Source organism: Oncorhynchus mykiss, chromosome 1, assembly GCF_057628025.1.
Source record: "Oncorhynchus mykiss isolate SJ-2025 chromosome 1, ASM5762802v1, whole genome shotgun sequence".
NCBI lineage: Eukaryota > Metazoa > Chordata > Actinopteri > Salmoniformes > Salmonidae > Oncorhynchus > Oncorhynchus mykiss.
The window spans coordinates 83,631,299-83,703,387 of NC_143022.1; the positions used below are offsets into that span (position 1 = coordinate 83,631,299).

General features: G+C 42.5%; 4 protein-coding genes across 7 annotated transcripts in view; 2 read left to right on the plus strand and 2 right to left on the minus strand.

The window, feature by feature from the left end:
- Positions 1-1,812: 1,812 nt before the first annotated feature.
- Positions 1,813-6,075, plus strand: LOC110530346 (transmembrane protein 178A-like). Its single transcript, XM_021613323.3, has 4 exons — positions 1,813-2,619; positions 4,702-4,815; positions 4,947-5,084; positions 5,214-6,075. The coding sequence occupies exons 1-4, from the start codon at positions 2,115-2,117 to the stop codon at positions 5,459-5,461; spliced, it is 1,005 nt and encodes a 334-aa protein (XP_021468998.1). The 5' UTR covers positions 1,813-2,114; the 3' UTR covers positions 5,462-6,075.
- A 6-nt stretch (positions 6,076-6,081) lies between these two features.
- Positions 6,082-12,492, minus strand: thumpd2 (THUMP domain containing 2). Of its 2 annotated transcripts, none has more exons than XM_021613311.3 (10): positions 12,190-12,492; positions 11,759-11,876; positions 11,221-11,636; positions 10,959-11,036; positions 7,900-7,952; positions 7,685-7,772; positions 7,418-7,489; positions 7,084-7,198; positions 6,707-6,827; positions 6,082-6,576 (listed from the first exon to the last, which is right to left on the minus strand). In XM_021613311.3, the coding sequence occupies exons 1-10, from the start codon at positions 12,298-12,300 to the stop codon at positions 6,258-6,260; spliced, it is 1,491 nt and encodes a 496-aa protein (XP_021468986.3). In that variant the 5' UTR covers positions 12,301-12,492; the 3' UTR covers positions 6,082-6,257. The 2 variants fall into 2 exon arrangements, with proteins under 2 accessions (XP_021468986.3, XP_090040012.1); XM_090183886.1 differs by having other exon boundaries at positions 9,567-11,036; positions 12,190-12,391.
- A 13,907-nt stretch (positions 12,493-26,399) lies between these two features.
- On the plus strand, positions 26,400-28,580 carry LOC110530352 (uncharacterized). Of its 2 annotated transcripts, none has more exons than XM_021613346.3 (2): positions 26,400-26,479; positions 27,008-28,580. In XM_021613346.3, the coding sequence occupies exon 2, from the start codon at positions 27,080-27,082 to the stop codon at positions 28,115-28,117; it is 1,038 nt and encodes a 345-aa protein (XP_021469021.2). In that variant the 5' UTR covers positions 26,400-26,479; positions 27,008-27,079; the 3' UTR covers positions 28,118-28,580. The 2 variants fall into 2 exon arrangements, with proteins under 2 accessions (XP_021469021.2, XP_021469012.2); XM_021613337.3 differs by having other exon boundaries at positions 26,418-26,654.
- A 15,989-nt stretch (positions 28,581-44,569) lies between these two features.
- Positions 44,570-72,089, minus strand: part of slc8a1b (solute carrier family 8 member 1b) — a 239,491-nt gene continuing 211,971 nt past the window's right edge. For both annotated transcript variants that reach the window (XM_036986620.2, XM_036986617.2), the window contains exon 7: positions 44,570-51,308. In XM_036986620.2, coding sequence (XP_036842515.2) covers positions 50,932-51,308 — 377 coding nt within the window. In that variant the 3' untranslated portion in view covers positions 44,570-50,931. The remainder of the gene's footprint in view (positions 51,309-72,089) is intronic.

Consider the following 72,089-nt stretch of genomic DNA (forward strand, 5'->3'; position numbering starts at 1 on the left):
ATCTTCTGGTCGTAACTTTAGAAAGAGGCCTGAGTTCCCGATTTACAATTCAGAGTTGGATGAAAGTTCAAAACGTATTTTCGAAGTCGTAGCTCGTAGCTCGAGTTCCCAGCTGTCTTGAACTCACAGTTAGCCACTGATTCCTTCCAAACCACTCATTGTTGAATTTGCGATTTCCAACTTGTTGTGGAATGTTTATGTCCAATGGCCGATGAGCACCGATACGTTTTATCTATAATTTATCTTCATTATTTCTCTTCATATGACAAGGATTAAAAAGGATTTGCCAGTAGATTGTCAACTTGATTCATGATGATGATGCTAGCTAAGATTTAGGAAGTATGATGTTGACATGATCAGTCCAATCAAAGCTATATAATGTGATTTGAGGTCATTTTATCTGTGGTCAATGAACATGAGGCTTCTTGGATGGGCACTTCTAATGTAACTATATTGCAGCACCCAAGGGGCTTGAATTGTCGAAATCTCCATATTTTCTGCTGTCTTGCCACACTGCCACAGAAAGCACTGAGATAGGCTGAAACACCTACATTTTGGAGCTCCCTTACTCAATAAAACCATGTTTGTATGCGGCTTTATTAACTCAATGATATATATATATTTTCCCATTGTTTGCAAACTGATATGTGACAAGTATTAAAGACAAAATAACATGCAAAACAGGCAAGCCCCCCCCAAAAAAAGTATGGGTCGCCACTGGCCACTTTATACAATGTTGGTAACCCATTGTAAAAAAGTGATAATGCCCTTGAAGCCGGCGATTGGAGGATATATTGGCACAACGTGGTCTCGGGCCTAACAACACCCGTGCCAATATATCCTCAAAACACCGGCTTCTCGGACATTATCACTTAATTAAAGAGCACCCTTGTTCTCAATTCCACCCTGTGGTGACATGGCAGAGTAGCCTACTATGCAGTCTGAGTTGGGAAGAGGAATAGCCTTGCGTAGGACTGTCTGTCACTGAGGCTGCTTGCCAGCACAGCCCATAAATGCTTTTACGTTTCTTAATTAGTTTATTATCATTTATTTATGCAAGTCTACAAATGCAAGGAAAGCTTTGATTTTACGTTAACGTCTGCCTGCCTCACTGAACCAAACAGAATAATAAATATCCTCTCATTTTATACCTAATAGCTGGCTGGAGTGGTTTATTTCCGCTGAATACTCTGGACGGGAATCCAGCCTTTAATTTCATGGATGGTTGTTCAACAGTAGGGAAGAGATTAACCGTGCACCTATGTCAACACACCCGTGAGAAAAAAAGTTGGAGGGGTAAAAAGGTGAAAGTCAAACTCAGTCAATATTGATTAAAGACAGACAGCTAAGAAAGCTTTATTGAATTTTCACTCCTGTTGATGTACTTGCTCTTACTTTACAGAAGGCCTTTGATACATCGGGCTCTGCTGAGTGCATAGGAACAAATCAACAACACCCACTGAATGAGAAGCCAAATATACCTGTGGTAATGAATCTTCATAAGTGCACCATGTTCTGAGATGTCCATGTCCCCGTATCTGCTAATGAAGCGGACTGGGAGGGGAAGGGAGCCTTCTCTGCACAATGTCGCTGACCATGTTGCATCATCATGTTAATCATTAGCCTAAATAGACTATTTTAATGCTCTGTGTTGAAGTGTTTGTTCTGTGTTTCAACTATGATATCACTAAAGAAATGATGAAAAACACATCTAGGTTATGATAATGACAAGAAACATTGTTGCTATTAAAAATAATTATAATATATTTATATTATAATAAGTAGTAGTGGTGTTATCATGACTCTCGTGCCACAGGGACTTTTATTAGTAGCGATGCGCTGCTGCGCTGACAGAATGATTGACATTTCATCGCGCGCTCTGTGCGCCGCACCTGTTTTAATCCCGCAAGACTGGAAATCCGAAGCACAGGACACAGAGAGTCGGCCGCGCACAGGTTACAGATATACACACCTCATCCCACATTTATAGGATATACTGAAGTCAGGGAGTCGACGAAGTGGGAGAGCAGGAACACGAGTCAGGTTATTATTGTGCCTGCACCCAGCCGGAGATGCCAGGACTTTACAGCCTTTTCGGCATCATGTAGGACAGGATGAAGCCCTGCACACCCGTGTTGATTAGGAGGAGTGAAGTGGACGGAGTGACAGATGCTTCCTTGACCAACTCTTCAAATGTTGATGACCAAAGGATGGAGAAACAGACCTTGGTGACAGCTATCAGTTTGTCCATGAGCCTGGCGTCACTGGTGCTTCTCATCACCGCTATCATGACTGACCACTGGTACGAGACGGACACCACACGGCACAGGCAGAACTGCGACCAGTTCGGTCCGGACGCCAACGAACACAAGAACCGGTTGATGCCCATCTATCACCTGCCCCTGATGGACAGCAGCAATCCTCGGAGGAACCAGGCGCTGCTCCGGGCGATCCACGTCGGGAGTAGAGAGGAGCTCCTGGAAAATTGGAGGTCCATTTTGGGAATGGGAATTTTAGAAACGGAATGCGGGCGCCCCATTTTCTCCACTTACTCTGGACTTTGGAGGAAATGTTATTATCTAGGAAAGGACAAGGACATCGACAACCTCATATCCAAGGGTAAGAAATGCTGTGGGGAATTTGACCCAGGGCCCAGTGCGTTGCAGTGAAACCGCATCCCTTGGAGATATTACTTAACATCCGACCCAATATATAGGCCTATAACTTTCCTGAAAGAAATAGTAGGCCTTTTTGTAAATGCATGCAATGCTGTTCAATGGTCATTTCAATTAATGATATATCCATTGATCCTTGAAAAAAACGAATGAGTTTAGTAGGTTACAACTGACTTAAACCCATTATAACCCAAAATTGAGTTGTTTTTGTTGTAATTTCAGTGTTTGTAAACAAACGATGTATAGCTTCAAAACATGTTTTAAACTATCATGTTGTCCTCTGAGATTCTGTGTGGGTCTAGCCCATCTGTAAGCCATGGTTGTGTATATTTGTGTCCATAACAAATCTATTAATTTGGATAACCACTATGGCCTATGTGTGTAGACAGGCTGCATGCGTGGTGGAGTGTGTCCACCATACAGACCTCAGAGAAGCTCTCTGATCTGATCAGCTTCAGACTGCATCTGTCAGAAATCAAGGTCATTACATTTGAGCTGACACCAAAGCCATTCTAGGAAGCGTTGGATGTGTTCAATATACATTATATTTCTATGATCCATATAATTTGCATGAGGATAGAACGTGATATCAATATGAATATATGTGAATAGATTAATGGGCGCCTTCTGTACATAACATGCTGTGAACTCAATCAATTGGAAACTTGCTCAAAAGCTCGAAATCGTGGAGTTGAGTTTGGTCAGCTAGGGTTCTCAAATAAAAATTGAGTATACCAATTAATATAGTGACAATGGAAATGTCAGTAGGCCAACTTTTTGTAATATTGGTATATAGTTTGCGGAAGGGGAGCAGTTCAGATCCCTGTCATACTTAATGCCACAATTCTACTGAATTACAGTTAATATAAGGAAATCAGTCAATTGAAATAAGGCCCTAATCTATGGATTTCACATGACTTGGCAAAGGTGCAGCCATGGGTGGGCCTGGGAGGGCACAAACTCTCACCACTTGGGAGCCAGGCCCAGCCAATCAGAAATAGCTTTCTCACAAAGGGATATATTAGACAGAAATACCCCTAATTTTCATCAGCAGTCCGGGTAGCTGTCTCAGACGATCCCACAGGTGAAGAAGGGCAGGCGTGGTTACACGTGATCTGCGGTTGTGAGTCTGGTTGGACGTACTGCCAAATTCAATAAAATGATGTTGGAGGCAGCGTATGATAAAGAAAATAGCATTCAATTCTCTGGCAATAGCTCAGGTGGACTATCTTGCAGTCAGCAAGTCAATAGCACTTTTTCTCAAAACTTGAGACATTGGCGGCATTGTGTTGTGTTACAAAAGCTGCACATTTTTTGTGACCTTTTATTGTCCCCAGCACAAGGTGAACCTGTGTAATGATCATGCTGTTTAATCAGCTTCTAGATACGCCACACCTGTCAGGTGGATGAATTATCTTGGCAAAGATGAAATGCTCACTAACAGGGATGTAAACAAATTTGTGCACAAAATTTGAGAGAAATGAGCTTTTTGTGCGTATGGAACATTTCTGGGATCAGTTATTTCAGATCATGTAAAATGGGACCAACACTTTACATGTTGCGTTTATATTGTTGTTCAGTACACATCACTCCAAAACATGTTAGTTATCAGAGATGTAGTAGACCTATTTGGGTTGGTGCGGCATTTCCACGTTTGGCTTTTACTAGTCTAGAGGAAGTCAAATCTGCCATCTTGTGGGTAAAATTCTAACTTACAGCCTCTAAAACCCTATTATGAAGTCTGTTCACATGACATGTAGGTCTGAATATCAAAGTAAACCTTATCGTGTACGTGACCATACTATAGCAACTAATTATATAGAGTTAAGATGCTAGAATAAATCATGGCATTAAAGTGAAAGTAGACCCCCTTGGGCTTTATAAAGTCTAGAAACAGGGGAGTCTACTTAATAAATGAGTACAGCTTTTCTCAAGACAACTGTCCTTGAGAAACACTTGCCCTTTTCTATATGTTGGCCTTAACCTGATACACATTATGTTCACACAAGTTATTGTCTCTGTGCAGGTATAGCCCAGCGATGCACCATCATCAAGTACCATTTCTCCCAGCCCATACGTCTCCGCAACATCCCTCTCAACCTGACCCGTACCATCCAGCAGGACGAGTGGCACCTCTTACGTAAGATCCTTTTCTCATTATGAAGGAGGTTCCCTGATGGGCCTGATTCATTCAGACATCCTATTACTCTCCCACTATCTTCCATTCAAAAGGTTGGCATATATTAATTTACATTTACTTCCCGATGTCAGACCTGCGGCGGATCACAGCAGGGTTTCTAGGCATGGCGGCAGCCGTTCTGTTGTGTGGCTGCATCGTGGCGTCTGTCAGCTTCGCCTGGGAGAAGTCTCTCACTCAGCACGTCTCTGGGCTGCTCTTTCTCATGGCAGGTACTGTTACACCCCCCCCCCCCCCCCTCCTAAAAAAACCCTCACCTGATTGTGATAGTCCGTTTTCTTAAACAACTGATTTTTCTTGCACATTCTCCTCCTCTCTTTGCGGTCCCTCTTCCTTCTTAGGTATCTTCAGCACCATCTCCCTGTGTACCTACGCGGCCAACGTGTCCTACGACCTGGCCAGGGTCCCTCCCTTCATCTACGGGCTGCCTGCTGACGTGGAGCATGGCTACAGCTGGTCCAGCTTCTGTGCCTGGCTCAGTCTGGGGCTGACGGTGACGTCTGGATGCCTGTGCACCACCTTCCCCATCCTCAGCTGTAGCAGCAGCAAAGCCCAGCAGGGCAAGGGTGCCCCCAACGCCGGTGTCTGACACACATCTTGCTGCGTTTGATATACACTTTGCTGTGTGTTACACACACACTGAGCTGCAGCAAGGGCTTGTAGGAAGAAAGAGTCTAGTATGTCTGTGTCCGACACACCCCTTTACTGCGTCGGACACACCTCTTACTGCATCTTTCACATCAACAGCCTGCTGACCAAGCCCATCCCCAGACATCTGTCTGACACTGCTGCAGCAGGCGCCTGGGACTAACATTGACTCCTATGTTTTCAGGGTGAAAACCCTTCTGAGTGCTTCTACTAGACCCTGCATCTAAATCTAGGTTACCTCCATGGAGCAAAACATCCTGGAATGATGTGGCTCAACCCCCCCCCCCCCCCCCCCACCCCCCCCACCATCAATGGTTATCAACCCCTGATCCTCCAAGTGGAACCAAAGCGGAGTGTATTTACCTTAGTCTCAGTGGATGTATTCCGTCATCTAATCGCAGACAGTGTATAATTGTTGGATGTGAGTCGTGGTCTGATTGGGTAAATAGAGCTGCAGAATTTCAGACTCCTGAGAAGTGAAACTCAAGAACTATGCATTATTTCCTTCCACCATTAACAAAGTAATTGGAAATATAGAATAAAAGTAGTAACACATTTGGGTTTGACATTCTATGACATTTAAGCTTTTCTCTTCATTTTGTGGTAGTACAGTACACGTCGGTAAAATTCTAACCATGCCAAATTGATACAGTGATGTTCTGTGTTTCACAGGTGGTATTGTCTTTGAAGTGTGTGTGAATGTCTCTTGAATCCAGTGTATCCATCTCCTAAAAGTCTCACTCGGGCTCCACTATGCAGGGGTTGAGTGTGTGTATACAGTGAGGTCCACTGAGTGTGGTAGTAGCAGTCAGTATCTTGACATACTTGTGAATAAGAGCATCTATAGCTCCCAGGCTCACTCTGTGGTAGCTTAGGGGCTGCAGTGAGGGGAAAAGGCTTGGGGTATGGGAGGGGTCCACATCCCCTCCTAATCCCACCCCAGTCCCCTCTCCCTGGGTGTGTGAGGTTACTGGTCTGGGGGTCATGCTTTTCTTCAGAAGGCAGGAGAGCTGGGGACTAAGCAGCAAAACCAGGGTCCCACCCACACGGAGAACTCTGAAAAAACATGATTCATATAAATCAATCAATAAGCAATTCCTTTCTCAACTTTTGCTGTATCCTGAATGTTTATTTGAGCAATTATGAAATTGGGATACGTGATACTACAGTTAGCTAAATACAATACCTTTCCATCTCTCTCACAATCACTGGAAGAGAGGCAGCCATGTCAGTTTTGGTGCCAAACTTCTTCCCAAAAGGGACGTCACAGACAACGACATCCACACTACAGGAAGGCAGTGGAATCTCTTCACAGAAAGGAGGAAAACAAGGAGGAATGAATTAAATCAGGAAATCATGCAGAATAATTTACTGCATTGTGGGTAAACAAATACCATAATACCTACAGTATATCAGGGACAACTGCTACATGCATTAAAACACCTAATTTGATCTACAGTACATACGTCAGAATTAACCACATTTTTATGAAGTCATACATGACAAATGGTCATAAACAGCATACTTCACAATAACTCATGTGTAGTGGATTGGCATTCCTACCCTTGGATGATGCCTGCAGCAGCTGCACCCTATCCCCAAACTTTGCAAACTCCACATTCTGATCAGCTTTCACCAACTGAGACTCGTCAATGTCCAGACCCAGGAAAAAGGCATCCTGTTTAGAGAAAAAAACACTATGAATTTCTGAACAAAACAACATATTTAAGTGGAATTATACAAATGTAATGGAATTAAAAAAGGATCAGCATGTTTACAACATTTTTCTGTCAATTACATCCCTTAACTACATCCACGTCAAAAATCTAACACAAGCATCCCACATGACATAACATTAAAATGGGATCAATATAAAAGGTTCCCTCAGAAGACTCACCTGATATTCATGTGCAGCCTCCAGTAGAATAGTTCCCACTCCACACATCGGGTCTATCACACAAGAGCCAGGCTGGTAGAGAGAGGAGGGAATACATTCAGAACACACTAGGCCAAGCGACGGTGTGAGAAGAGAACAAAATAGTTGGCCCTTTTGATGTTAGCACAGAACCTCAGAACACAACCAAACATCAAAGAGAGGAAGATGAGACCAAACACGTGAGCTGGAGAGAGGAACTCCTTCCATGCCATGAGGTAGCTACAGTACCTTGATGTCTGACAGAGAGGCCATGGCCCAGGCTATAGTGGATCTCAGCCCAGTAGTCTTCGTATAACTCCGGTTGGCTAAAGGAAGCCTGGCGAGAAAGAGGGAAGCATACACTATTAGACATAGTCAACTAGAAGAGATATCCAGAAGGAAATAGACATTGAATACAGTTGTCGACACAGAGGGCAAGAACAGGTTCTGATCATGTCACCAACCTGAGGAGAGGTATCCCGAGGACACAGTGGTCATCACTCATATACACATTCACCTACAGAGGAAACACATGATATACAGTGCATTCGGAAAGTATTCTGACCCCTTGACTTTTTCCACATTTTGTTACGTTACAGCCTTATTCTAAATGGATTCAATTAATTACCTTCACACAATACCCCACAATGACAAAGCGAAAACAGGTTTTTAGACATTTTTTGCAAATTTATCAAAACAAAACCTATTTATATAAGTATTCAGACCTTTAGCTATGACTTGAAATTGAGCTCAGGTGCATCCTGTTTCCATTGATCATCCTTGAGATGTTTCTACAACTTGATTGGAGTCCACCTGTGGTAAATTCAATTGATCGAACAACGATTTCAAAAGGGCACAAACCTGTCTATGTAAGGTCCCACAGTTGACAGTGCATGTCAGAGCAAAAACCAAGCCATGAGGTCGAAGGAATTGTCCATAGAGCTCCGAGACAGGATTCTGTCGAGGCACGGATCTGGGGAAGGGTACCAAAACATTTCTGCAGTATTGAAGGTCCCCAAGAACACAGTGCCTCCATCATTCTTAAATGGAAGTAGTTTGGAACCACCAAGACTCTTCCTAGAGCTGGCCGCCCGGCCAAACTGAGCAATCGGGGGAGAAGGTCCTTGGTCAGGGAGGTGACCAAGAACCCTGATGGTCACTTTGAAAGAGCTACAGAGTTTCTCTATGGTGATGGGAGAAACTTACAGAAGGACAACAATCTCTGCAGCAGTTCACCAATCAGGCCTTTGTGGCAGAGTGGCCAGCTGGAAGCCACTCTCCAGTAAAAGGCACACGACAGCCCACTTGGAGTTTGCCAAAAGGCACCTAAAGACTCTCAGACCATGAGAAACAAGATTGTCCAGTCTGATGAAATCAAGATTGAACTCTTTGGCCTGAATGCCAAGCGTCACACCTGGAGGAAACCTGGCACCATCCCTACGGTGAAGCATGGTGGTAGCAGCATCATGCTGTTGGGATGTATTTCAGGGGCAGGGACTGGGAGACTAGTCCGGATCGAGGGAAAGATGAACGGAGCAAACTACAGAGAGATTCTTAATAAAAACCTGATCCAGAGCGCTCAGGACCTCAGACTGGGGTGAATGTTCACCTCAAGCAGCACGACACGATCTCCTTCGCATATAGTTGATCAGGCTGTTGATTGTGGTCTGTGGAATTTTGTCCCACTCCTCTTCAATAGCTGTGCGGAGTTGCTGGATATTGGCGGGAACTGGAACACGCTGTCGTACTTGTTGAGCATCCCCCAGAGCATCCCAAAACATGCTCAATGGGTGACATGTCTGGTGAGTATGCAGGCCATGGAAGAAAATCTCATTTTATTTGTCACAGGCGCCAAATACAACACCTTACCGTGAAATGCTTACTTACAAGCCATTAACCAACAATGCAGTCAAGAAAATAGAGTTAAGAACATATTTACTGGGATATTTTCAGCTTCCAGGAATTGTGTACAGATCCTTGTGTACAGACATGGGGTCATACATTATCATGATGAAACATGAGGTGATGGTGACAGATGAATGGCACGACAATGGGAATCAGGATCTCATCTCTGTGCATTCAAATTGCCATCGACAATTGTTTATTGTCCATAGCTTATGCCTGTCCATACCATAACCCCACGGCTACCATTGGGCACTCTGTTCACACCGTTGACATCAGCAAACAGCTCCATACAGGTGGTCTGTGGTTGTAAACCCGGTTGGACGTACTGCCAAACTCTAAAATGACACTGGAGGCAGCTTATGGCAGAGAAACGAACATTCAATTCCAACTTTGCGTTTATTTTTGTTCAGTGTATAAACAGTATAGTCAACATGCCTGACTGCAGAATATTTAAATGGACTTTGACACTTGGCATGGTCAGACAAAGAAATATGAGAATCTCCTCACAGGTTGTGGTAATCATCCAATTATGGTTATGGCTAAATTAATATAACCTCCTGATTACCTTCACGTTAGGTTGATGACCATGTATGGTTAACATTACCTCCATGTTAGGTTGATGACCATGTAGGGTTAACATTACCTCCATGTTAGGGTGATGACCATGTATGGTTAACATTACCTCCATGTTAGGGTGATGACCATGTATGGTTAACATTACCTCCATGTTAGGGTGATGACCATGTATGGTTAACATTACCTCCATGTTAGGGTGATGACCATGTATGGTTAACATTACCTCCATGTTAGGGTGATGACCATGTATGGTTAACATTACCTCCATGTTAGGGTGATGACCATGTATGGTTAACATTACCTCCATGTTAGGGTGATGACCATGTATGGTTAACATTACCTCCATGTTAGGGTGTTGACCATGTATGGTTAACATTACCTCCATGTTAGGGTGATGACCATGTATGGTTAACATTACCTCCATGTTAGGGTGATGACCATGTATGGTTAACATTACCTCCATGTTAGGGTGATGACCATGTATGGTTAACATTACCTCCATGTTAGGGTGATGACCATGTATGGTTAACATTACCTCCATGTTAGGGTGATGACCATGTATGGCTAACATTACCTCTATGTTAGGGTGATGACCATGTATGGTTAACATTACCTCCATGTTAGGGTGATGACCATGTTGGGTTAACATAACCTCCATGTTAGGGTGATGACTATGTATGGTTAACATTACCTCCATGTTAGGGTGATGACCATGTATGGTTAACATTACCTCCATGTTAGGGTGATGACCATGTATGGTTAACATTACCTCCATGTTAGGGTGATGACCATGTATGGTTAACATTACCTCCATGTTAGGGTGATGACCATGTTGGGTTAACATAACCTCCATGTTAGGGTGATGACTATGTATGGTTAACATTACCTCCATGTTAGGGTGATGACCATGTATGGTTAACATTACCTCCATGTTAGGGTGATGACCATTTATGGTTAACATTACCTCCATGTTAGGGTGATGACCATGTATGGTTAACATTACCTCTATGTTAGGGCGATGACCATGTATGGTTCATATTACCTCCAGATCTGGTTTCCTCAGGTCCACTCTCCAGCCCAGCTGTCTGCTCGCTGCTGTTCCAATGATCCTACTCAGATCCTAGACAGACACCATCACAAACAGGACAAAGTCAAATCCTCCTCTATCACCTCATAAAAAAAACACAATAACCTGAAACCTACCAGACTAAACACCTGTTCTCATATGCATTTTGCTTCATAGATTGAAGTTCCATTAAGAAGCAAAGATGTGACAAATACCTTCTCTCCTCCAAAGTGCATACCTGGGGAGAGAAAAGTCTGGACAGGGCCCCACTGCACCGACAGTTCACTCTGAAAGACACTGTGGATGTCTTTCTGTCACGGCTTCCTTCTATACGGTTCTCTTCATCTTTGTCCCCTGCAACACAGTTTACACTTCCAGAGTCTTCTGTTGATGAAATGTGATCCTTGCTTAGTCCTAATTCTCGTCTCTCTCCCCCTAGCCCCAGCTTCTGTGTTCCATTTGGCCCGTTACAAGTTGATCCCTCAACACCACTCTCTTCCTCCATCTTCCTCTTCCTCCCTGGTAGGCCCAGGCTCAAGGTACAGTCGCTTCTCATCATCAGGTCTCTCTGCAGGCATCTCCATGACAACACAGCTCTGGTCCAGTCACTTCCATCACCCATGAGCCTTGACTGGATACCAGATGGTGTTTTAGCTGAGTGTGACAGAAAAATAACTACAGTAAAAATATAAAGTCCTGTGCAAACCATTTAATTGCAGCTTCATACTTTTAATCAGGGAGGATAAATATTCATACAGAATATTTGGTAGGCTTACCTGTAGGGGCCGAGAGTCGCTTTAGAAGTAGAAACAGCCTCTCTGCAGATTTCAGCTCCCTCACTTGCTTTATTTCAAACGAGGTGGTGAAGAACACTTTTCCAGGGATGTGATCCACCTAAACAATACACATTATTTAGTGCAAACTAAGAATTCCATAACATATAATCATGTCAACAACATGAACTTTACAGTTGTTAATAAGAAAATATTAATAGAGAGCCAGGATGTACGATTGGCTTTTTTCCAAGCAGCCAACCTATGCAATATGCATGCGCAGTCAGCGGCCTGGCTTCCGGCTAGTTAAGAGGAAGATCATTTTATATAAACGGTATTACTTTATTGGCTAGTGTTTCATATAAATTCATTGCACATTATTACTACCGTTATCTACACGAATACTGTAGCCTGGAACTAACTTGACTACTCACATCTTTGGCTGCAAGTTTGGTCTTCACCTCCTGAATCAGGAAAGGCTCCATGCCGTTCCCTGCGGTGCAATAGAACTTTAGAGCAGCACACTGACAATTTGAGTCGTTCATACTGTCGAGTTTAGAAATGCTAAGCTATAAAAGTAAAACTCGAAATCTCCATGCCAGTACCTACGTGGCTGCCATGTTGTTTTGTTTACACGGAAACGGAAATACCGAAGAGGCAACTGGTTATTTCCGCGATGACCAGCAGAGGTTGCTTTAGCACTACAAAAGAGCCTCAATAACACAACTGACAATTGCTAGTTACCACAATCACAAAGTCCTAAACCCCGCCTATTTCTAAAATGTATCAACGTTATTTTAAACCTAACCTTAACCACACTGTTAACCTTATGCCCAACACTAACCTTAGATCAAGATCAAAAAGCAAATTTGTGTTTCATAATTTTTTTACGATATAGCCAACCTTGACTGTGGCTGTTGGGTTATAAAAGTGAATAATGCCATGTAAGGAAAGAGCACTTTACGAATGTTTCTGTGTATCATCCTTTGAATGTGCCAGAGTTGCTCATACATTTTCATGTAGATTTGCATGATCACATAGAAGGCATCCAAATAAAATGCATCAATACTTAAATGGATGAACTGTTTGGGAGAGTGTTGTAAATTGAGCCATTTTTTACATTCAGTATGACTCCGTCAAGGGAAATATAGTATTATTTATAACAAAGATATCTACATAGATTTCAGGATGTATTGTATTTCTGGAAATAAACATGACAGTTTACAAAACATAGCTTGTGAATAAATGTTTTTAAAAGTATCTTGGTACATCTTACCTTGTATTTGGGGTCAGTTGAAAAGAAGGACTGGGTAAGTTGAGAGCCCTACACTTTTCTGTATTGTATTAAATATGACCTTTTGAAAAGCATGTCTATCTTTATTTCCAAAACACAATTCATCACAATCATTTTTTCTGTGTATTTTAATCATTTTCTTAATCATCATTTTTTAACACAGGCGTGTTACACCTAAAAACATTTGTGTACTGTTTTAAACACTTCGCATAGGCCAGGCCCTGGTGTTACCTTATATCCCAGCGATAATTTCTTGCTTTAGAAAACACTTACATTGGCTAAACTTACCCCGTGGCCATTGACTCAATTTACCCCAAGGTACATTTTTGACCTATATTAGCCCCTACAGTTACAAGAATGCACTTTCATGCTCGGGTTTAGGACTTCATGTTGAAGCTAATAGAGACCCCAACTGATGTATAGAACAATCTTAAAATGATCTACTTCGGTTTAGATACAAGAATCATGAAACCTCTAACACAAAAAATGCAAATCTGTTTTTTGGACCTAACTTGTTACCACTTTTTCCATGTGGTTTCTTCCTTTCCATGAAATGATGACCTCTTCCTAAATATTTGGTCAAATTATAAATGTTGTGTATGGTTTCCTAGAAACAAGGGTTGGCTCAACTAACCTTTTGGCTCAACTTACCCAACTATTCCCTAAACAGGCTTCCATAATGTCTCTGGCATTGAAAGCAATGATTATTTGTGGGAACTTTCTCTTAGTCTTTTCAACTCTCAATCACCATGAATCTCCCCTCTGTGACCGTCTTGACTACAGCACAGAATGTTCCACTGACATTGGAGACCAGGTGTTCTGACCTGCTGAGAAGACATGTGCATGCTTGAATATTAAAGTTTTGTCATCTCTCTGAAATGTGTTTGTTTTGTTTAAATATCTAGGCCTACTTCCATAGTTCTGATGTGCATTAGATTGAATGAACACAACATTAGATTGAATGAACACGAAAAAATTATAATTTTGTGTCTTACAATAGAATGACCCTTGTTGCAAAAAATTCCTCAACCCTGATAGAAAGCGCTTCCCTGTAATATATGGGCTAATAACACCGTAACATTGTATAACATTATTGTAAGATTAACATTTGACAGAATTAGTTACAGTGCCTTGCGAAAGTATTCGGCCCCCTTGAACTTTGTGACCTTTTGCCACATTTCAGGCTTCAAACATAAAGATATAAAACTGTATTTTTTTGTGAAGAATCAACAACAAGTGGGACACAATCATGAAGTGGAACGACATTTATTGGATATTTCAAACTTTTTTAACAAATCAAAAACTGAAAAATTGGGCGTGCAAAATTATTCAGCCCCTTTACTTTCAGTGCAGCAAACTCTCTCCAGAAGTTCAGTGAGGATCTCTGAATGATCCAATGTTGACCTAAATGACTAATGATGATAAATACAATCCACCTGTGTGTAATCAAGTCTCCGTATAAATGCACCTGCACTGTGATAGTCTCAGAGGTCCGTTAAAAGCGCAGAGAGCATCATGAAGAACAAGGAACACACCAGGCAGGTCCGAGATACTGTTGTGAAGAAGTTTAAAGCCGGATTTGGATACAAAAAGATTTCCCAAGCTTTAAACATCCCAAGGAGCACTGTGCAAGCGATAATATTGAAATGGAAGGAGTATCAGACCACTGCAAATCTACCAAGACCTGGCCGTCCCTCTAAACTTTCAGCTCATACAAGGAGAAGACTGATCAGAGATGCAGCCAAGAGGCCCATGATCACTCTGGATGAACTGCAGAGATCTACAGCTGAGGTGGGAGACTGTCCATAGGACAACAATCAGTCGTATAATGCACAAATCTGGCCTTTATGGAAGAGTGGCAAGAAGAAAGCCATTTCTTAAAGATATCCATAAAAAGTGTAGTTTAAAGTTTGCCACAAGCCACCTGGGAGACACACCAAACATGTGGAAGAAACGTTATGTTTGGCGTAAAAGCAACACACCATCCCCACTGTCAAACATGGTGGTGGCAGCATCATGGTTTGGGCCTGCTTTTCTTCAGCAGGGACAGGGAAGATGGTTAAAATTGATGGGAAGATGGATGGAGCCAAATACAGGACCATTCTGGAAGAAAACCTGATGGAGTCTGCAAAAGACCTGAGACTGGGACGGAGATTTGTCTTCCAACAAGACAATGATCCAAAACATAAAGCAAAACCTACAATGGAATGGTTCAAAAATAAACATATCCAGGTGTTAGAATGGCCAAGTCAAAGTCCAGATCTGAATCCAATCGAGAATCTGTGGAAAGAACTGAAAACTGCTGTTCACAAATGCTCTCCATCCAACCTCACTGAGCTCGAGCTGTTTTGCAAGGAGGAATGGGAAAAAAAATCAGTCTCTCGATGTGCAAAACTGATAGAGACATACCCCAAGCGACTTACAGCTGTAATCGCAGCAAAAGGTGGCTCTACAAAGTATTAACTTAAGGGGGCTGAATAATTTTGCACGCCCAATTTCTCCGTTTTTGATTTGTTAAAAAAGTTTGAAATATCCAATAAATGTCGTTCCACTTCATGATTGTGTCCCACTTGTTGTTAATTCTTAAAAAAAAAAAACATTTTATATCTTTATGTTTGAAGCCTGAAATGTGGCAAAAGGTCGCAAAGTTCAAGGGGGCCGAATACTTTCGCAAGGCACTGTACAATTCGGTCAAAGTTAATGACTGAGAGATAGACCTATTATTATCTTCAAAATGTCTGACGAAGGCCAGCCTTGGACATCCAACTTGACACAACTGTGGGAAGCATTGAAGTCAACATGGGCCAGCATCCCTTTGGAACGACACCTCGTGAGACTGTTCTGACAGGGTGAAGATGTTCTTAATGTTTTGTACACTCCATGTAAATTAATAACGCCATTTAGCACTTTTATCCAAAGCAACTTTCAGTGATGCATGCATTTTACCTACAGGTGGGTCCAGCGGGAATCAAACCCACAAACCTTGGTGTTGCAAGCGCCGTGCTTTATCTACTGAGTAACACAGGACCACCATGTAACAATGGGTTATCATATTGTTGTCATTGAATGGAAACAATCTTTTTTTTCAGAATCTCTGGAGCAGATTGTTCTAATAACAAATCTCTAATAATCGTGGCATGAAGTCATGTTCTATTTGAACATGTTCTGTTTGAATTTGACATCTAGGCCCACATCTCTGCATGTTTCTCCTGCTAGTTAATTCTTTTTCAATTCTAATTTCAGACTCTTCATCAGTGCGATATATTAGATGTATCCATGTAGAAACTAGACATTAATACTGTTTCACGAGCTGCCATTTGAAATAATTAGCTTCACTCTTCTGGTTAAATGCTACATTGTTTAAAATGGTGGACCAGCCTTAGAACTGGCATGATCTATCACTCTGCATTAACTTGTTTTTATTTTCTACGCCCCATAAAACATAGAAGGGAACGGGGAGTACAGAGGACTAACTGGGAGAGTAGCTACAAGGAAACAACAGGGCAATCATACAACTTCATCGCCACGTCTAATTACTGCATATTAGCTGTAAAATCTTTATGCACTGTTAGGGGTAAATAAACTCTGAGTGAGATGTCTTCACTATAATGACATTGTTTCACTGATTAATTAATCCGCCATTTTGATAAGCAGAGTTAATCTCTTTGGGACCTGTATTGTATGTCTGACGGGACACCAAGGGCCATACAAACCAATTAAATGTTATTTCGCTCTGAGCCTCATTCTCCAACATTACACTTCATCAAGCTATCTCAGTGTCTATCCCGTCTCTACTAACCACGTCCTAACCCGCCCTTTACAAGCTGTAATGTAGCCTCAGAGACTGGCTGAGACAAGACACGTAACTCAGTCTCTCCCCCTCTCTCTCTGTATCTGACCATGTTTGAGTTTGTTAATACTGGGTTGCACTCCCCCCCCCACCCCTTTTGCCCTCAGAACAGCCTCAATTTGTCAGGGCATAGACTCTACAAGGTGTCCCAATAGGAATGCTGGCCCATGTTGACTCCTACGCTTCCCACAGTTGTGGCAAGTTGGCTGGATGTCCTTTGGGTGGTGGACCATTCTTGATAAACACGGGAAACTGTTGAGCGTGAAAAACCCATCAGTGCTGCAGTTCTTGACATAAACTGGTGTGCCTGGCACCTACTACCATACCCCGTTCAAATGCATTTAAATATGTTGTCTTGCCCATTCACCCTCTGAATGGCACACATACACAATCCATGTCTCAATTGTCTCAAGGCATAAAAATCCTCTTTCAACCTGTCTCCCCCCCTTTATCTACACTGATTGAAGTGAATTTAACAGGTGACATCAATAAGGGATCATAGGTTGCACCTGGATTCACCTGGTCAAGTCTATGTCACGGAAAGAGCAGGTGTTCTTAGTGTTTTGTATAATAGTGTACGTTCCAACTATGACCATAGAAGATAAAACAATGTGATTTATATTGTGCTTACTGAATGAAGTTAAAAGTCAGCTAGCATTCAGACCAGCCTTAGTGTTTCAACCTTAGTTATTAACTACATGAGTGGTATGCAGCCAGCTTTGATCCACTACAGTGTAAAAGCACAACCCAATTATCTTCCTTTCATTACACTGAACAGTAATGGGATACAAAATAAAATAATACTATAAGTGACAAATTTGTGAAATGTATGGGCATTATTAATGCTGTAATTCCCTTATTCCTTAGTTTGCCGGTATATTTTCTGAAATGTTAAAAATCTCTTGAACTGTCGAGCAGTACAGTATATCCGCAAAACAACGTGCATATTGACTCAGTGGGTGATTTACATTCAAAGTGGGGGCCTTAAGAGGCATAATCAGTTGAAATGGAAGTAAATGGCTAGGTGTGAGTGTACCCAGAATCTGGGTAATGACTGAGCACATTCATTGTGAAGGTGAGTGACTCATGTTGATTACAGGGTCTGAGCCAATTTCCATGCTCGGCTTCCTGCTAAGCGGCTCTGTTCAGCGTTTGTATTGCACTGCCTCCCCACTTCATGTTCACATGGAAATGAGACCTTTCACTTTGGTGTAGGAACCGAGAGAGAGAGAGAGAGAGAGAGAGAGAGAGAGAGAGAAGACAGCGAAGACGTGACAGCGATGCACAATACCAGAAGGATTTGGGAAGGGAGTGTTTGCAGAGAGACCAGACACAATGAACCATGTGCGGCTGTTCATGTTTGTATAACAGGTTGCTGTAATATCACTATTGTCATCTAGAGTGATGGTATCATTGCTACTGCTCTGATCGTACCCTCTGATCTAGTGTCTACCATCTTGAAGTTCCTTACTCTAGTATTGCTCTGGCCTTTGCACATTCAGATTGCTGTCATTACCACCACTGCTAACGTAGTGTAATATAGACAATTCCCATAAACTTGATGAGTCACCATTTATAGTTTGTTCTGATGGAAATGATCCAACTGACCCGATTATGTAGATGTGTAAAAATGATATTGTAGAATAATAAACTACATGTATCAATCTGACTCCATTACTATGTGAATGCTATAGGCCCATACTCATGTCCTGTGGGTATAGCCAAGGTTGCGAGCCTTGCGTCACCACTCATAATAATACTATAAAATGCACGTGTCTAGGTTTACCTTTATGCAATTATTAGAGGCTAAGGAACAAAGCACTAATATATTGCAATCAATGTCCTAGCATTAAATAATTGAATTCACCTTAGCTCCAGTGGAGGCTCCTCAGAGAAGGAAGGGGAGGATTATGAGTGATTATGACAACTTCCGGAAGAAATCCTCCAACCTATCAGAGCTCTTGCAGCTTGAACTGACATACTGAAAGCATAAGCTACAGCTAGCTAGCACTGCAGTGCACAAAGTGTGGTGAGTAGTTGACTCAAAGAGAGCGAAAGACAATAGTTGAACAGTTTTGTACAAATTAATTTATTCCAAAATGAAGGAGAAGCAAGAGAGAGAGAGAGAGATAGAAGAGAGAGTTCATCCTTTTTTTCAGTTTCAGTTACACTTATTTAGCTAGCAAATGCAGCTGGCTAGTTTAGCCTACTTAAACACCCTGTTTAAACACCATTGTCGTGATCAGTGGTTTCAAGTTTGTAGCCTATCCGTCAATTTTTGACAAGCTGATCATAGCGAAAAATACAATTCTTCTGCATTTCCCGCTGTGTAGCCTAAACATATTTCAAATAGGCTCCCGATAACTCCTGATAAAGATGGGTAGCTGATACTCAGAGCTTCAATAGCCAAATTGATTAGTCACAGGAATCAGGCCTAGTAAAGCCAATGGCCTGTTTTACAAATGGTGGGCATACCACATGGTGGCAGAATGTCCAGGACCGGCTCTGAATCCAGCCACTATTTATCGTTGAACTCAACGGGTTTTGTCTGGCTAATATCCTGAGACATTGTGCATTGTATGTCTATTGCGCTGCACACAATTTAAACGTAGTCTTGAATGATGCATGCCAAGACATACCAGAGATAAGGGACTGTTGATGTTATTATACATTTTATCCACAAAGTAGTGCATTGGGCCTTTAATATTATTGTATTAGTGGACCATTATAGCCGTCTGCAGCACTGGCAAAACGTTTTTCCAGCACCCAATATTTAGTTTTGAACTGGGTACCAGCAGAAAAGTGGTTAAATTCCTGCAGTGTTAACACCACATAAACAAATGTCCTCCTCCATAAAGGTTGTAATGTATCCCTTGGTAAGGTCCGAGGCCAGGAGGAGCAGGCCCGAACCTCACCAACAAACCTGGTGTGCTTCCAAACAAGCCTTACACAACAATTAGTTACTTATCACCAGGGATCCAGGAGGTAATTAAGGCACAATTATCATGCAATTAAAAGGTAATTTGATACGGCAAGACATCAGAGATCTAGTGAATGGGATTTAATAACACTGAGGGAGCAACATTAGCCCCTGCTCAAGTCTGTTCTCTTGATTATGATGGATCTGAGCCTCTGCTGTGGTCTGATGTCTGTCGCATACAAAACCCTTATTATGTGACAGTTTGGCAGCCTTCTCCAGTAATGGGCTTAGACCCGACAACCAGGGCCTCCCTTAAGTAATGATGGAAGGAAAATGTGCTCCAACTTCAAAGCAAGGCAAAATCAACAAAATACCGAAATATTCTTTCTTCAACGAGAATGTTCTGTCTCTTTTTGCCTGTATGAAAAATAGATTTACTGTCGTGTTTTTATACTGTTTAAAGCCCACAAAGTCTTCTGCCATTCGCACAAATGTTCAATGTCTTCAGATGGCTCCAAAATAATAACCTTCTAATGTCTCTTTGTGTACTTACCCTTCAGCAAGAAAAACACTGAGCCAAAATGACCCAAACCATCAAAAGACAATAACATTTGAGAGAGAGAGAGAGAGAGCTGTTTGGTGTGTATTTAACCACCATTGTTTCTGAAATGTCATAGCAATGATAAAAACGCCATTCCTACTGTTGCTGCTCTTCTCACTATGAGAGATTGCTAGAATATATATAGTTTCCTAGAATATACCCTCGGCTAGACCTTTTACTGACCTTGTCACATCTTGATTCTCGACCACTACCTCCGGAGGTCGAGCACGACACTCACTCGACAGTTGCCCCCCTCCAAGAAGGGCAGTGTAAACAGAATTGTCTCATTGAGCACAACACTCCCACAATAAAAACAAAAGGCAACAGTAAACATGTTGTTCCCCACGGATGATGCAGAGTGCACCAACGATGACATATAGCCTATATTAAACCGTTTACAACGTAAAATTCCCTCCAGAAATGAACCCAATAACATATTGATGAAAAAAGCTATATCTTTAGGGCCTGTACATGGTCCATATTATCAGGCAGTTGTGCTATTTCAGCAGTAAACATGATCACCTGTCTGATGCAGCATGGTAGCTACATGGCTGAAGCATGATCACGTGTCTGATGCAGCATGGTAGCTACATGGCTGAAGCATGATCACCTGTCTGTTGCAGCATGGTAGCTACATGGCTGAAGCATGATCACCTGTCTGTTGCAGAATTGTTGCTGCATGGCTGAAGCACAGGGTTGCTTTTCTGCCTTGTTTACCACAATGGGCTAATCATTAGCTAGATCACATACTCTAAATATGATAATGTTGCTTGTTTAATGTCCTTAAACTCCCACTGACACTAAAAAAATCATGTGATTTTTTTGTGTGTGTTTATAATAGAGGCCTGCTGTTTATGCATTCCAATGGCCGACAAGATTCCCACAGTTACTTATTTGATATTCATGTCAGACACTCAAGATTGTAAACAAAAAAAATTGGAGTTGAGGAATACATTATACATCCCTGACAAGCTGGGATCCCACTCTTTTCAATAATTGCAATCAAAACTGTTGTATTTTCCCGAGATTATATTTAGGAACGTTGCATAGTGACTGGGTTTATTAGAACCATAGACAGATTAGAACACATTTATTTATGTGCAGCAATCAGCTGTGTGAGGAGTTGCGGCTCTCTTGCCAACAACAGTTGATATTCAGTTTATAAATAAAGGACGTAGCTCATGAACAGCTTCGGAAATTAATCTGTTTTTTTACCTCTTAAAGATCCGCCCTTTTTTTTCCAATTTTCACCTGAAATGACATACCCAAATCTAACTGCCTGTAGCTCAGGAACTGAAGCAAGGATATGCATATTCTTGACACCATTTGAAAGGAAACACTTTGAAGCTTGTGGAAATGTTAAATTGTTGTAGGAGAATATAACACATTAGATCTGCTAAAAGATAATTCAAAGAAAAAAACATGCATTTTTTTGTACCATCATCTTTGAAATGCAAGAGAAAGGACATAACGTATTATGCCAGCCCAGGCGCAACATGTGCCTACTTGATTTATTAATACATTAATACATAGATGAATACATAATATTAATACATAGATCATAACTGCGCACTCTCCTCAAACAATAGCATGGTATTCTTTCCCTGTAATAGCTACTGTAAATTGGACAGTGCAGTTAGATTACCCCCCCCCCCCCCTCATGAAAAATCGAAATTTAACAAAATAACACTAATTTTCAATAAAGGAGGGGGGGGGGGGGGGACGTCCCTTACTGAGGAGGAGCTCATTCGAGATTGAGGGCAAATCTGGTTGATAACGCGTCAGACAGCAGGAAGATTGTGAAGGATTAAATACAAATATTGGACTACATTTTTTTCTCCTTCTGTTATGGAGTTTGAAAATGCACTGCATATGATGGGTCATATGAACTTGATTAAGTGGCCCACCAGGCCCGTGAGCTCAGCAGATGTTGCCGGGCCAGCAGGCAGCCCTTAATGTCGAGTCCTGCAGTCTCTAGCTAATCCATTCCCTGTATTCCATGTCATGTGCCAAAAACAAAACGCCACCTGCTGGAGAATGTTTTTTATTTTTTATTATTTTTTATTATTTGTATTTTTTTTATTTATTAATATCAAATCAATACACAAAGCACATGAGGGAACACAAGCATACATAGATTACAAATAATAGACAATCGAGCTAGGGGGTACAATATCACATTACAATTACACAAGGACCTTAAGGGACATGCATATACTTGCAAAAAAGCGTAACAGCTTTTTTGTTAGTAGAGCATTTAACCGTCTTAAAATACAGTTCAATTTCTTTTTGTAGGGTACGAAAATGTGGTTTTCTGTTTGTAAATTTACATTTGTGTATATGAAATTTGGCCAAAAGAATAATGAAATTAATTACATAAAAATGATTCCGCTTATTTCTATTGTATGTAAAGAATCCAAACAGTACATCTCTCCACAATAGTGTAAAATCTTCATAAATGTGTTCAATTCTAAACCTACTGATGTCTTGCCACAGTTTTCTTACATGCATACAATGCCAAAAAAGATGCACAACTGTTTCTGGGTGGTCATTACAAAAGGAGCAATTTGAGTTGATGTTTTCCTTAAACTTCTTCATATAGTGGTTGACAGGATAATATTTATGAATAATTTTAAAGGAAACTTCCTTAATTTTGTTAACAAGTAGGTATGTGTGTGGCAACATCCAAACTTTTTTCCAACAGATATTATCAATAAATCCATTCCAATAAATACAACATAAGGTATAAGGTATACAATATATAAGTATATAAGTATATAAGATACAACATCCTGCTGAAACAAGGATTGTATCGCTCTGTTGTTGAATGGACCAAAAGAGAAACAAATCTTTCCTACTGATGAGTCAACAGGGTCAATAGAAGGTAGGCTCTGAGGGTCAGGTCTTGACATGTTCCTGAATAACATAGCAACACCTGCGGGAATGGCATCTAAAACAATTGCAACATCTTTAGGTGTTACAGGGACCTTGTAAAGTGATAAGAATTCCTTATAACTGAGTAAAAGACCCTCTGCATTTACCAGTTGGCTCACCAATAGGATATTATTTCGGAAACAATATTCTAAAAACAGAGAGGTATTTTTATACAATATATCCTGATTATTCCATATATAATATCTGTGTGGAGAAAAATTGTGTTTATAAATTAAGGACCATGACAAGAAAACCTGCCGATGAAAAGCAGAAAGTTTCACTGGAACTTTGTCAATATTATAATTGCAAAACAACATGAAGTTAAGGCCACCAAAAGTAGAGAAGACATGATGAGGAATAAAATTCCAGATAGAAGTGGGTCTTCTTAGGAATTGTTTTATCCAATTGATCTTAAAAGTATTATTTAAAGTAGTAAAGTCCAGAAAATTCAGTCCACCATTCTCATAAGTGTTCATTACAACAGTTTTCCTAATGTAATGGGTACGGTTTCTCCAAAGAAAGTTGAAAAGCATCTGGTCTATCTCCTTGCTTATTTTACGGTCAAGATATAATGATAGAGCATCATATGTTAGTCTAGAGATACCTTCAGCCTTGGTTATTAGGACTCTACCTTTTAAAGATGAGTCCCTCTGTAGCCATTGATTTAGTTTCTTCTGGGTTCTTTTAATAAGAGGGTTAAAATTTAGAAAGCCTCTAGACTTCTGATCCTTTGTAATGGTTATGCCTAAATATGTAAGTTCTTCTTTTACTGGAATACCATAATATGAAGGTGTCACACAATCTTTGACAGCTATGAGTTCACATTTATTAATGTTAAGATATAGACCAGACGCTTTGGAAAAGGATTGTATCACATTGATCGATATGGGAATTTGGTTAGCGTCTTTCAGAAAAAGTGTAGTATCGTCAGCCAGCTGGCTTATAATAATTTCTTTACCAGCTATGGAAATACCTTGTACAGGACTATTATTTAAAGAATTTGCAAGAAGTTGGGTGATTAATAAAAACAGGTACGGAGAGATAGGACAACCTTGCCTAATTCCTCTCTTTAACTCAAATCTAGGTGAGGTGCCATATTTCAATTTGATAGAGCTGTTACCATTTGCATAGAGAGTCTTAATAGCCATACAGAAAAAATCCCCAAAGCCAAGTCTTTCAAGGGAGTAGAAGAGAAACTGATGCTCTACTGTGTCAAATGCTTTATAAAAATCTAAAAATAATATGAAGCTATCCTCAGTTATTAGGTCTGAGTAGTCAAGTACGTCTAATACTAGTCTGACATTGTTAGAAATATGTCTGTTCCTCATGAAGCCAGACTGTGTTTCATCAATGATTGCATCCAGGACTTCTTTAATTATTTTTGCAAGTAGTAAGGCTAATATCTTATAGTCATTATTAAGAAGACAAATTGGACACCAGTTATCGATGAGCAGCACTTCTTTTTTAGGCTTAGGTATCAGTGTTATTAACCCCTGACTCGTTGTAGGAGGGAGAACAATGTTTTTAATACTCTCTAAAAAGACTTCAAATAGGAAGGGAGCTACTTGTTCAGAAAATAATTTGTAAAATTCTGATGTAATTCCATCAACACCTGGTGATTTATTGTTCTTTAGATGTTCTCCAGCCACCTGCTGGAGAAGATAGATTTTTGGCCTAGTTAGCCCTCTCGCTTCGCCACTTCCTCTCTTGTGTGACTCACAAATGTACGTTCATTACTATAGCTCCCGCCTTGGGACAATCAGAGTAATTTTGTAAGTACCGGATCTCTATGGCAAGACGCATTATTCACTCAAATTATGTCAAAATCGGGTCAGTGGACGGACAAACGGAGAACCATCCACTGTCCCCTCTCCGATTTCATTGTGGGGGACAATAATACACTGTAATAGCAGAGCAATGTTTTTGAAACCACTGAAATATATGTGCATTTTCCTAATATTATAAACTTGTTTTATTGAGTTTTTAACTGAAAGTAAGAGCCAGTTACTCTGAAATTGACGCTGTAGCTTTAAGGGAATCTCAACACACCATCATTTTATTTAAAAGAAAACAGGCAGGAATGCAAGTAGCAACTCGCCAGTGAATTTACAACTTTTTAAGTCACACTTTTCCCCATGTAATGATTTGCATGATATTGATGAAATTAAGCTTGGTTTGTTCTAAGGTAAATTGTTCAGCTAACTAACTAGCTAGCTAACTTAGCTAGTACGTTAGTATGTGAGGAGGATGCAGACATGTTGTTTACCAAGCTCTGTATAATATGAATGACACTGTATGATAACTGTACTGTATTTTTACATTCGTATGAGGGGTACATTTTTACAATGCTGATGTTACTTGAGGAATCAAATGTCATTAGCTAGCTAACGTTAGCTATAGCTTGCTAGCTGTTGTACCACATTATTGTCTTCAAACTAAATTAGTGTATGGGCAATTAAATAAACCATTTAGATGTCTGTACATGCTTGTGAATTGTTGCATTATTCAAGAGTGTAATATGGTTTTGTTGCATTAAGCAAGAGTGTAATATGGTAGATGAAAAGTTGCTCGCATAGCTAGTTGAATAGTTTACACGCTTAAAAGGCTCGTTACATTTTGACAGGAAAATGGTCCAATTCACACACTTATCAAGATAACATCCCTGGTCATCTCCACATAAAACTGCTGAACAATGGTTGAGTATTGGTTTAGCATACACTAACACTGTAATGGATAGTTTGACTGCATTCACTATGAAAACTGAAGTCATGGTAAAATAAAACACATTACACGAGTACATGACTCAACGTCCTTGTCCCAGTTTATAAAGTTAAAGAAGGGAAATGTGTTGGAAGCCCTTGGACCATTTTAGAAAGTTAAAGACGGTCAATGTGTTGGCAGCCCTTGTCCCATTTTATAAAGTTAAAGAAGGGAAATGTGTTGGCAGCCCTTGGCCCATTTTATAGAATAAAAGGCTCAATGGTTGCTCGACCTTGCAGTATTCAGTAGGGGGAGCTCTAGTTTTTCCCCTGCCCTAGTTTCTCTCCCTGTTGTCTTGGATTTAGTGCTGCAGTGTAGAAAATCAGGCCACTGTCTGCCATATTAGCTGGCTGCTGTATACAACGGTAAGGAACACACTCCCCGGTAAATGCCTTACAGTAAGGGAAGAGCCCAAAGCTAAACGAACGCAGTTGATATGTGAAGTGTTGTTCGATTATTTGTAACGTTTTTTTATGGCATGGTTATTCATACTGAGAGAATGGCGATATGATGAAATCAACAACTTCCTTTCTGTGCACTGTACGTGATCCTGTTCATAATTATTTTTATTGAATGCTTTTTAAAAACGTTTTTAAAGCTTTTACAAGGTTTTAGCACGTAACCAATTGATTTATAAAGAGACACATACAAATCATCTCACCACTTACACTAGGCTAAGGATTAGAATGAATTTAGGCTACTCTATAAGGAGGACAGTTGTTTACATGGCATGTACAGTGGCATAACTAACCAAAGGTTAACCTGAGGTTAATGTATAATTCTAGACTGAAACTGAAAGTGTGTCTCAAATGTATACTTTATGAACTGTGTAATAAACACTGTATGATAAACACTCAACTGTGTTTAAGCTTTCTTCTCTATGTCTTCAACAGGCTTTTTTCTCATCGTGCATTTACATCAACAACACACTCGCCTGCCCACCCCCAGATATCCTGACGTTCATCATGGGGCAGTTGTTGGCCTCAGAAAAGGAGCAGTCGGAGGCTCAGGTTGCTATTGGCTCTCTGCTCTACTCCGCCATGTTGGAAGCCGGTGCTCTGCCTGATGTTGCCGTCGACCACTATCTGCTAGCTAATCCAGAGAGCCTAGACTCCAGGGCCCACCTACAGGACCACCTCCGCCAGCTGCAGGGGCACGTAGGTAACCGGGCGCCCACCTACCTGAAGGAGCTGATCAGCCGCCTGGTCGCTTTCTCTGACGAGCCCAAGGTTGCAGGCCTGGTGGGCTTGGTGGTCTCCATGGTGATGGAGACGGCATACGCCTCGTCCAGGGGGTCAGTGAGGTCAAGGGGTTGCCAAGTCGAGGAACGGCGAGCGGAGCTCCAGGACGTTATGGAGGAGTACCTCAAGCGCTGCCGGATGCACTTGAAGGATGAGCAGAAGCTGAGAGAAGACACCCAGCGTCTGGAGGGCCAGCTGAGCTACTTGCTGACCCAGCTGAAGAACACCATGCTCAGGGAAGGCCCCAGCTCCAAGGCCCTGAAGCACTGGGCCAGCGGCGCCGCCTTTCACACGCAGATGCTGCTGCACCTGACCAGGCTAGAGCAGAGAGGAAACCCGCTGGTCGTCCAGGCTGCAATGGAGCAGTACCAAGAGGACTTCAGAGAGATTCTACCTGCGTACAGATGCTACAAAGCCAGTACGGTGACTGTGATAAAGTGTAGGGGAGGGCTGCAGACCGGGGAGGATCCTCTGACTGAGGGGAGTGTGACTGGGTTCACTGTGGTGGATAAAGAGTTAGGGAAGAGTGTGAGTGTACCCCTACCTGAGGACGCTCCCCCTGGCATTGTCCTGATCACTTCAGATATGTGTGCTCAAGCCTATTTAGAGCGACTGTTCTCTCCACAAGGCCCCATTGCAGACCTGGAGAGGTACTTTCTCAACAGCAGAGAGAGTCTACGCATGAAGTTGATGGTACAAGAACCAACGGACCCAAACGAGAGGCTGAGCATAGTGGAAACAGAACCCCTAGACAGAAGATAACACATGTTCATATTGACTTTCATACAGGCAAAGGCAAGATGCAAAATCCACAGAACTGAACGAACACTCTTGACTAAATGTGCATTTATTGTATTGTATGTATGATCAAATGTTGAATAATAATCTGGTTTATTCAATGCTAATGTTCTCCTATGAATTTCTGAGAAAATATATTATAAAAGCCCATGAATAATTCCTTCCCACGCAAATCAATTGTTATAATGCTAGAAACTAATTGTACAGACACAAATGGCAAAAGTAGCACAGTTCACAGTACTTAATTGTCTATGGTATTGAAAAGGATGCTTGAGTGCAGTTTGCAGGTTTGAATTGATTTCTTCGTGCTTTGTGGAAGTGGTTCTTTCTTACTTTGTCCTCACATTCAGTTCAATAACCTTTTCTACAGCTTTGTAGAGTGCTCGGAAGCAACAGCTGATTCTTTGAAAATAAACTCTTAATGGTTTTGCTGCTGCCATGGCTGAATGTAATGTAGGAATGTGTCAAACTTTATCGAGGCCTGTCAAATTGAATGCCATTTGAGTCACACTTCATTGCTACAATTACAAGTCAAAGTGAGCGACGGAGCTGCTCTCCTAATGCTACGTGATTAGTACTCTGCACTTCTACACTTTCTAAAGCTCTCTCTTTTATTCTCAATCTCCATCCCTTTCTCTCTCTTTTCTCTCCTCCCTGCCTCTCTGTCACGTAGCATTAGCTATCCATGTGAGGTGGGCCTGTGAGCCAACACTGCCAGAGGAACAGAGTTGGGCTCTGTGATGTCACTCTGCGCAGACCTGCCACCTTTAACACCCTACTCTGACATCTCAGCCACTCTTACTGTAACTCAAATCCTCCTTTTCAGAGTTAGTTACTTAGAGGGGGGAGGGAAGCTACCGGACTTTTAAACTTAGCACCCAGCAGAGATACCCTGTGGTGTCACATGTAATGTATAATGTTTCTGAAAGGCCAAAGGGTGTGTTTTTGTCATTATAGATAGTCACGCTCCACTGCAGTAGCTATGTCTTCTCTTAGTGTTAGCAGAGAGGGGTGTGTGTAGTGTTATCCATCTATCCTCGGGGTATTCACACACACACACACACACCCCTGCTGGATGCTTATCTCTTAGCTTAGCATTCTGACCCCCCCATGGTAATGATGGTGGACTAGAAGATGGCACTGGGCCTTCTGCCGCACCTTGCTGGTCTCCCTAGGCAGACTGGTTGCCTCCTACATTAACAATGTTCCGACATACACATGTACACAGATACAAGAATCGGTTGGTTTAGTTGGAAATTGATGTGCAGGAAAACCATCCAGAGCTGTTTCCGTTTGTGCCCTGGTATAAACACCGTTGTACAGACAGTGTAGTGACTCATTCCAGGCACAGCCACACAACCTTTGGCATACAACCATGACTTATTCAACATTTTGTTGTGTTACAGCCTGAATTCAAAATGTATTAAATATTCTCACCCATCTACACACAATACCCCAGTGAAAACATGTTTTTAGAAATTTTTGCAAATCTATTGATAATGAAGTACAGAAATATCTCATTTACATAAGTATTCACACCTCAGTCAATACTTTGTAGAAGCACCTTTGGCAGCGATTACACTTGTGACTATTTCAGTGTAAGTCTCTAAGAGCTTTCCACACCTGGATTGCACAATATTTGCCCATTATTCTTCCTCTCCGGCAAATGAGTTAGGAAGGACACCTGTATCTTTGTAGTTATTGGCTGTATAGATACAGCATCCAAAGTGTAATAAATAACATCACCATGCTCAAAGGGATATTTTTTTAGCCATCTACCAATAGCTGCCTTCTTTGCGAGGCATTGGAAAACCTCCCTGGTCTTGTGGTTGAATCTATGTTTGAAATTCCCTGCTTGACTGAGGGACCTTACAGATCATTCCATGTGTGGGATACAGAGATGAGGTATTCATTCAAAAATCATGTTAAACACTATTATTACACACAGAGTAAGTCCATGCAACTTATGTGACTTGTTAAGCACATGTTTACTCCTGAACTTATTTAGGCTTGGGGTTGAATACTTATTGACTCAAGACATTTAAGCTTTTCCATTTTTAAATCATTTGTAAAAAAAAAAAAGAAAGAATCTAAAGCATAATTCCACTTTGACATTATGAGATATTGTGTGTAGGCCAGAGACAAACAATTCTGGCTGTAATACAACAAAATGTGGAAAAATTCAAGGGGTGAGAATACATTCTGATGGCTCTGTAGATGTTTTAGAAAGGTTGTAAGTGGCTTTGCCAAAGGTTCACAAGATCACATCCCTCACTCTAGCACCCCAGACAGATAGCTTCTCAAACAGATGCATTTAAAAACAGTTTATTAACATGCATTGTTGAGTACACCTTCCTTCCTGACTTGGTCTGGTCCTTCACTTTATGACACAGGACACATAGATCTCTCTCCTAGATGTGCTGTCTTAATCATTTTAGTGCCGGCTATGGCTGTTATTTTCAGGGCTGACAATGTAGCCTGTCGGAGGACTGTTTGATGTTTGATCTTTTGTCTCTGGAATGAAAGTGATATTAAAGTATTCTTTTTCCCTGCTGGGGGGGATAGTTCATGTTGCAGATTAAACAATAAAAGGATGAGATATCTTCAGAGATCATGATGCATGATATTTATTCATCTAGAATGGGAATGGAGGTATGTACAGTGCATTCGGAAAGTATTCAGACCCCTTGACTTTTTCCACATTTTATTATGTTACAGCCTTATTCTAAAATTGATAAAATATATTTTTCCCACTCATCAATCTGCACACAATATCCCATAATAACAAAGCAAAAACAGCTTTTTAGAAGTGATTACAGCCTCGAGTCTTGAGTTTGACGCTACAAGTTTGGTACACCTGTATTTGGGGAGTTTCTCCCATTCTTCTCTGCAGATCCTCTCAAGCTCTGTCAGGTTGAATGGGGAGCATCACTGCACAGCTATTTTCAGGTCTCTCCAGAGATGTTTGATTGGGTCCAGGCTTTAGCTGCGCCACTCAAGGACATTCAGAGACTTGTCCTGAAGACACTCCTACGTTGTCTTGGCTGTGTGCTTAGGGTTGTTGTCCTGTTGGAAGGGGAACCTTCACCCCAGTCTGAGGTCCTGAGTGCTCTGGAGCAGGTTTTCATCAAGGATCTCTCTGTACTTTGCTCCATTCATCTTTCCCTCGATCTTGACTCTCCCAGTTCCTGCCGCTGAAAAACATCCACACAGCATGATGCTGCCAGGTGATGAGCGGTGCCTGGTTTCCTCCAGACGTGATGCTTGGCATTCAGGCCAAAGAGTTCAATCTTGGTTTCATCAGACCAGAGAATCTTGTGTCTCATGGTCTGAGAGTCCTTTAGGTGCCTTTTGGCAAACTCCAAGCGGGCTGTCATGTGCATTTTTACTGAGGAGTGGCTTCCGTCTGGCCAGTCTACCATAAAGGCCTGATTGGTTGAGTGCTGTAGAGATGGTTGTCCTTCTGGAAGGTTCTCCCATCACAACAGAGTTACTCTGGAGCTCTGTCAGAGTGACCATTGGGTCCTTTGTCACCTCCCTGAACAAGGCCCTTCTTCCTCAATTGCTCAGTTTGGCCAGGCAGCCAGCTCTAGGAAGACTCTTGGTGGTTCCAAACTTCTTCCATTTAAGAATGATGGAGGCAACTGTGTTTTTGGGGACCTTCAATGCTGCAGACATTTTTTGGTACCCTTCCCCAGATCTGTGCCTCGACACAATTCTGTCTCGGAGCTCTACGGACAACTCCTTCAACCTCATGGCTTGGTTTTTGCTCTGACATGCACTGTCAACTGTGGGACCTTATATAGACAGCTGTGTGCCTTTCCAAATCATGTCCAATAAATGGAATTTACCTCGGTGGACTCCGATCAAGTTGTAGAAACATCTCAAGGACGACCAATGGAAACAGGATGCTGAGTCTCGAGTCTCATAGCAAAGAATCCTAATACTTATGTAAGTTATTGCTGTTTTATATATCTTATAAATTAGCAAACATTTCTAAAAACCTGTCATTATGGGGTATTGTGTGTAGATTGATGAGGAAAAACATGTATTTCATCCATTTTAGAATAAGGCTGAGAGAGAGGACTGTGTGGGAATACGCACCTGTGTATTCTAGGTGTGTTTGTGTCATTCAGTAGTGTTCTTCATTCCATACATTTTCTTTAACAGGGTCATTATTCATCAAGAAGGGAGCTTCTAAGCCTGAAACCAGGCAGGTCAGAGCACCACACCACATGTATCACACTATCTTAATCAGGATAAATTGGATGAATTTATATCTAATCCCCCATAACAGATTTGCCAATCTGTGATGATGTGTCATGTGCTGCAAATCTAATGAGATCAGTGCGGATAATCAATTAACAGATCATATAATCCATGAAGATGGTATATGATGAGAGATTTGCAAGTATTACAATACTTTTGTAAAATAGTGGAGCAGAGGGTCAGGTAGTGACAGATAACGACTAGAAATAAATGGAAAGGCAAGCAGAAATAACCTCCCAAAACGATACATGTTTATGTTTTTAAAAGTTCTACAGATGTTCAGTCTTTTTATCTCTTTCGCCCTCTAAGGTCTCATGGCCAGTCAGCTCTGTAGAGGCTAAAGTAATGACTGTGATGTTTACTAATGCAGTGTCTGGGTTAGTCCTTGGTCTTGAAGCTTCTCCAGAGCAGTGCTCTTCTTTTATTAACACCATTCATCTCTTCTTCTCTTCATTAACCTCATGCCTTCCTTTTTTCTCTGTGGTGTTGTTGTGGTTAATGACCAAGGCGCCACACACACACACACACACACACACACACACACACACACACACACACACACACACACACACACACACACACACACACACACACACACACACACACACACACACACACACACACACACACACACACACACAGCGGGTGACACTAGCTTTGCAAGTCTTACCAGCGCCCTAACATGAGGGCCATGATGCTCTGTTGTTGTGGTAACATGTCTGCGATCCATAGAGGTTGAAAATAACAAAGGTTAAGACAACGTAATAATTCCATGCGAAACGCTTGAAAATTAACAAATTCATTGGACTAGCGCCGTTGCGGTTTAGTATTGAAAACGTAACCGACGGTGGGGAAATCAAGTAATAAAGTGTCTGTATTATTCCAACCTCAGTGTGGAAATATATATATGTAAAACACAGATATATACATTTTTGACTGCACTGGGCCTTTAATGAGATCGACAGCACGCTATTATTTTTCCACAATGCAAACCACAAATACTTGAATGTTGACAGCCCTCATCAAACATATACTCAAACATTGAGAGCCTTTATCATACAAGAACAACCTTCACTCTGCATTTCTAATCATGTATACCCAGAATTGGCGGTCGGTGCCGTTTAAGATGGGGGAGAACGATTATTTATTTTGGAGCGTGGCCTTGTTTTTATGACATCATATTGAATGACTCTCATTATATTCTATTCACCCAGCTCAATGTAACATTTCTAGGTTTAGGCTACTACGTGATACTCAAACTTCCCCATTACCCAACATGAGGTTGCTACATCCCAGTCTATGAATGAAAGTTTAAGATGAAGTTTGAGTAATCGAGGTGACAGACATTGACACATTCAATACCACCTTGCACATTCTTGCCTGCATCTAGCTGATCTAGGGTGTAATCATTAATCCAACAGTTGGTATGTTTATCCACGTTTCGTTCCATTAGCTTCTGTATGAAGAAACATTTTTCAACAGAATTGGCAGAATTAATACACCCCTGATCACACGCAAACACAGTACACTTTCATAGCATCCACATACAAACAGCATGATCCCTTTGATCGTTGTATAATTTCTTTTCGCATCTACACGCTCTCCTCCTTTTACCTTTTTCCTTCGTTTGTGTACTTCAGTGCACAACACATCAGCTGTCTGTGTCCAGGCGAAAAAACATTTCCAAGCCAAACCTTCATATCATAACTGCTACACACAGCCTACAACGTTGCCACCATATTATAACGTCATAGTCAACATAGCTACTAGAACTGGCGTGTAAGTAAACCCGCTACAATCATGCAGTACAGTGTACAGCCAGCAATTAGTTTAGCAGTTACACCGGCTGTCCCCAGTGGCAATAAATTAATACAACCAAAAGCTTACCTTGACTTTGAAGTGTTCCAGTGTTGGATAGCCATAGTCAGCTAGCTAACATTGCATCCCTCTCTGTTTGAGCCTGGTGTTTGAGTAGGCTGAACTAGTTAACTGCATTCACTAGCTAACTAAGTAAAAGTGGGGGAAAAAATACAAAATATAGCTCTCTCTCTCTCTCTCTCTCGCTCTCTCACTTCTCCTTCATTTTTAAAACATGTATTTGTTCAAAACTGTTCAACTATTGTCTTTCTCTTTGAGTCAATTACTCACTACATTTTATGCACTGCAGTGCCAGCTAGCTGTAGCTTATGCTTTCAGTACTAGATTCCTTCTCTGATCCTTTGATTGGGTGGACAACATGTCAGTTCATGCTGCAAGAGCTCTGATACGTTGGAGGACATCCTCCGGAAGTTGTCATAATTACTGTGTAATTCTTTGGGGGTGAGAACCATGAGCCTCCTAGGTTTTGTATTGAAGTCAATGTACCCAGAGGAGGACAGAAACTAGCTGTCCTGCGTCTACACCTTGGTGCTACAAACTTCCTGTGCTTACCGGGGGGCTAGAGAGACCGGGCAGGCACTGTGTTATGCTGTGGTGCGCACGGTGTCTCCAGTGCGGGTGCATAGCCCGGTGCGGTACATTCCAGCTCCGCGTATCGGCCGGGCTAGAGTGAGCATCGAGCCAAGTGCCATGAAGCCGGCTCTACGCATCTTGTCTCCAGTGCGTCTCCTTGGGCCGGCTTACATGGCACCAGCCTTGCGCTCGGTGTCTCCGGTTCGCCTGCATAGCCCAGTGCGGGCTATTCCACCTCGCCGCACTGGCAGGGCGACCGGGAGCATTCAACCAGGTAAGGTTGGGCAGGCTCGGTGCTCAAGAGCCCCAGTGCGCCTGCACGGTCCGGTCTATCCAGTACCACCTCCACGCATCAGCCCTCCGGTGGCAGCTCCCCGCACCAGGCTTCCTGTGCGTGCTCTCGGCCCAGTACCACCAGTGCCACCACCACGCATCAGGCCTACAGTGCGCCTCGCCTGTCCAGCGCTGCCAGAGCCTTCCTCCTCTCCAGCGCTGTCAGAGTCTCCCGCCTGTTTAGCGCTGCCAGAGCCTTCCGCCTCTACAGCGCTGCCGGAGTCTCCCGCCTGTCCAGAGCTGCCAGTCTGCAAGGAGCTGCCAGTCTGCAAGGAGCTGCCAGTCTGCAAGGAGCTGCCAGTCTGCAATGAGCTGCCAGTCTGCAAGGAGCTGCCAGTCTGCAAGGAGCTGCCAGAGCTGCCAGTCTGCAGGATGCCGCCAGAGCTGCCAGTCTGCAAGGAGCCGCCAGAGCTGCCAGTCTGCAAGAAGCCGCCAGAGCCGCCAGTCAGCATGGAGCAGCCAGAGCCGCCAGTCAGCATGGAGCAGCCAGAGCCGCCAGTCAGCATGGAGCAGCCAGAGCCGCCAGTCTGCATGGAGCAGCCAGAGCCGCCAGTCTGCATGGAGCAGCCAGAGCCGCCAGTCTGCATGGAGCAGCCAGAGCCGCCAGTCAGCATGGAGCAGCCAGAGCCAACTACCTGCCTGAGCTTCCTCTCAGTGCTGAGCTTCCTCTCAGTGCTGAGCTACCCCTCAGTCCCGAGCTACCCCTCAGTCCCGAGCTACCCCTCAGTCCCGAGCTACCCCTCAGTCCCGAGCTACCTCAGTCCCGAGCTGCCCCTCAGTCCAGTGGGGTCCTTGGTGAGGACTACTAGGCCAAGGTCGGCGGCGAGGATCGCCTATCTAAGGACGCAAGGCAAAGGGACTAAGACTTTGTTGGAGTGGGGTCCACGTCCCGTGCCGGAGCCGCCACCATGGACAGACGCCCACCCGTCACCACCTGTCACGCCCTGGTCTTAGTATTTTGTGTTTTCTTTATTAATTTGGTCAGGCCAGGGTGTGACATGGGTTTTGTATGTGGTGTGTTTTGTCTTGGGGTTTTTGTTAGGTATTGGGTTTGTATTATAGTAGGGGTTTCTAGCATAGTCTATGACTGTCTGGAGTGGTTCTCAATCAGAGGCAGGTGTTTATCGTTGTCTCTGATTGGGAACCATATTTAGGCAGCCATATTCTTTGAGTGTTTCGTGGGTGATTGTTCCTGTCTTTGTGTTTGTTGTCACCAGATAGGCTGTTTAGGTTTTCGCATGTTTATTGTTTTGTTAGTTTATTCATGTATAGTGTCTTCATAAATTAAAACATGAATAACCACCACGCTGCATTTTGGTCCGACTTCACTGAAAGAAAACCGTTACACTACTGTAGAACTTTATTGCAAAACAGTGTGTTTTAATCAATTATTTGATGATATGAATATATTTATTTAAAAAGGATAACTTTTTAAATGTTTAGCTATTTGAATTTTTCTGAAATTCACCCTTCCTCTCCTGGGGAGCCTCCACTGATACCCAGAGTAACATTTAAGGAAAATAATTAATAGCGACTACAGCATTGCCATTTTATCTGCACCAGCATTGGGTATTTTCTCTGCAGTGGACACCTGCTACTACAACTGTACCAGGTTCATACTAATGTACCTCCCTGTCTCCCCTCCTCTCAGTCTCCCCTCCGTCTCTGTGTTCACTGTCACTCATTACATTCCTTTATTCTCTCTCTCTCTCTCTCTCTCTCTCTCTCTCAGAGATAATTTACCCTCCAGTGACACTATGGGTTATGGGTAACTGTGGTGGTACATATGGTAGTATATTTTACTGTATGACTCTAATTTCTCTCCCTCTGTAACGGTTCTCTTGTTGTGAAGTAGAGGCGGACCAAAAAGCAGCGTGGTTGTTATTCATTGTACTTTAATAACGAAACTGTACATGAATAAACTAACAAAATAACAAACGTGCGAAAACCCAAAAGTCATATCTGGTGCAAACACAGAGACAGGAACAATCACCCACAAACACACAGTGAAACCCAGGCTACCTAAATATGGTTCCCAATCAGAGACAATGACTAACACCTGCCTCTGATTGAGATCCATATCAGGCCAGACATAGAAATAGACAAACAAGACATCCAACATAGAATGCCCACTCAGATCACACCCTGACCAACCAAAACATAGAAACATACAAAGCAAACTATGGTCAGGGTGTGACACCCTCTCTTTCTCTCTCTCTTTCTATCATTTCTCTCTCCCTCTCTCTCTCTCTCTCTCTCTCTCTCCCTCTATTTCTCTCTTTCTCTGTCTACATTCATTTCCATGTAAATTGGGTGTCAAATAAAAGCTAAGAGTCTTTTTTATTTTTTATTAAGACATGTATACATTTATTTGTATATACAAGTACCATATCCATTCCACTTCTTTTTTTTAAATGTATAAACACAAACAAACTGAAACAACACAACACAAAACCAACACAACCCCACACCTGATACACACTACAACATGCACAAACCTGTCCACGAACACACAAAAACACACAGTAGCATCCCCTTTCAATACACACATACAGTGGGGCAAAAAATTATTTAGTCAGCCACCAATTGTGGAAGTTCCCCCACTTAAAAAGAGGAGAGAGGCCTGTAATTTCCATCATAGGTACACTTCAACTATGACAGACACAATTAGAAAAAAAAATCCAGAAAATCACATTGTGGGATTTGTAATGAATTTATTTGCAAATTCTGGTGGAAAACAAGTATTTGGTCAATAACAAAAGTTTATCTCAATACTTTGTTATATACCCTTTGTTGGCAATGACAGAGGTCAAACGTTTTCTGTAAGTCTTCACAAGGTTTTCACACACTGTTGCTGGTATTTTGGCCCATTCCTCCATGCAGATCTCCTCTAGAGCAGTGATGTTTTGGGGCTGTTGCTGGGCAACACGGACTTTCAACTCCCTCCAAAGATTTTCTATGGGGTTGAGATCTGGAGACTGGCTAGGCCACTCCAGGACCTTGAAATTCTTCTTACGAAGCCACTCCTTCGTTGCCCGGGCGGTGTGTTGTAATACTGAACAAAAATGTAAATGCAGCATGCAACAATTTCTAAGATTTTACTGAGTTACAGTTCATATGAGGAAATCAGTCAGTTTTCAACAACAGTTTTCAGCTGTGCTAACAATTGAAAAAGGGTTTAGTAATGATCAATTAGCCTTTGAAAATGATCAACTTGGATTAGCTAACACAACATGCCATTGGAACACAGGAGTGATGGTTGCTGATAATGGGCCACTGTACGCCTATGCACATACTGTATTCCATAAAAAATCTGCCGTTTCCAGCTACAATAGTCATTTACAACATTAACAATGTCTACACTGTGTTTCGGATCAATTTGATGTTATTTTAATGGACAAAAAATATTTATATACATTATATATGGTTTTTTTCTCCACTTTATAGTGTTTGGATTAGGGGAAGGGTTAGCTAAGAGGGTTAAGGGAAGGGTTAGCTAACATGCTAAGTAGCTGCAAGATATCTCAAAAGTAGTTGAAAAGTTGCTAATGATCTAAAATGCTAAAGTTGTCCATGATGAGATTTGAACTTGCAACATTGGGTTGCGTTATACACCCACCCACCCTGACCAACCATACTACTTTGGTTTTTGCCGTAAGGAACCATCTGTCTTTTGTAACCATAACAAACATAACATATCATACTAATTTTGCGTCCCAGATTTATGTTTACTTTGTTATGTCTAATTTATCAGACTAGGCTGGGCTGAAACACAACAAAATTAAAATTAAAAAACTTTTAATGACTCCAACCTAAGTGTATGTAAGTGTATGTAAACTTCCGACTGCATCAGTCGTTTAAAGAGTAGCCAGTTTTGCCCTGCTTGCTTACAACTCTGAGAAAAAGTGCAACCAACACAGACAGCTGCTGCCTCTGTTCATCTCTCCAGTGCTGGTTCTATACACCAGCCTTTCATAAGCTTTACTTGCACACAGCCTGTCCGCGCACTCTGTGGTGCCTGTACTGTCCTAAATCCAGCCGGCTATTTCCAGAATGTGTGTGTGTGGGGGACGGGGGGGGGGGGGGGTCCCCCCTATCCCCAGTGAAGGTTGTGCCCCTGTGCCAGAGTGTTTAGGGTGTCTATAGCTAGGTTTCCATCCAATTGGCTACAGATTTTCATGCAAGTATTCTAAAATCTGCATAAAAACAATGTGCACATTTCCTCACCAAAGTTGGGTTTCCATCAAGTTGAGCTGATAAAAGCCTATGCGTAAATATGTAGTGCACATAAAAATAACTTTTGCGGTTGAATCGCAGTTTTTTTGTAACTGTATTGCAGCGGTATGTTTATAGTATCATAACTGCCCGTTACTGAACTGTAGAAGCTGTATGATGTATCTCTGTCCTGATGTTCTGCCTGATAACCTAGCTGTGTAGAGTCGCTGGTCTATATCCAGTCAACTGTAGCTTATACGCTGCTTTATGATAGAATCCCACTGATACAGCTATGGGACGAGGACGCTAAATCATCCTACATCATCATCATCTCACATCCAGAGAGCAATCTGCCATCCCAAAAAGTCAAGGCCAGTGACCTGGAAAAGATTGGAGCATCCTGGCACTGAATAGGAGATTGTGCATTGGTAGTAAGAGAGACAGTCAGTCAGTCACACACTGGCCATACAGAGGGGAATGATCATGTACTCTACAGCACTCTTTCCCCAGCAACATATTGCTCTCTCTGGCTGCACTACAATAGACTAGGTCCGTCCCCAATGTTCAACATTATTCCAGCCTTTACAGAAGATAATGGAGCCAATAACAGCATTACAAATAAGTATTAACATACCATATATAAAAACGAAGCTCTTAACAAACTTCGACTGCAACATTGTAGATCTGACATGATCTATTATCATTACTGTTTAGATGCCTATGGTGACACACCGTGTCTGATTCTACTACTACCTGACATTCACGGGCTGGGGCTTTGTGGCTTTTGTGGCTCAGAGAGTACAGCACTAGCCTCTGCACCGCAGGATGAAAGGATCCAACCTCTCCTGATAAACCATCAGTATTCTCTGTTTTAATGTGTGTCCACCTGCTGAGGCATTGAGCCGTCCTTGGTCAGCAAACTGGCAGTGGGGGAGAAAGACCCATTTAAAGAGTCTAACAGCACCAGCAGAGAGAGACGTGACCCGCTTACTCAAACCCGGCCTGGCTTTCTCAGCAATTTTTGGAATTTCCATTACACACATGCCATTTGGTCCGAGGGTCTTGAGATATGAGGGACTAGTAAACAGTCACCACTCGGCTATAGGGGCTGGCCAGTGACACGACAATCTGTCTTAGGGGGGCCTGTCATCCTTTTCTGGGATTGAACTATTTACTAACTACATTTTCCACACATAAGAACAAACTGATACAATACTAGAAGTGAAAGAAACTGTCACTCATGGAAGTTGAAACACAACTTGAAACAGAAGTTGGAGCAGAACTTAATTTGTCACATTTCCTGTATAACCCCTGGATCGATAATTTTTCCACTGACTAACTGGTTCTTTTGTATTTCTGATTTCTGACGGGGCTTGTTTTTATTTCCCCGAGATTACATTTATTTTGACATGTCAAACAGACGTCTCTGCTTCCTGTAGATAAAAGCCTGGGCGTCCTTTGAAGCGCCTGTCTGGAAATGAAAAGTGACAGCCGAGCGAGATCAGACAGCCGAGCACCCCTTACACAAATGAACAGGGGAAGGAACACCTAATGAATACAACAGTAAACACTTCAGAAACATGTTTGAAATGGGGACAATGAAAAATGACAGTATTCATCAAGTTGACAGCATCAAGTTATCTTGTGTGACAAACTGAATAGAACACTTTTCGTTTTGCTGAGATTTTTGAGCTCGTTCTGTGTAATGTGCATTCACACCGGTTTTCTGAAAGGGCTTCTTTGTCTCAGAAAGGTGAGAAAGGTGAGTTAAAGGCTGCAGTACCAATAAGGTGTAACTCTTAACACTCAAATACGATTATATGACAGAATATCTTCTTTCTCATAGCCACCTAGTTATACAAATAAAGTATTTATTAAAAAAATACAAACAATCAATGTGTCACTCACCTTCAATCGTTCTGACACTCACAAGAAGCATGCAGTTTGAAGTGTGATAGAAAAGATCCGCAGAAAGGGAAAATATAGCTTCTACACAAATGAAATATTACTGTAACCTGCAAATGGTGTATTACAGTATCCTGCAAGACTCGTGTATATAGATAATGTAGACATTGTTGAAAGGATCACATTAGTTATATTCTTTTTTCCTTTTCCAACATAACAACATTAAAATGGAACTGTCCGTTAATGAGACATGTAAATAATTCCAAATAATGAATGCTCTTCCCATCTTAGACATAAAACAAAATAGTATATTAAAGAAAACAACATTGAGAGGGAGAGAGGGAGAAAGAGGGAGATGGAGAGAGGGGGAGAGAAGATAGAATGAGGGAGGGAGGGCGATAAGGTCCCTCTCTCTACTGCAGTAATTAACAGTATTCTGGGAGAGGCAGAGTGTGACGCCCAATTTCACACTCCGGTTGCTTAACAGTTCTGTCGTTGAGTGGCTCTGTCCCAGACTTCCCTGCAGTAAACCCTCTCCACTTAAAAAAAAAATCCCTTCATTCAGCTGAGGAAAAGGTTTCCTAAACACACACACACACACAGACACACACACACACACACACAGACACACACACACACACACACACACACACACACACACACACACACACACACACACACACACACACACACACACACACACACACACACACACACACACACACACATTCAACTACATCTTCCATTGAATCAGATGGCCTATTCATTACAAAACCATTTGATGTTGCCAATTATTTTAATGCTTATTTCTTTGGCAAAGTGGGCAGACTTAGTTAGGAAATGCCAACAACGAACAGTGAGCAATTGTATTCATGCATAAAAAAACTGAAATAATTTTATAAAGTTAGTGTGGGAGAGGTGGAAAAATGATTGTTATTGATCAATAATGACAAACCTCCTGGCATTGACAACTGAGATGGAAAGTTACTGAGGATGGTAGGTGACTCTATAGCCACTCCTATCTGTCATATTTTTAATCTGAGCCTAGAGGAAAGTCTTTGTCCTCAGGCCTGGAGTAAAGCCAAAGTAATTCCGCTACCCAAGAGTGGTCAAGAGGCCTTTACTGGTTCTAACAGCATATGCTTGTTGCCAGCTCTGAGCAAACTTTTGGAAAAAAATGTGTTTGACCAAATACAATGCTATTTCTCTGTAAACAAATTAACAAGAGACATTCAGCATGCTTATAGAGAAGGGCACTCAACATGTACTGACTGACACAAATGACGATGATGATGATTGGTTGAAAGAGATAATAAGAAGATTGTGGGAGCTGTACTGTTAGATTTCAGTGCAGCCTTTGATATTATTGACCATAAACTGTTTTTGAGAAAACGTATGTGTTATGGCTTTTTAACCTCTGCCATAATGTGCATTCAGAGCTATCTCTCTAATAGAACTCAAAGGGGTTTCTTCAATGGAAGCTTCTCTAATGTCAAACATGTAAAGTGTGGTGTACCACAGGGCAGCTCTCTAGGCCCTCTACTCTTTTCTATTTTTCCCAATGACCGGCCACTGGCATTAAACAAAGCATGTGTGTCCATGTATGCTGATGATTCAACCATATACGCATCAGCAACCACAGCTGGTGAAGTCACTGAAACCCCTAACAAAGAGTTGCAGTCTGTTTTGGAATGGGTGGCCAGTAATAAACTGGTCCTGAACATCTCTAAGACTAACAGCATTGTATTTGGTACAAATCCTTCCTTAAGTTCTAGACCTCAGCTGAATCTAGCAATGAATGGTGTGGCTGTTGAGGAAGCTAAATTACTTGGTGTTACCTTAGATTTTAAACTTTCATGGTCAAAACATATAGATTCAATGGTTGTAAAGATGGAGAGAGGTCTAGTCGTAATAAAGAGATGTTCTGCTTTTATGACACCACACTCCAAAAAGCAAGTTCTGTAGGCTCTAGTTTTGTCTAATCTTGATTATTGTCCAGTCGTGTGGTCCAATGCTGCAAGGAAAGACCTAGTTAAGCTGCAGCGGACCCAGCACAGAGCGGCACTTTTTGCTCTTAAATGTAATCAGAAGGCTGATATAAATACTATGCATGCCAGACGTCTTACAGTGAGACGCCACTGTAATCAGAAGGCTGATATAAATACTATGCATGCCAGACGTCTTACAGTGAGACGCCACTGTAATCAGAAGGCTGATATAAATACTATGCATGTCAGTCTCTCTTGGCTAAGAGTTGAGGAGAGACTGACTGCATCACTTCTTATTTTTAAAAGAAAGATTAATGTGTTGAAAATCCCAAATTGTTTGCATAGTCAACTTACACACAGCTCAGACACACACACACACTTATCCCACCAGCCATGCCACCAGGGGTCTTTTCACAGCAAACCTGGTTTAAAAAAACAGATAAAGCAACACCTCACGGCACAACGCCTCTCCCCTATTTGACCTAGATAGTTTGTTTGTATGCATTGATATGTAGGCTACGTGTGCCTTTAAAAAAAATGTATGTAGTTCTGTCCTTGTCTATTGATGTTCTGTATTATGTCATTCTGTATTATGTTTCATGTTTTGTGTGGACCCCAGGAAGAGTAACTGCTGCTTTTGCAACAGCTAATGGGGATCCTAATAAAATACCAAATACACACACACACACACACACACACACACACACACACACACACACACACACACACACACACACACACACACACACACACACACACACACACACACACACACACACACACACACACTTTTGAACATTGCACAACCTGCAACGTGACACTTCATTCCAGGTGCTTTTGTGTTTTAATGCAAGAGCGAAGAATGTCATGGATGAGTCGTACATGTTGTGATTCCATTAGCTACAATTAGGCAGCATTAATGCGACTCCTTTTTCTGATGCATTTCAACCGAATGAAGTGCACAAAAAAATTGGTAAATTAGGGAATCAAGCTCGGGCGAGGGCAACAAGTCCAAATATATACAACATTCAAACCTCTAATAGGATACTGCTTATTATATACAGACATGTTATCATTCATGCACAGTTCGAGGCAGAATATTACGCCCAATTTCACACTCTGGTTGCCTAACAGTTGAGTGGCTCTCTGTCGTTGAGTGGCTCTTTCCCAGACTTCCCAGTAGTAAACCCTCTCAACCTTTTAAAAAACATTCCGCTCCACATGCAGACCCACAAAACAAGTCCAGTCGGTGGTCTTTGAAACAGGGTATCCCAAACTTTATTTTCTGTGTCAGAAGTGTACCATGTAGAGTAATCACAGTTAGTGTACTTCTTCCTATTAGTTGGTGTGCAACACAAAGAAAAAAAACACAGACATGAACAAAAATAAGACAAAATCATGATATTCTATCAATTATAATCAATAAGACAAAACAAACAGCAAACTTAACCCTGTAAGAGAGACAGCAAGAACATGACAGATCGACAGGGTGAGCTTGAGAGAAAGTTAAAGAGGGAGAGGCAGGGAATGCAAGAAGGGAAAATTAGAGAGAGAGATATTAGAACACTGAAAACTACAGGTCCATCTGGGCGGCGGGTGGGTGGTGCTAATCAGATGACACACATCAAGTACAGACAGACACTCAATAGGGACAGAGACAGATAGGCATGTACAGTACCAGCCTGCCAGCGAGACAGAGAGGCAGGCACATACCAGGTAGACAAGACAGACAGACAGACAGACAGACAGACAGACAGACATACATACAGACAGACAGACAGACAGACAGACAGACAGACAGACAGACAGACAGACAGACAGACAGACAGACAGACAGACAGACAGACAGACAGACAGACAGACAGACAGACAGACAGACAGACAGACAGACAGACAGACAGACAGACATCCATCTTGAGACAAAGAATGAAACCATCCCGAAGAAATTACACTTCTCAGGTATCAAAGACGAAACACTGCTCAGCACAGCAGGAACAGAGAGAGAGAGAGCAAAACAAGCACTTAAGCAAACTACTTCTCCAAAAAGGCAATATTTGTCATTCTTGAGTTTAGTCAGGGTCTTAAAATAAATATGTAGAATTCTCTAAGATATGTGGAGGTATCAGACCTCTCTCTGTTAACACTATACAGTATATACATATGATCTCTTCATGACAAAATAGCTTTTGGTGTACATAGTTCTCTCACACTGTCAAATAACACAACCAGCCATGTCATTATTAGCAAGCAGTGTCTTTTGTACAAATTCCCATGCAACTCCCTTAAGATACATACCTCTTTAAGTTCTCACCCTCCTTCAACAACAGCAGATATTGCCTTTTTTAACCGAATGTGCAATATTTAACTTCAAATAAAACATTCTACTACATGAGTGTGTGTGGGGGGGGGTTCAGCTCACAACCCATGTGACATGGAGATGCAGGGAACCGAGCTCGGGTGAGAGACCCGAAGCCCTATCACGTCCAAGTCCCCACTGGGATATAGTGGATGGGAGACCCGTTTAACCAACTGCCCCAATCCCCTTCCACATGGAGGTGAAGCCACACATACTGGAGACAGATTTCGGCAGCCAGTCGGGAACAGCCCAGGCAATTGGTAAAGTTGGGAACCAAGCTCGGGTAAGGGTGGGGACACAACAAGTCCAAATCTATACAACATTCAAACCTCCATCAACATCAACGAATGGGATACTGCTTATTATATACAGACATGTTATCATTCATGCACATTGTGAACAAGTAGCACATTAACATTCCAAAATATGGACATGGGGGGGGGGGTAAGAGGATACAGAGAGATGCTGCGCTGCACAGTCATGGTGTAGACACACACCATAGCGACACATGCTGGGCAGGAGAAGTCCTTGTGCTTCACTGCACCAGTACACAATGTATGGTATGGCTGTACTTCACATGTTATTTCTTCTTCTTCTTTCTCCTCTTCCTCCTCTTTTCATTTGTAGTTGGATAACTTGATATTAGGGTTTGAGGTCTTTTTAAGTATTTAATTGTCATAGTAATGTTTTCAGGTCAGCGAAATGTAATATAATCCCGCAACAGCAGGGTCACCATCAGCATATAAGCACTGTCATCCTGTTCATTACAAACTCGGGAACCAGTGCAATGTTTTTCCTTCACATCGAAACATCCCACCCCACTCCATACAAAAAACATATAGAGCTACTCTAGAGCTTGATGCCACCACCTTCATAATTAACCAACAGCTACTGTAATAGAAACCCCCACACCCCACCATAGTAGAATGAACCTTAAAAACTCTTACCACAGTTGGTCATTCGTGAACAAGTTCACTTTAGACCAGGTAAGCAAGGGGACCCGCAGGCATTAACCCATCCCCATGAAATGTTAATGCTTTTATACAAATTTGTCATTAGAAATGTTCTGTTTTGGTTAAACAACAGCAAGACTTTTAGTACCGCAGAGGGATCTTTTTGGTGTTGTTAAGAAATGTCAGTGTGTTAGAAAACCCACTACTATTCTGGCTAAGCTGTTACTGGAGTTTCCATTAGAAATAGTTCCCTTTGGCAAAAGAGGAGTAAACTGCACTTGACTTCCATATTCAGTGCCTCCGGAAAGTATTCAGACCCCTTGACCTTTTACACATGTTTTTCTTACTCTAAAATAATGTTTTTTAAAATCATCATCAATCTACACACAATAACCTATAATGACAAAGCAAAAACAGGTTTTGGGAATTTTTTGCAACTTTATTGAAAAAAAAAATGGAAATACCTTATTCAGACCCTTTGCTACGAGACTTGAAATTGAACTGGTGCATCCTGTCTCCATTGATCATCCTTGATGTTTCTACAACTTGATTGGAGTCCACCTGTAGTAAATTCAATTGATTGGACATGATTTGGAAAGGTCTATATTCTCCCAGAGTTGACAGGGTATGGCAGAGCAAAAACCAAGCCAAGAGGTCGAAGGAATTGTCCATAGACCTCCGAGACAGGATTGTGTCGAGCCACAGATCTGGGGAAGGGTACCAAAACATGTCTGCAGGCCTCCATTCTCCCCATTCTTAAATAGAAGAAGTTTGGATCCACCAAGGCTCTTCCTAGAGCTGGTCACCCGGAAAAACTGAGCAGTCGGGGGAGAGGGGCCTGGGTCAGGGAGGTGACCAAAAACCCAATGGTCACTCTGACAGAACTCCAGAGATCCTCTGTGGAGATGGGAGAACCTTCCAGAAGGACAACCATCTCTGCAGCACTCCAACAATCAGGACTTTATGGTAGATTGGCTAGACGGAAGCCACTCCTCAATAAAAGGCACGACAGCCTACTTGGAATTTGCCAAAAGGCACCTAAAGGACTCTCAAACCATGAGAAACCAGATTATCTGGTCTGATGAAGCCAAGATTGAACTCTTTGGCCTGAATGCCAAGCGAAACGTCTGGGGAAAACCTGGCACCATCCCTACAGTGAAGTATTGTGGGACTGGAACAAATGGAACAAATTACAGAGATATCCTTGATGAAAATCTACTTAAGAGTGTTCAGTTCCTCAGACTGGGTTTGCATACTTATGTAAATGTGATATTTCATATATTTTTGTAATTGCATTTGCAAAAATGTAATTAAAAACAACATTGTTTTCTTTGTCAGTATGTGGTATTGTGTGTAGATTGATGAGGAAAAAAACTATTTAATCCATTTTAGAATAAGCCTGTAACGTATCAAAATGTGGAAAAAGTCAAGGGGTCTGAATACTTTCTAAACGCACTGTATGTACTTTAATCTAGAACCTTCTCGGGGCTGCAAATTCTGGGGTGAGAAATGACAAAAAAATACAAAATCTTGCTATGTTTATAATTTTCTAAACCAAACTACAACTCTATGATTACTTCTACTTCATTATCACGCTACACATCAAGTATAAAACAAACTCAGTAGGAAACTCAGGGTATTCATCATACCTTTAACATAAACATTTTATTGAAGGTGTAAATATTGTGGACTGCCTTCATCTTCCACATATGAATTGATCTGTTTGTCTAAACTGGATGTGTCGTTTTGAATGTAAACCCTTATATCTCGAGACTGCCAGTAAGGTGGATTTAAATGATTGCATCATTAAGACAAAAGCTTTTTACCTCTGAAAAGAGAAAATACCCAGCCAATGTATTTCTCACCAGCTTCACTTTGAACTTCTGTAAAATGTCTCGATAGGGCTACTGCATTATAGAAACAGTTGAATCTACACTTCTGTCCACCATTACAATTGATGTTTTTATGTTCAAGATATTGTTTGATGGAATATAAATGAAGATGTGCAGCTCAGTGGAGAGAGAAGAGCATGTGGGTTAAGTGTTGAGGGCAGGTTTAGGATAGGGGTGGGTTAAGTGTTGAGGGCAGGTTTAGGATAGGGGTGAGTTAAGTGTTGAGGGCAGGTTTAGGATAGGGGTGGGTTAAGGATAGGTGTGGGTTTAGGATAGGGGTGGGTTTAGGATAGGGGTGGGTTTAGTGTTGAGGGCAGGTTTAGGATAGGGGTGGGTTTAGGATAGGGGTGGGTTTAGGATAGGGGTGGGTTAAGGATAGGGGTGGGGTTAGGATAGGGGTGGGTTTAGGATAGGCGTGGGGTTAGGATAGGGGTGGGTTTAGGATAGGGGTGGGTTAAGGATAGGGGTGGGTTTAGGATAGGGGTGGGGTTAGGATAGGGGTGGGTTTAGGATAGGGGTGGGGTTAGGATAGGGGTGGGTTTAGGATAGGGGTGGGTTAAGGATAGGGGTGGGTTTAGGATAGGGGTGGGTTAAGGATAGGGGTGGGTTTAGGATAGGGGTGGGGCTAGGATAGGGGTGGGTTTAGGATAGGGGTGGGTTTAGGATAGGGGTGGGTTTAGGATAGGGGTGGGTTTAGGATAGGGGCGGGTTTAGGATAGGGGCGGGTTTAGGATAGGGGCGGGTTTAGGATACGGGCGGGTTTCTGTTTAGGATAGGGTTAAAGTTTCTAGTTAGGGTTAATGGTTAAGAATTGGCTGTAGAGCCCACAGAGGATTGGGACTGATAGAAAGACCAGTCAGGGAGGAACTTAGACACACATATGGATAGGAAGAGCCAATTGGGGAAGCTGCTGAAAGGCGTGTGGCCAATGGATAGAGCTTATACAGTATGGCTTCTCTGCATTCTATTGCAATTTGAATCAAGTATGGTAGTGATGACAATCCCATTGACTAAACTGGAAAAGCCATCTTGGGCTAGTTATAAAAAGTATCATTTAAGTTGACAACGAGTTATCTGAAAGTTAAAATGGTAACGCTGGCCATTCAAAAACAATACGGCCTTAAAGGTCAAATTATACTAAACTCCATGATTTTTCACCTTTTACATAACTACATCTGCGGCAAGATAAATAACAGAGGAACCCTAATCAGATATTCTACTGGGGATCAAACCGAGGATCAGAAGGTGGTGGGCAGCTCTTGCAGCCAGGCCCTAACTGAGATTTATTAAGACTCACATACAGAGGAGAGACCTTCTTTAAAAGTAGCTGTTACTCCCAACCACTACGTTTGTTAACAGCTGAATCATTTTTGGGGGATGTTCATGCATATACATATCAATAATGATGGTCAGGGGAATTAAAGGATTTCACTCAGATGTCTAGTGTTTAGTTTGAAACGAGCATCAGACGTGGACGATGCTGTTTCTGGAAGGTTGCTGAGTAGTAAGAGATATACTAAACAGCTCCCCCTTCAGGATGCACACACCCACACGCACCCACAAACACACACACACCTACCCACACACACCCACAAACACACACGCACCCACAAACACACACGCACCCACACACCCCCACAAACACACACACACCCACAAACACACACACACCCACAAACACACACGCACCCACACACGCGCACCCACAAACATACACACACGCACCCACACACCTACAAACACACACACACCCACCCACAAACACACACGCACCCACAAACACACACCCACACCCACAAACACACACACACGCACCCACAAACACACGCACCCACCAACACACATGCACCCACAAACACACACGCACCCACAAACACACACACACGCACCCACACACCCACAAACACACACACACGCACCCACAAACACACACACACGCACCCACAAACACACACGCGCATGCACCCACAAACACACACGTGCACACGCTCCCACAAACACACACGCGCACATGCACCCACAAGCACACGCACGCACGCACGCACGCACGCACACACACACACACACACACACACACACACACACACACACACACACACACACACACACACACACACACACACACACACACACACACACACACACACACACACACTCAACTGCCATTTTACAGACTTCAGAGGGGTGTCTGTCCTAGCCTTGACAGGCCTCTCCTCGCCTTAACAACCAGTTTCATCCATTAAGCACTAGACCATGGGGACAGAGGAGGGGGGGGGCATATCTTTCACTTCTTAAAAGGGGGATAGGGGGAAAGGGGGGTTTATTAATGACAAGAGGAAAATGTTTTTCACCACTGCTGTTGCCTCCTTCTTGTCTCTGGTTAGCTCTTCTTGGGCCTTCTTAAGTCTGATGCTGTTTAGAAGGCCTTGAAGTGGCAGTAGACCTCCAGCGAGGAGAACAGAATGTACAGCAGCCACAGGCTGACAAACAGCATGGTGGTCAGTATCTTGGGAGTCCGCGGACCTCCCAGCTCGCCGCCGATCGAAGGTCGCCTCCGGTACATCAGCACCCCCACGCAGATGAAGGCGAAGATGGTGAAGAGAGTGACGGAGAAGGCCAGGCTCCCCGGGTCTACCTTGAAGTCGTTGCCCTTGGAGTTGTGGTAGATGGCAGCGATGGACCAGGCCACGCCGATGCCCAGGAACACATTGACCGCGTTGCTGCCCGTCACGTTGCCGATGGATGCGTCAGCATACTGGTCCTGGATGGCTGCCACCTTACTGGCAAAGGTGTCTGGGGGAATGGGGAGAAGGGGAGGAGGAGAGAAGGGGAGGAGGAGAGAAGGGGAGGAGGGGAGTTGGGGAGAAGGGGAGAAGGGGAGGAGAATGGAGGACAGAGGTTAGTGTTGTATGTTGCGTGTGATTCAATAGGGATTGGGAAAAGGTTATTGGATGGGAGGAATGAATGTTGATGAGGTATGGGGAAGGGGAGATGGGGAGGATGGGAGGAATGAATGTTGATGAGGTATGGGGAAGGGGAGATGGGGATGTGGGTGAAGGGTGACAGACAAAACAAAAAACCTAAATGTTAATTCACAGACTAGAGAACCCTGAACAGCATTGTTTCATAAAACATTGTTTAATGAATTGTCTGGAGACTATAATCAGGGAGCAAAGTTGGCACCATTGCTGTGACAGGACCTCCATCTCAGCAGAACTATTCTGTCTGTGTCTTTCTCCCAGACCCAGTTCAATACCTGATGCAAGCACAATCCTATTTATAAATGGCCGTCTCTGTGACTGGATTTAACTAGTCTGCTCTAGGAATAACAGCAACCCAGCAGGAAGAGACCATCCACTCTCTGGAGTGGAGATGTGTATGCTAAGTTGTTACCTTGCCAGGAGCAAATGCTTCCATAGAGAATCAGGGCAACTAGCCTAATTTTGAAGATGTCTTTCATTGGCAAGTAACAAAGCACTCTGTTTTATTCCCCTTTCTTTCCCTCAATCCTTCCTCACTTCCTTTGTGCACCCCCCCTCTCCTTTTCCTGGCACCTTCAGCAGAGAAAGGACTTGGTCTTTCAGTTCTGGCCAAATGGGCAGGGGAAACAGGGTGAAAATAAGAGAAGTGGGGGAAAGAGATGGGGAGGGAGGTAAGGGGAGGAGAGAAGAGAAGAGGCAGCACATAGATGAGAGAGAGACCGAGAGCGAGAGAGAGAGAGAGACAGAGGGAGAGAGAGACAGAGGGAGAGAGAGAGAGAGGGAGAGGGAGAGCGAAAGCGAGGGAGAGCAAGAGAGAGAGACAGAGACAGAAAGAGAGAGAGAGACAGAGGGAGAGAGAGAGAGACCGAGAGCGAGAGAGACAGAGGGAGAGAGAGACAGAGGGAGAGGGAGAGGGAGTGAGAGATAGAGAGAGAGAGAGAGAGAGAGAGAGAGAGAGACAGGGGAGAAAGAGAGAGAGAGACAGAGGGAGAGAGAGGGGGAGAGAGAGAGACACAGGGAGAGAGAGAGAGACAGAGAGAGAGAGAGACAGACAGAGAGAGAGAGAGAGAGAGACAGAGGGAGAGAGAGGGGTAGAGAGAGAGAGACAGAGGGACAGAGAGAGAGACAGAGGGAGAGAGAGAGGTAGAGAGAGAGAGACAGAGGGACAGAGAGAGAGACAGAGGGAGAGAGAGAGAGAGAGAGAGAGAGAGAGAGAGAGAGAGAGAGAGAGTAGAAGAGTGGATTACAAGGTTGAGACATACTGTTCCTCAGGGTGACTCCATTCACTAAACTGGCACCAGGCTCTGCCAGCTGGACATGATAACATGGTCATTGGCACCGGGTGGCACTATTCAATGGGAATCTAGCTCTGGTGACTTCAACATGGCACAGGACAAGCACTGACATGGGCATACGAGTGTGGACATTGGACTCAGTAGCTGTTTTTGCTTCACAAAAAGGCTTAGACTGAAGAAACACACACACACAGACAGACAGACAGACAGACAGACAGACAGACAGACAGACAGACACCAAAATAATCCATATCTGGTCCAGTGACTCTGAATAGTACTCTCAGGGATTCACCCCTTGATCCCCAGCCTGCCAACTGGCCACTCTGGCATTGTACTGAGCTGCAAAACCGCTGGACCAAGACCAGGAAGAAATATAATTGAAAAACATAAAGTGTATAAGTTAAACTACAGGTAACTGCCGAAATAAACAAAACTCCAACACAGAGTGTCTTAATAGGGCGTTGGGCCACCCAGAACAGCTTCAATGCGCCTTGTTATAGGTTCTACAAGTGTCTGGAACTCTATTGGAGGGATGCGACACCTTTCTTCCACAAGAAATTCCATCATTTTGTGTTTTGTTGCTGGTGGTAGAAACGCTGTCGCAGTCGCCACTCCAGAATCTCGTATACGTTTTTAATTGGGTTGACATGTGGTGACTGAGACGGCCATGGCATATTGTTTACATAGTTTTCATGCTCATCAAACTATTCAGTGACCACTTGTGCCCTGTGGATGGGGGCTTTACCATCCTATGGGGGCATAGCCTAGGTAGCCAAAGTAATGGCTTGCCCAGCATTTTTATACATGACCCTAAGTATTATGGGATGTTAATTGCTTAATTAACTCAAGAACCACATCTGTGCGGAAGCAGTTACTTTCAATATACTTTGTAGCCGTCATTTACATGCGTTTCCTTTATCTTTCTGTCTCTCTGACTCTCTCAATCAATGTAATGGTTAAATAAGAGCAATCATTTCTTCAGGCTTTGTACGGCAGGCTGGACAAAAGGCTCTCTCTCTGATAACACAGGGTGGTTGGATCCACTGAGCAGAATGCAGAGGGAGGACAAAAGCAGGACGGACAGAGACACAGGGGAGTGGCTAAATGCTGATGTAGAACAGACAGTGGAGTGGCTAAATGCTGATGTAGAACAGACAGGGGAGTGGCTAAATGCTGATGTAGAACAGACAGGGGAGTGGCATAATGCTGATGTAGAACAGACAGGGGAGTGGCTAAATGCTGATGTAGAACAGACAGGGGAGTGGCTAAATGCTGATGTAGAACAGACAGGGGCTGCCTCATCTGCACGGATCATCTCAGCTTCACTGAGAAGGAAGGGACGGGGGGATGGAGTGAAGGTGGGATGGAGGGACGAAGGGATGGAGGGACGAAGGGATGGAGGGAAGAAGGGATGGAGGGACGAAGGGATGGAGGGAAGAAGGGATGGAGGGACGAAGGGATGGAGGGAAGAAGGGATGGAGGGAAGAAGGGATGGAGGGATGGAGGGAAGAAGGGATGGAGGGAAGAAGGGATGGAGGGAAGAAGGTATGGAGGGATGGAGGGACGAAGGGATGGAGGGAAGAAGGGATGGAGGGAAGGAGGGATGGAGGGATGGAGGGAAGAAGGGATGGAGGGAAGAAGGGATGGAGGGAAGGAGGGATGGAGGGATGGAGGGAAGGGAGGAAACCGAGGGGGTGTGGTGTCTCACAGTTCTCCACAAGATAAAACAGAGTATCTACAGTGCCTTGCGAAAGTATTCGGCCCCCTTGAACTTTGCGACCTTTTGCCACATTTCAGGCTTCAAACATAAAGATATAAAACTGTATTTTTTTGTGAAGAATCAACAACAAGTGGGACACAATCATGAAGTGGAACGACATTTATTGGATATTTCAAACTTTTTTAACAAATCAAAAACTGAAAAATTGGGCGTGCAAAATTATTCAGCCCCTTTACTTTCAGTGCAGCAAAGAGACATGCACACACACACTTCAGTCCTCTTGGTGGCTGTGATTGTGTAAGGATAGAGATGTGGGTAGATATAATGTCTCTGTGTGACCGTGTGTGTGTGTGGGTGTGTGTGGGTGTGTAATCAGCACAGTGTGTGTGTGCGATTGGCAAATATTCCCACCTGTTGTCCTTCTCATTGGTCCTCTCTCCCCCACTGTGTGAGAGCATATTCAATCTCCTCTGCCCTATCAAGAGCCTGCAGTCAAACCTGGGTCATCTCTACCTCCAAGAAAATAGTTTTTCTCAAGCAGACAGCAGAAAAAGGCAAAAGCTCATCCGTAAGACAACAGCTTGACTGCTAATCACTTCCTGGCTGTGACATCACACAGTCACAGTGGAGACTGTTGTCTTTGACAAGCCCTACAATCACCAGCCATTTAACTGCCACAGATCTGCTGCTCTCTCCGGCCCTATTAATATGCAGCAACAGCCTCTCTCTGCCGCAGCTGCCGCTAATGGCTATATCGGTTTCTACAGCGATTAGGCCTTCACCCCCTTGTGCGTCTCTGCTGTCCCTTCCTGACAAGGCCAGGAGGAAGCGATGCTGATGATGTCACATCCGGTGTGCTGGGAGTATTCTCACACAAATCAATGCTCTCACAATATCCATTTGTAGTCAGAAACATAGAATTAGTAACTGAATAGGAACTTTGGTCAGGAAGAACAGTAGAGCGCTTCTCCTGCTCTCTTTCTCTAGATGTGTTCGGACTGACTGTGACTGTGCGCCCCATAAACTATCCAAGCCTACATGATAAATGTCACGCTCACGCCTACAGATGGACATCTTACAGGGATCAACCATTATAGCAACCATTATATCAACCATTAGCTGTTTGCCTAGTAAGGTCTTATAGAGGAGCAGTAGGTCTGTGGGACTAACGGGACATGTTTAAAAGTCCTTCTACAGTTGTCAGATCTTAATTTGATCACCCTGTTGCAATGCAGGAAATGTACAGCTTGTAGTGTATTTGAGGTTTAAAAAGGTTTCTCAAGCTTGTCATTTCCACTTTAAAATGTCAGACTTGATTTCCACTTAAGAAAAATGTAGCAACCCTTACAAAAATGTCCATTCATTATAATCCACATAATATTTCACATTTCCTGTTGCTGCAGGATTATTTTCCTGCTGTAGCAAACTGGCTCAAATGAATATCTTACATCTGTACCTGCACTGAGAAAAAACAGGGAGACACTTTCATTAAATACCCTGTCGTTCTCCATAACACCTACAAAGTGTATCAACCTAGCACAGCAAGAGCTCCAACCCGAAAGACTACACTTTTGTGAAGTAAAAAACATCAACACAGAGGTGGAGGTGGTAATTGGCCAACAGCTGGACCAATATTTCTATCTGATGCTTTCTGAGGAAAGCCTTGACAGCAGAGGCTCATTCTGTTAACATATTTAGATGTGTTTGTGTGTGTATGCGTGTTTTTGTATGTGTGTATGTGTGTGAGTCCGGGAGGGCAGTGGGCCAGCAGTCTGCCAGCAGCATGCCTGGTAAGTGTTGTTCACCACTCTCCCAACAGTGTTATTTATCACACTTACACTAGCAAAGCCACATGTGGGATAGAAAACACCCTTGAGACTAATGTACTTTGTTGTGTTCCGTATACAAGGCTCACATAGAGATTTACATATTCCACTCAGTGTGCTCTCGACTATCATCAAAAAAGTCACAAACCAACGCACGCGCGCACGCGCACACACGCACACACACACACACACACACAGGGGTGCTTTTCAACTGAGCATTGGGCCATACTACGTTTGCTTGGGCTGCTCATGGTCTTCTCCGGCTGACTGTCCATGATAAACGAGGCTCATTGAGCTGTGTGGCTGCGGTGTGCCGGCGGTGTGCCGTTGACTATAATTACAGTGGGCCGGGAGGTGTGTTGCTATATTGACTATAATTACAGAGGAGTGTGTTGTTATATTGACTATAATTACAGTGGGGTGGGAGGTGTGGTGTTATATTGACTATAATTAGAGTGGGGTGGGAGGTGTGGTGTTATATTGACTATAATTAGAGTGGGGCGGGGGGTGTGGTGTTATATTGACTATAATTAAAGTGGGGCGGGAGGTGTGTTGTTATATTGACTATAATTACAGTGGGGCGGGAGGTGTGTTGTTATATTGACTATAATTACAGTGGGGCGGGAGGTGTGTTGTTATATTGACGATAACTACAGTGTGGCAGGAGGTGTGTTGTTATATTGACTATAATTAGAGTGGGGTGGGAGGTGTGTTGTTATATTGACTATAATTAGAGTGGGGTGGGAGGTGTGGTGTTATATTGACTATAATTAGAGTGGGGCGGGGGGTGTGGTGTTATATTGACTATAATTACAGTGGGGCGGGAGGTGTGTTGTTATATTGACTATAATTACAGTGGGGCGGGAGGTGTGTTGTTATATTGACTATAATTATAGTGGGGCGGGAGGTGTGTTGTTATATTGACTATAATTACAGTGGGGCGGTGGGTGTGTTGTTATATTGACGATAACTACAGTGTGGCAGGAGGTGTGTTGTTATATTGACTATAATTACAGTGGGGCGGGAGGAGTGTTGTTATATTGACTATAATTACAGTGGGGCGGGTGTTGCTATATTGACTATAATTACAGTGGGGCGGGAGGTGTGTTGTTATATTGACTATAATTAGAGTGGGGTGGGAGGTGTGTTGTTATATTGACTATAATTAGAGTGGGGCGGGAGGTGTGTTGTTATATTGACTATAATTACAGTGGGGCGGGAGGTGTGTTGTTATATTGACTATAATTAGAGTGGGGTGGGAGGTGTGTTGTTATATTGACTATAATTACAGTGGGGTGGGAGGTGTGTTGTTATATTGACTATAATTACAGTGGGGCGGGAGGTGTGTTGTTATATTGACTATAATTAGAGTGGGGCGGGAGGTGTGTTGTTATATTGACTATAATTAGAGTGGGGTGGGAGGTGTGTTGTTATATTGACTATGATTAGAGTGGGGTGGGGGGTGTGTTGTTATATTAACTATGATAGAGTGGGGTGGGAGGTGTGTTGTTATATTGACTATAATTACAGTGGGGCGGGAGGTGTGTTGTTATATTGACTATAATTACAGTGGGGTTGGAGGTGTGTTGTTAAATTGACTATAATTACAGTGGGGCGGGAGGTGTGTTGTTATATTGACTATAATTACAGTGGGGCGGTGGGTGTGTTGTTATATTGACTATAATTACAGTGGGGCGGGAGGTGTGTTGTTATATTGACTATAATTAAGGTGGGGCGGGAGGTGTGTTGTTATATTGACTATAATTACAGTGGGGCGGGAGGTGTGTTGTTATATTGACTATAATTAGAGTGGGGCGGGAGGTGTGTTGTTATATTGACTATAATTACAGTGGGGCGGGATGTGTTGTTATATTGACTATAATTACAATGGGGCGGGAGGTGTGTTGTTATATTGACTATAATTACAGTGGGGCGGGAGGAGTGTTGTTATATTGACTATAATTACAGTGGGGCGGGAGGTGTGTTGTTATATTGACTATAATTACAGTGGGGCGGGAGGTGTGTTGTTATATTGACTATAATTACAGTGGGGCGGGAGGTGTGTTGTTATATTGACTATAATTACAGTGGGGCGGGAGGTGTGTTGTTATATTGACTATAATTACAGTGGGGCGGGAGGTGTGTTGTTATATTGACTATAATTAGAGTGGGGTGGGGTGTGTGTTGTTATATTGACTATAATTAGAGTGGGGCGGGAGGTGTGTTGTTATATTGACTATAATTAGAGTGGGGCGGGAGGTGTGTTGTTATATTGACTATAATTACAGTGGGGCGGGAGGAGTGTTGTTATATTGACTATAATTACAGAGGGGCGGGGGGTGTGGTGTTATATTGACTATAATTACAGAGGGGCGGGGGGTGTGGTGGTATATTGACTATAATTAGAGTGGGGTGGGAGGTGTGTTGTTATATTGACTATAATTAGAGTGGGGTGGGAGGTGTGTTGTTATATTGACTATAATTACAGAGGGGCGGGGGGTGTGGTGTTATATTGACTATAATTAGAGTGGGATGGGAGGTGTGTTGTTATATTGACTATAATTAGAGTGGGGTGGGAGGTGTGTTGTTATATTGACTATAATTGGAGTGGGGCGGGAGGTGTGTTGTTATATTGACTATAATTACAGTGGGGCGGGAGGAGTGTTGTTATAGTGACTATAATTAGAGTGGGGCGGGAGGTGTGTTGTTATATTGACTATAATTAGAGTGGGGTGGGGTGTGTGTTGTTATATTGACTATAATTAGAGTGGAGTGGGAGGTGTGTTGTTATATTGACTATAATTAGAGTGGGGCGGGAGGTGTGTTGTTATATTTACTATGATTAGAGTGGGGCGGGTGTTGTTATATTGACTATAATTACAGTGGAGTGGGAGGTGTGTTGTTATATTGACTATAATTACAGTGGGGCGGGAGGTGTGTTGTTATATTGACTATAATTACAGTGGGGCGAGTGTTGTTATATTGACTATAATTACAGTGGGGTGGGAGGTGTGTTGTTAAATTGACTATAATTACAGTGGGGCGGTGGGTGTGTTGTTATATTGACTATAATTAAAGTAGGGCGGGAGGTGTGTTGTTAAATTGACTATAATTAGAGTGGGGCGGGGGGTGTGGTGTTATATTGACTATAATTAAAGTGGGGCGGGAGGTGTGTTGTTATATTGACTATAATTACAGTGGGGCGGGAGGTGTGTTGTTATATTGACTATAATTACAGTGGGGCGGGAGGTGTGTTGTTATATTGACGATAACTACAGTGTGGCAGGAGGTGTGTTGTTATATTGACTATAATTACAGTGGGGCGGTAGGTGTGTTGTTATATTGACTACAATTACAGTGGGTCGGGAGGTGTGTTAATATATTGACTATAATTACAGTGGGGTGGGAGATGTGTTGTTATGTTGACAAAATAACAGTGGGGCAGGAGGTGTGTTTTGTGTATTGACTATAATTACAGTGGGGTGGAAGGTGTGTTGTTATATTGACTATAATTACAGTGGGGCGGGATGTGTTGTTATATTGACTATAATTACAGTGGGGCGGGAGGAGTGTTGTTATATTGACTATAATTACAGTGGGGCGGGAGGTGTGTTGTTATATTGACTATAATTACAGTGGGGCGGGAGGTGTGTTGTTATATTGACTATAATTAGAGTGGGGTGGGGTGTGTGTTGTTATATTGACTATAATTAGAGTGGGGTGGGAGGTGTGTTGTTATATTGACTATAATTAGAGTGGGGCGGGAGGTGTGTTGTTATATTGACTATAATTAGAGTGGGGTGGGAGGTGTGTTGTTATATTGACTATGATTAGAGTGGGGTGGGGGGTGTGTTGTTATATTGACTATAATTACAGAGGGGCGGGAGGTGTGTTGTTATATTAACTATGATTAGAGTGGGGTGGGAGGTGTGTTGTTATATTGACTATAATTACAGTGGGGCGGGAGGTGTGTTGTTATATTGACGATAATTAGAGTGGGGTGGGAGGTGTGTTGTTATATTGACTATAATTAGAGTGGGGTGGGAGGTGTGTTGTTATATTGACTATAATTAGAGTGGGGCGGGAGGTGTGTTGTTATATTGACGATAATTAGAGTGGGGTGGGAGGTGTGTTGTTATATTGACTATAATTAGAGTGGGGTGGGAGGTGTGTTGTTATATTGACTATAATTAGAGTGGGGCGGGAGGTGTGTTGTTATATTGACTATAATTACAGTGGGGCGGGAGGAGTGTTGTTATATTGACTATAATTACAGTGGGGCGGGAGGTGTGTTGTTATATTGACTATAATTAGAGTGGGGTGGGGTGTGTGTTGTTATATTGACTATAATTAGAGTGGAGTGGGAGGTGTGTTGTTATATTGACTATAATTAGAGTGGGGCGGGAGGTGTGTTGTTATATTGACTATGATTAGAGTGGGGCGGGTGTTGTTATATTGACTATAATTACAGTGGAGTGGGAGGTGTGTTGTTATATTGACTATAATTAGAGTGGGGCGGGAGGTGTGTTGTTATATTGACTATAATTACAGTGGGGCGGGTGTTGTTATATTGACTATAATTACAGCGGGGTGGGAGGTGTGTTGTTAAATTGACTATAATTAGAGTGGGGCGGGGGGTGTGTTGTTATATTGACTATAATTACAGTGGGGCGGGAGGTGTGTTGTTATATTGACGATAACTACAGTGTGGCAGGAGGTGTGTTGTTATATTGACTATAATTACAGTGGGGCGGTAGGTGTGTTGTTATATTGACTACAATTACAGTGGGTCGGGAGGTGTGTTAATATATTGACTATAATTACAGTGGGGTGGGAGATGTGTTGTTATGTTGACAAAATAACAGTGGGGCAGGAGGTGTGTTTTGTGTATTGACTATAATTACAGTGGGGTGGAAGGTGTGTTGTTATATTGACTATAATTACAGTGGGGCGGGATGTGTTGTTATATTGACTATAATTACAGTGGGGCGGGAGGAGTGTTGTTATATTGACTATAATTACAGTGGGGCGGGAGGTGTGTTGTTATATTGACTATAATTACAGTGGGGCGGGAGGTGTGTTGTTATATTGACTATAATTAGAGTGGGGTGGGGTGTGTGTTGTTATATTGACTATAATTAGAGTGGGGTGGGAGGTGTGTTGTTATATTGACTATAATTAGAGTGGGGCGGGAGGTGTGTTGTTATATTGACTATAATTAGAGTGGGGTGGGAGGTGTGTTGTTATATTGACTATGATTAGAGTGGGGTGGGGTGTGTGTTGTTATATTGACTATAATTACAGAGGGGCGGGAGGTGTGTTGTTATATTAACTATGATTAGAGTGGGGTGGGAGGTGTGTTGTTATATTGACTATAATTACAGTGGGGCGGGAGGTGTGTTGTTATATTGACGATAATTAGAGTGGGGTGGGAGGTGTGTTGTTATATTGACTATAATTAGAGTGGGGTGGGAGGTGTGTTGTTATATTGACTATAATTAGAGTGGGGCGGGAGGTGTGTTGTTATATTGACTATAATTACAGTGGGGCGGGAGGAGTGTTGTTATATTGACTATAATTACAGTGGGGCGGGAGGTGTGTTGTTATATTGACTATAATTAGAGTGGGGTGGGGTGTGTGTTGTTATATTGACTATAATTAGAGTGGAGTGGGAGGTGTGTTGTTATATTGACTATAATTAGAGTGGGGCGGGAGGTGTGTTGTTATATTGACTATGATTAGAGTGGGGCGGGTGTTGTTATATTGACTATAATTACAGTGGAGTGGGAGGTGTGTTGTTATATTGACTATAATTAGAGTGGGGCGGGAGGTGTGTTGTTATATTGACTATAATTACAGTGGGGCGGGTGTTGTTATATTGACTATAATTACAGCGGGGTGGGAGGTGTGTTGTTAAATTGACTATAATTAGAGTGGGGCGGGGGGTGTGTTGTTATATTGACTATAATTACAGTGGGGCGGGAGGTGTGTTGTTATATTGACGATAACTACAGTGTGGCAGGAGATGTGTTGTTATATTGACTATAATTACAGTGGGGCGGTAGGTGTGTTGTTATATTGACTACAATTACAGTGGGTCGGGAGGTGTGTTAATATATTGACTATAATTACAGTGGGGTGGGAGATGTGTTGTTATGTTGACAAAATAACAGTGGGGCAGGAGGTGTGTTTTGTGTATTGACTATAATTACAGTGGGGTGGAAGGTGTGTTGTTATATTGACTATAATTACAGTGGGGCGGGATGTGTTGTTATATTGACTATAATTACAGTGGGGCGGGAGGAGTGTTGTTATATTGACTATAATTACAGTGGGGCGGGAGGTGTGTTGTTATATTGACTATAATTACAGTGGGGCGGGAGGTGTGTTGTTATATTGACTATAATTAGAGTGGGGTGGGGTGTGTGTTGTTATATTGACTATAATTAGAGTGGGGTGGGAGGTGTGTTGTTATATTGACTATAATTAGAGTGGGGCGGGAGGTGTGTTGTTATATTGACTATAATTAGAGTGGGGTGGGAGGTGTGTTGTTATATTGACTATGATTAGAGTGGGGTGGGGGGTGTGTTGTTATATTGACTATAATTACAGAGGGGCGGGAGGTGTGTTGTTATATTAACTATGATTAGAGTGGGGTGGGAGGTGTGTTGTTATATTGACTATAATTACAGTGGGGCGGGAGGTGTGTTGTTATATTGACGATAATTAGAGTGGGGTGGGAGGTGTGTTGTTATATTGACTATAATTAGAGTGGGGTGGGAGGTGTGTTGTTATATTGACTATAATTAGAGTGGGGCGGGAGGTGTGTTGTTATATTGACTATAATTACAGTGGGGCGGGAGGAGTGTTGTTATATTGACTATAATTACAGTGGGGCGGGAGGTGTGTTGTTATATTGACTATAATTAGAGTGGGGTGGGGTGTGTGTTGTTATATTGACTATAATTAGAGTGGGGTGGGAGGTGTGTTGTTATATTGACTATAATTAGAGTGGGGCGGGAGGTGTGTTGTTATATTGACTATAATTAGAGTGGGGTGGGAGGTGTGTTGTTATATTGACTATGATTAGAGTGGGGTGGGGGGTGTGTTGTTATATTGACTATAATTACAGAGGGGCGGGAGGTGTGTTGTTATATTAACTATGATTAGAGTGGGGTGGGAGGTGTGTTGTTATATTGACTATAATTACAGTGGGGCGGGAGGTGTGTTGTTATATTGACGATAATTAGAGTGGGGTGGGAGGTGTGTTGTTATATTGACTATAATTAGAGTGGGGTGGGAGGTGTGTTGTTATATTGACTATAATTAGAGTGGGGCGGGAGGTGTGTTGTTATATTGACTATAATTACAGTGGGGCGGGAGGAGTGTTGTTATATTGACTATAATTACAGTGGGGCGGGAGGTGTGTTGTTATATTGACTATAATTAGAGTGGGGTGGGGTGTGTGTTGTTATATTGACTATAATTAGAGTGGAGTGGGAGGTGTGTTGTTATATTGACTATAATTAGAGTGGGGCGGGAGGTGTGTTGTTATATTGACTATGATTAGAGTGGGGCGGGTGTTGTTATATTGACTATAATTACAGTGGAGTGGGAGGTGTGTTGTTATATTGACTATAATTAGAGTGGGGCGGGAGGTGTGTTGTTATATTGACTATAATTACAGTGGGGCGGGTGTTGTTATATTGACTATAATTACAGCGGGGTGGGAGGTGTGTTGTTAAATTGACTATAATTAGAGTGGGGCGGGGGGTGTGGTGTTATATTGACTATAATTAAAGTGGGGCGGGAGGTGTGTTGTTATATTGACTATAATTACAGTGGGGTGGGAGGTGTGTTGTTATGTTGACAAAATAACAGTGGGGCAGGAGGTGTGTTTTGTGTATTGACTATAATTACAGTGGGGTGGAAGGTGTGTTGTTATATTGACTATAATTACAGTGGGGCGGGATGTGTTGTTATATTGACTATAATTACAATGGGGCGGGAGGTGTGTTGTTATATGGAATATAATTACAGTGGGGCGGGAGGAGTGTTGTTATATTGACTATAATTACAGTGGGGCGGGAGGTGTGTTGTTATATTGACTATAATTACAGTGGGGCGGGAGGTGTGTTGTTATATTGACTATAATTACAGTGGGGCGGGAGGTGTGTTGTTATATTGACTATAATTAGAGTGGGGTGGGGTGTGTGTTGTTATATTGACTATAATTAGAGTGGGGTGGGAGGTGTGTTGTTATATTGACTATAATTAGAGTGGGGCGGGAGGTGTGTTGTTATATTGACTATAATTAGAGTGGGGTGGGAGGTGTGTTGTTATATTGACTATGATTAGAGTGGGGAGGGGGGTGTGTTGTTATATTGACTATAATTACAGAGGGGCGGGAGGTGTGTTGTTAAATTGACTATAATTAGAGTGGGGCGGGGGGTGTGGTGTTATATTGACTATAATTAAAGTGGGGCGGGAGGTGTGTTGTTATATTGACTATAATTACAGTGGGGTGGGGTGTGTGTTGTTATATTGACTATAATTAGAGTGGAGTGGGAGGTGTGTTGTTATATTGACTATAATTAGAGTGGGGCGGGAGGTGTGTTGTTATATTGACTATGATTAGAGTGGGGCGGGTGTTGTTATATTGACTATAATTACAGTGGAGTGGGAGGTGTGTTGTTAAATTGACTATAATTACAGTGGGGCGGTGGGTGTGGTGTTATATTGACTATAATTAAAGTGGGGCGGGAGGTGTGTTGTTATATTGACTATAATTAAAGTAGGGCGGGAGGTGTGTTGTTAAATTGACTATAATTAGAGTGGGGCGGGGGGTGTGGTGTTATATTGACTATAATTAAAGTGGGGCGAGAGGTGTGTTGTTATATTGACTATGATTAGAGTGGGGTGGGAGGTGTGTTGTTATATTGACTATAATTACAGTGGGGCGGGAGGTGTGTTGTTATATTGACTATAATTAGAGTGGGGTGGGAGGTGTGTTGTTATATTGACTATAATTAGAGTAGGGCGGGAGGTGTGTTGTTATATTGACTATGATTAGAGTGGGGCGGGAGGTGTGTTGTTATATTGACTATAATTAGAGTGGGGTGGGGTGTGTGTTGTTATATTGACTATAATTAGAGTGGGGTGGGAGGTGTGTTGTTATATTGACTATAATTAGAGTGGGGCGGGAGGTGTGTTGTTATATTGACTATAATTACAGTGGGGCAGGAGGTGTGTTGTTATATTGACTATAATTAGAGTGGGGTGGGAGGTGTGTTGTTATATTGACTATAATTAGAGTGGGGCGGGAGGTGTGTTGTTATATTGACTATAATTAGAGTGGGACGGGAGGTGTGTTGTTATATTGACTATAATTACAGTGGGGCGGGAGGAGTGTTGTTATATTGACTATAATTACAGTGGGGCGGGAGGTGTGTTGTTATATTGACGATAACTACAGTGTGGCAGGAGGTGTGTTGTTATATTGACTATAATTACAGTGGGGCGGGAGGTGTGTTGTTATATTGACTACAATTACAGTGGGGCGGGAGGTGTGTTAATATATTGACTATAATTACAGTGGGGTGGGAGGTGTGTTGTTATGTTGACAAAATAACAGTGGGGCAGGAGGTGTGTTTTGTGTATTGACTATAATTACAGTGGGGTGGAAGGTGTGTTGTTATATTGACTATAATTACAGTGGGGCGGGATGTGTTGTTATATTGACTATAATTACAATGGGGCGGGAGGTGTGTTGTTATATTGAATATAATTACAGTGGGGCGGGAGGAGTGTTGTTATATTGACTATAATTACAGTGGGGCGGGAGGTGTGTTGTTATATTGACTATAATTACAGTGGGGCGGGAGGTGTGTTGTTATATTGACTATAATTACAGTGGGGCGGGAGGTGTGTTGTTATATTGACTATAATTAGAGTGGGGTGGGGTGTGTGTTGTTATATTGACTATAATTAGAGTGGGGTGGGAGGTGTGTTGTTATATTGACTATAATTAGAGTGGGGCGGGAGGTGTGTTGTTATATTGACTATAATTAGAGTGGGGTGGGAGGTGTGTTGTTATATTGACTATGATTAGAGTGGGGAGGGGGGTGTGTTGTTATATTGACTATAATTACAGAGGGGCGGGAGGTGTGTTGTTAAATTGACTATAATTAGAGTGGGGCGGGGGGTGTGGTGTTATATTGACTATAATTAAAGTGGGGCGGGAGGTGTGTTGTTATATTGACTATAATTACAGTGGGGTGGGGTGTGTGTTGTTATATTGACTATAATTAGAGTGGAGTGGGAGGTGTGTTGTTATATTGACTATAATTAGAGTGGGGCGGGAGGTGTGTTGTTATATTGACTATGATTAGAGTGGGGCGGGTGTTGTTATATTGACTATAATTACAGTGGAGTGGGAGGTGTGTTGTTAAATTGACTATAATTACAGTGGGGCGGTGGGTGTGGTGTTATATTGACTATAATTAAAGTGGGGCGGGAGGTGTGTTGTTATATTGACTATAATTAAAGTAGGGCGGGAGGTGTGTTGTTAAATTGACTATAATTAGAGTGGGGCGGGGGGTGTGGTGTTATATTGACTATAATTAAAGTGGGGCGAGAGGTGTGTTGTTATATTGACTATGATTAGAGTGGGGTGGGAGGTGTGTTGTTATATTGACTATAATTACAGTGGGGCGGGAGGTGTGTTGTTATATTGACTATAATTAGAGTGGGGTGGGAGGTGTGTTGTTATATTGACTATAATTAGAGTAGGGCGGGAGGTGTGTTGTTATATTGACTATGATTAGAGTGGGGCGGGAGGTGTGTTGTTATATTGACTATAATTAGAGTGGGGTGGGGTGTGTGTTGTTATATTGACTATAATTAGAGTGGGGTGGGAGGTGTGTTGTTATATTGACTATAATTAGAGTGGGGCGGGAGGTGTGTTGTTATATTGACTATAATTACAGTGGGGCGGGAGGTGTGTTGTTATATTGACTATAATTAGAGTGGGGTGGGAGGTGTGTTGTTATATTGACTATAATTAGAGTGGGGCGGGAGGTGTGTTGTTATATTGACTATAATTAGAGTGGGACGGGAGGTGTGTTGTTATATTGACTATAATTACAGTGGGGCGGGAGGAGTGTTGTTATATTGACTATAATTACAGTGGGGCGGGAGGTGTGTTGTTATATTGACTATAATTAGAGTGGGGTGGGGTGTGTGTTGTTATATTGACTATAATTAGAGTGGGGCGGGGGGTGTGGTGTTATATTGACTATAATTAAAGTGGGGCGAGAGGTGTGTTGTTATATTGACTATAATTACAGTGGGGCGGGAGGTGTGTTGTTATATTGACTATAATTACAGTGGGGCGGGAGGTGTGTTGTTATATTGACGATAACTACAGTGTGGCAGGAGGTGTGTTGTTATATTGACTATAATTACAGTGGGGCGGGAGGTGTGTTGTTATATTGACTACAATTACAGTGGGGTGGGAGGTGTGTTAATATATTGACTATAATTACAGTGGGGTGGGAGGTGTGTTGTTATGTTGACAAAATAACAGTGGGGCAGGAGGTGTGTTTTGTGTATTGACTATAATTACAGTGGGGTGGAAGGTGTGTTGTTATATTGACTATAATTACAGTGGGGCGGGATGTGTTGTTATATTGACTATAATTACAATGGGGCGGGAGGTGTGTTGTTATATTGAATATAATTACAGTGGGGCGGGAGGAGTGTTGTTATATTGACTATAATTACAGTGGGGCGGGAGGTGTGTTGTTATATTGACTATAATTACAGTGGGGCGGGAGGTGTGTTGTTATATTGACTATAATTACAGTGGGGCGGGAGGTGTGTTGTTATATTGACTATAATTAGAGTGGGGTGGGGTGTGTGTTGTTATATTGACTATAATTAGAGTGGGGTGGGAGGTGTGTTGTTATATTGACTATAATTAGAGTGGGGCGGGAGGTGTGTTGTTATATTGACTATAATTAGAGTGGGGTGGGAGGTGTGTTGTTATATTGACTATGATTAGAGTGGGGAGGGGGGTGTGTTGTTATATTGATTATAATTACAGAGGGGCGGGAGGTGTGTTGTTATATTAACTATGATTAGAGTGGGGTGGGAGGTGTGTTGTTATATTGACTATAATTACAGTGGGGCGGGAGGTGTGTTGTTATATTGACTATAATTAGAGTGGGGTGGGAGGTGTGTTGTTATATTGACTATAATTAGAGTAGGGCGGGAGGTGTGTTGTTATATTGACTATGATTAGAGTGGGGCGGGTGTTGTTATATTGACTATAATTACAGTGGAGTGGGAGGTGTGTTGTTATATTGACTATAATTACAGTGGGGCGGGAGGTGTGTTGTTATATTGACTATAATTACAGTGGGGCGGGTGTTGTTATATTGACTATAATTACAGTGGGGTGGGAGGTGTGTTGTTAAATTGACTATAATTAGAGTGGGGCAGGGGGTGTGGTGTTATATTGACTATAATTAAAGTGGGGCGGGAGGTGTGTTGTTATATTGACTATAATTACAGTGGGGCGGGAGGTGTGTTGTTATATTGACTATAATTACAGTGGGGCGGGAGGTGTGTTGTTATATTGACGATAACTACAGTGTGGCAGGAGGTGTGTTGTTATATTGACTATAATTACAGTGGGGCGGGAGGTGTGTTGTTATATTGACTATAATTACAGTGGGGCGGGTGTTGTTATATTGACTATAATTACAGTGGGGTGGGAGGTGTGTTGTTAAATTGACTATAATTACAGTGGGGCGGGAGGTGTGTTGTTATATTGACTATAATTACAGTGGGGCGGGAGGTGTGTTGTTATATTGACTATAATTAGAGTGGGGTGGGGTGTGTGTTGTTATATTGACTATAATTAGAGTGGGGTGGGAGGTGTGTTGTTATATTGACTATAATTAGAGTGGGGCGGGAGGTGTGTTGTTATATTGACTATAATTACAGTGGGGCGGGAGGTGTGTTGTTATATTGACTATAATTAGAGTGGGGTGGGAGGTGTGTTGTTATATTGACTATAATTAGAGTGGGGCGGGAGGTGTGTTGTTATATTGACTATAATTAGAGTGGGACGGGAGGTGTGTTGTTATATTGACTATAATTACAGTGGGGCGGGAGGAGTGTTGTTATATTGACTATAATTACAGTGGGGCGGGAGGTGTGTTGTTATATTGACTTTAATTAGAGTGGGGTGGGGTGTGTGTTGTTATATTGACTATAATTAGAGTGGGGCAGGGGGTGTGGTGTTATATTGACTATAATTAAAGTGGGGCGGGAGGTGTGTTGTTATATTGACTATAATTACAGTGGGGCGGGAGGTGTGTTGTTATATTGACTATAATTACAGTGGGGCGGGAGGTGTGTTGTTATATTGACGATAACTACAGTGTGGCAGGAGGTGTGTTGTTATATTGACTATAATTACAGTGGGGCGGGAGGTGTGTTGTTATATTGACGATAACTACAGTGTGGCAGGAGGTGTGTTGTTATATTGACTATAATTACAGTGGGGCGGGAGGTGTGTTGTTATATTGACGATAACTACAGTGTGGCAGGAGGTGTGTTGTTATATTGACTATAATTACAGTGGGGCGGGAGGTGTGTTGTTATATTGACTATAATTACAGTGGGGCGGGTGTTGTTATATTGACTATAATTACAGTGGGGTGGGAGGTGTGTTGTTATATTGACTATAATTACAGTGGGGCGGGAGGTGTGTTGTTATATTGACTATAATTACAGTGGGGCGGGTGTTGTTATATTGACTATAATTACAGTGGGGTGGGAGGTGTGTTGTTATATTGACTATAACTACAGTGTGGCAGGAGGTGTGTTGTTATATTGACTATAATTACAGTGGGGCGGGTGTTGTTATATTGACTATAATTACAGTGGGGCGGGTGTTGTTATATTGACTATAATTACAGTGGGGCGGTGGGTGTGTTGTTATATTGACTATAATTACAGTGGGGTGGGAGGTGTGTTGTTAAATTGACTATAATTAGAGTGGGGCGGGGGGTGTGGTGTTATATTGACTATAATTAAAGTGGGGCGGGAGGTGTGTTGCTATATTGACTATAATTACAGTGGGGCGGGAGGTGTGTTGTTATATTGACTATAATTACAGTGGGGCGGGAGGTGTGTTGTTATATTGACTATAATTACAGTGGGGCGGGCGTTGTTATATTGACTATAATTACAGTGGGGCGGTGGGTGTGTTGTTATATTGACTATAATTAGAGTGGGGTGGGAGGTGTGTTGTTAAATTGACTATAATTAGAGTGGGGCGGGGGGTGTGGTGTTATATTGACTATAATTAAAGTGGGGCGGGAGGTGTGTTGTTATATTGACTATAATTACAGTGGGGCGGGAGGTGTGTTGTTATATTGACTATAATTACAGTGGGGCGGGAGGTGTGTTGTTATATTGACTATAATTACAGTGGGGCGGGTGTTGTTATATTGACTATAATTACAGTGGGGTGGGAGGTGTGTTGTTATATTGACTATAATTACAGTGGGGCGGGAGGTGTGTTGTTATATTGACTATAATTAGAGTGGGGCGGGTGTTGTTATATTGACTATAATTACAGTGGGGTGGGAGGTGTGTTGTTATATTGACTATAATTACAGTGGGGCGGGAGGTGTGTTGTTATATTGACTATAATTAGAGTGGGGTGGGAGGTGTGTTGTTATATTGACTATAATTAGAGTGGGGCGGGAGGTGTGTTGTTATATTGACTATAATTACAGTGGGGCGGGTGTTGTTATATTGACTATAATTACAGTGGGGCGGGAGGTGTGTTGTTATATTGACTATAATTAGAGTGGGGCGGGAGGTGTGTTGTTATATTGACTATAATTAGAGTGGGGCGGGAGGTGTGTTGTTATATTGACTATAATTACATTTTGGACGGGAGGAGTGTTGTTATATTGACTATAATTAGAGTGGGGCGGGAGGTGTGTTGTTATATTGACTATCATTACAGTGGGGCGGGAGGAGTGTTGTTATATTGACTATAATTACAGTGGGAAGGGAGGTGTGTTGTTATATTGCGTATAATTACAGTGGGGCGGGGGGTGTTTTTTGAGGGCTCCAGCAGGGTCCTTTTACGCAGCACAACAGCACAGCGCTTTGGCGGCTAATACTAGCTAAACCCCCTCGTTATATTGTTTACACTCGTGTGTAGTGTCATGTATCACACTCATGCCCCGGAACACTAAAGGGCGGAACACAAAACACACCTGAGCCCCATGAACAATTACTCCAGGCTAATTAACATGGGTGGCGGAGCAGCGCAGTGATGTGTGTGTGTGTGTTTGTGTGTTTGTGTGAGCACGGGGAGACAGTGTTAAAATGTGTTTAGGAGGCAACTACATACACCTGGGAGTACAGGCAGTTAAAAAAAAGTCTGAAGTCTGAAAGTTAAAGACACACTTTGTGGAAACACACAGAATGACAGACAATGACTATTGACTGCTTGTATTATTTCTCTACACCTTTTTGTTCCCAGTCCTTATTGCTAGTGAAATGGGGTTAACGGTACTAGTGAGGGTTAAAGTAGTGCAGAGCGGTGAACCCAGCCCTGAGCCCTGAGTAAGTTACAGTGCATGGCTGGTCAGCAGGTATGTGAAGCGGCTCAGTGTCTACTACATGGACTGGGTGCTAATTAGCTAAGTACTGTAACA

Excerpts from the sequence above, each read along its gene's own strand:
- LOC110530346 (XM_021613323.3), top strand. The coding sequence starts at position 2,115 with ATGAAGCCCTGCACACCCGTGTTGATTAGGAGGAGTGAAGTGGACGGA. Across the intron at positions 2,620-4,701 it reads CGACAACCTCATATCCAAGG|GTATAGCCCAGCGATGCACC; the intron begins GTAAGAAATGCT and ends GTCTCTGTGCAG. Across the intron at positions 5,085-5,213 it reads GCTGCTCTTTCTCATGGCAG|GTATCTTCAGCACCATCTCC; the intron begins GTACTGTTACAC and ends CTTCCTTCTTAG.
- thumpd2 (XM_021613311.3), bottom strand. The coding sequence starts at position 12,300 with ATGAACGACTCAAATTGTCAGTGTGCTGCTCTAAAGTTCTATTGCACC. Across the intron at positions 7,953-10,958 it reads TGAGGAAACCAGATCTGGAG|GTGAATGTGTATATGAGTGA; the intron begins GTAATATGAACC and ends TTTCCTCTGTAG. Across the intron at positions 7,490-7,684 it reads CCTCTCTGTCAGACATCAAG|CCTGGCTCTTGTGTGATAGA; the intron begins GTACTGTAGCTA and ends TCTCTCTACCAG.
- LOC110530352 (XM_021613337.3), top strand. The coding sequence starts at position 26,622 with ATGATGAAATCAACAACTTCCTTTCTGTGCACT. Across the intron at positions 26,655-27,007 it reads CAACTTCCTTTCTGTGCACT|GCTTTTTTCTCATCGTGCAT; the intron begins GTACGTGATCCT and ends TGTCTTCAACAG.